The 72,089-nt window shown below is 45.9% G+C and overlaps 1 protein-coding gene across 1 annotated transcript; it reads right to left on the reverse strand.

The window, feature by feature from the left end:
• Positions 1–3,976: 3,976 nt before the first annotated feature.
• PCP4 (Purkinje cell protein 4) lies at positions 3,977–57,034 on the reverse strand. The gene is made up of 3 exons (XM_021679173.2): positions 56,924–57,034; positions 31,549–31,600; positions 3,977–4,290 (listed from the first exon to the last, which is right to left on the reverse strand). The coding sequence occupies exons 1-3, from the start codon at positions 56,930–56,932 to the stop codon at positions 4,163–4,165; spliced, it is 189 nt and encodes a 62-aa protein (XP_021534848.1). The 5' UTR covers positions 56,933–57,034; the 3' UTR covers positions 3,977–4,162.
• Positions 57,035–72,089: the final 15,055 nt, after the last annotated feature.

Raw genomic sequence — 72,089 nt, forward strand, 5'->3', positions numbered from 1 at the left:
GAACTAGAGGGTATTATGCTAAGCGAAATAAGTCCATCAGAGAAAGACAATTATCATATGATCTCACTGATATGAGGAACTTGAGAAACAAGACAGAGGATCATAAGGAAAGGGAGGGAAAAATGAAACAAGATGAAACCAGAGAGGGAGACAAACCATAAGAGATTCTTAATCTCAGGAAACTGAGGGTTGCTGGAGTGGAGGGGGGTGGGAGGGATGGGGCAGCTGGGTGATGGACATTGGGGAGGGTATGTGCTATGGTGAGCACTGTGAATTGTGTAAGACTGATGAATCACAGACCTGTACCCCTGAAACAAATAATACATTATGTGTTAATAAAAAAAATTTTTAAAAAGGACAACAAAAACCACGAAATATGTAAAAATAGAATAAAAAGACCTTTATGAAGAAAACTATGAAATTTCTCTGAAAGTCATAAAATGCTGTAAAGTTAATAATATAAACATGTCAATTCTTCCCCCATCACACCCCAGTTTATTTATAAATTTAATGTAATTCTGCCTGCCCATGGTGTTCTATTCTTTACTTGGATGTCTTGGATATTCTGTTCTTAGATGTCTCTGAGACCTGAATAATTCTCTCTGTTTTTAGTTCATGTGAATGGGTTTCTGCTCATTGCAACAAAATGACTAACTCAACCTAAGCTACCCTTTGTCTCTCCTGGGCCCATATATCGTGGCTCTCAAATCCTCTTGGCACTCTCTTACATCTCTCTCCAAATGGGCTTTTGCAGCTTCTTGGGAAAAAGGGGGGGGGGAATTGCTTTTTTGTGAAGAGATTTTTGGAGATTTACCTGTCACGATACCAGATTTGACCCCACTCAACATCTCTTTCCCATTAACTAGCTCAGTAACCATGACCATTAGTCCAGACTCACAAGGGAAGGATTCTGATTGGCTGAGTCCACCTCTTGGGTCAGGTGCCCACCATTGGCCCAAATCGCGATCACCAAGAGAAGCCAAGTCCCATGGAAATTCTGCATCGGGGTTGAGTCAGGAAAAAGATTGTTGCCACTGGACTCAATGATGGACTTTTTACCATGTGGGTCTGCCATCACTGTCTTTCATGTACTGGACATCCTACACTCAGCCAGACACTCAAGTACTTTATCTCAGTTTAAATTCCTAACATTTTCACATCCACCTAAGTACACTTGATCATCACCTCGATGGTAAGGAAAACTGCTGCTCCAGTAGGTAACTTCTCTGCAGTCACCTGGCCGACTCAAAGTCAAAGATCAATCCAGTTCCAAGTCTCAAGCATTGCGTCCTGCCTCCTGGCCTGCCCAAGTGTGGATGACAGAACCACGTGTCCCAGGCTGGGATGTGCTAATACTGGGCGCCTCTGCAAAGCTGAGCATCTCCTCTCCTGGGCCTTGCCTGGACGCTTGTCCACCAACCAACTCCAACAACCCACCTTATTTATCTAGTGACTCCCATCATCTTTCCAATCATTGCTGGGGTAGCAGTTTCTCAGGGAGACTTGAGTGATTCTCCAAGCCTGGATGAGCTGTCCCCAGCACAAATCTCTCCATTTTATCATGTTTATCTGGACCTCTTCCCCACCAGCCTGCCAGCACCTTGACAAGGCATGGCCACAGCATCGGTACATACACGTGGTAGGAGTTCAATAAACATGTGTGAAATGAAATTAAGTTAATGATGCTCCAGCTTGCTGACACTCTATGCATCCCTCCTCGGGCACACCCTGGGGAAGTTCCCTCCTCAGGGATGAACATTGCAGCCCACGGGAAGAGAAAGACCCTCCAAACCTGGAGCCATAAGCCCCTTCTCCTTCCTCTGGCTCCATGAGGCCAGAAACTCAACATACTTAATTCCCATGCAGAGGGGAGCACATTTGGATTCTTCTCCTTGCTGTTAGCTAGATTTTGACACTCTTATGAATCCACCTGGGAAGCAAAAAATTAAATTCATTCCCATGGCTCAAAGGAGGTCAGACATAACCTTGTCCTGTGATTGGGATGAGAGAGGTGTATTGGGGCTGTTGAGGGCCTCTCCAAACATGACAGCCCTGGTCCCCCTCTCCTCCTTCTGCATCAATGGGCCATTATTACTGAGGAGTGCTTCCCATCCCTTTGGAACATTGTGGGAGAACATTCCCTAGATTCTCCAGCTTTGCATGGAGAGTCCCCTCAAGGGGGAGCATTCTTCCTGTAAAACCAGATTTGCTTCCAGGTGAGTCAGAGTGGGAGGGGACCCACACCAGCCATCAGGGACAGACACACTCAGGAAGGGGGCCACTACCTTTATGTGACAATATTCAGAGAATGAAGGGACAATGAGGGCACCAGAAGGATGGGGCACAGAGGGAATTCATCTGAATTATGATCCCAACTTTCTTTACCTCCGTAAAGACTACGGAGCAGCCCATATAACTTCTGTGGCATTTGCCCTGCTGTCTCAGGAAGCGTTCTCTGGAGTGTCCCCTCGACCTGCTGTCCTGTTTGCAGTGAGTCCACAGCTGCCAGGAGCCCCAGAAAGCCCTGGTTGTTTGCTGGTACTGAAGCAGTCCTATTGAGTACTTCTCTAATTAGAAACCCATCAGAGGAATCCCAGAGCCCACCCCCTGTCTCTAAAAGCCCCAGAGAATTGTTCAGTAGGAGGGATCTCCCCACAAAACATACTAGACATATATTCAGATGGAGTTTTTGAAACAGTTAATCTTCCAACGGATGCATCTTTCTTGGTCCCGACCCTTGTGGCCACAAACGGGGCCCAGCCAGAGTTGCAGCATGGGCTCTACCCCAGCCGTCCCCTGGCCCCCTTCCACCACACTTTATACCTGCACTCCCAGGCACAAGTGTGAGCAGGTGCACACACACAGAGCCTGTCTTTCCTCTTTCCACCATTCTTCATGCTCCACCTCGATCCCTAGTTAAGGAGCTGGTAAAGGAAAGAAACTAGGTGACCCTGGGAGTTCTTGCAAACAATGAATCGTGGAACACTACATTAAAAACTAATTATGTACTGTATGGTGACTAACATAATGTAATAAAATAAAATAAAATAACACTGTGCTCTCACAGACCCCCTCAGGATGCTGAAGACAAGATGCAACTTCCCTATCAGCTTCTCGTGCCGCAAAGCTCAAACAACAGCAAGATTCAGTGGTTTGGGGCTCCTACCACCTGGGGCCACAAGGCAAGGACCCAACCCCCTGCCCTTTACCCTGTGAAACATCCTCTCCATATGATGGACGATCTCTCCTCCCAGCCTGTGGAGCCCCTTCAGGGTGTGTGAAACCATTTACCTGCAAGGATCTCAGGGGAGGATATTCTCTTGAAGGGAGAGAAGCCAGACAGCTTCTCCAAATTGCAGGTTGTGGTGAATGATCCTAGCAAGTAGCAAATCACAGTGTAAGGAGCTCAGGGAGGTTGGGGGGCGGGGGGACCAGAGAGCCACATTCCCTCTGGAGCCATGCAGGTGCAGAGAGAATGGACTCAGCAGTGGGGGCGTCCGCTTGGAGTTGTGAGATGCACCTGCTGAGCACATTTGCGTGACACATGCCAAACATCGATGCTCCGCCCTCCCCCTTCTTGTTCTCCTGGGTGAGTCATAATTCCCCTGGGAAATTGGCTCTTTGGCACCCCAGGATACAGGGCTCTACTCTCATCATAAGAGGAAAATGTATTGCCAGTTGGCAGTTGATACTCTTCAGATGAGACAGGCATGGCAAAGAGTAGATCTCTTGTTCCCAGCAGAAAGGCTTCTCACAGAAGCACCATGTTTCAGCTCTAACTCTTAAGGGAATGAGAAAACAGACACCTGCCCCACAGTCATCTATAGCAGTGGTCACTTCCCAGGTTAATCTAAAGGGAGAGACAAAGCAGACACTTGAATCACACATCGTAACTCCATTTTATTACAACATCAAGGAAAATAGTTAGTTGCAGGAGGAATGATACTAGAGATAAACAGAGATTAAGCCACTCACAGTTGCATTGTCTACACCTTCCTATGAGGGAATAAATATCACGGATCTCTGTACATGCATTGCAGGACAGGTGTGCATGTGTGTATCGTGTGCAGATGAATTCTCTCTAGGGTGTTGTTCTTTTAATTTCTTGACAGATGATGTTTGAATTCGGTGTCTTCTGGCAGACTAGGAAGGGGCTCTTCCACTAGGACTGGGACCCAGCCTTTTTCTTCTGGAATTTTCTGAACTGAGACTGAATGGCCACAGCTGCGCGTTCTGTCTCTGGCGCATCCATGTCAATGTCGAATTCTTCTTGAACTTTCTTCTGCCCATCTGTAACAGGAGAAAACACAAAGGTGAAGCCATCACTGAGCTGAGAGCAGGAAGGCAGACGCCACCAGTCACCATGTGGCGTGCACCCACCACCCCCAGCACAGGACCTGGTTTGCAGAGTAGAGCGTGTCCTGATCCCCATCAGAGCCCAGGATTGGCTATTCCCTGCCTGCCCCAACTCTACACTTGCAAGAGACTGTGAAACTCAAGAACACAGTCCCAACCCCTCAGATACTTTCTGTACGTGATTTTCTGTGTCTCATGGCCACGTATCACACGGTGTTAAAAATATTAGCTGTGTTTTGACTTTTTCCTGATAACTTCAAAGAGACGGAATTTAAATAGTGCTACAGATATTGACCCAGTGGGGGACTAATATTCACAAGAGCTCTGGGTCAAAGTCACTGAGTTTCTGTGTATGCTTCCATTGCCAATGAGATTGCTGATTGAATAAGGGCTTCTGTTTCTATCATTGTCACCAATGGATGATCCCATTTGACCTTCACAATTTGGTTGATCTTCCACAGGTTTTACATTCTGTTTCAATGAGGGAGACTTAGCAATATGCTTGCTAAACTGGAAGGATTTAACTGATTCACACTGTAACAATTATAGAAAATAAGATATAAGCCAAAGCAAAGTGAAAGCACATACTGATTGTCCCTTTTCACTGGGCACCAGCATCAATTTCTAGCCAAACATAAAAATGAATAAATAAATAAAATCCTCTAGTTATAAAAGGGAAGCATCGTTACAATTCCTTCAGTCTGGTGAAAGTTAATCATCACAATTGCCAAAGCATCTTTTTAAAGAACATACAGACCCTGGCTGCCTTTGGCTCAGGTCATGATCTCAGGGTCCTGGGATCCAGTCCTGGGTGGGGCTCCCTGCTCAGCAGCGAGTCTGCTTCTCCCTCTGCCTCTGCCCCTCCCCCTGCTTGTGCACACACACACACACTCTCTCTCTCTCTCCCTCAAATAAATAAATAAAATCTTAAAAAAAAATCATACAGGCCCGGAAACCCAATCCAGACTCAGGGCTTCTGGTAGCAAGACCGAGTCACATGCATCTGGGGCAGCACCAGACAGCCCTGCTTTTATAAAAGGCTCTAAGATGATTCCAAGATACAGCCAGAGTTGAGACTCAACTACTTTGTCTACAGATGAAGCACCCAATAAAGCCCTAGAGTCAGCTCAAGAAAGAGCTGGGGACAAGACCTACCCCCTTGCACTTGGGTCAAGACCTCACCGCCACCTGGACTTGTACCTGGAGCCCAGCAGTGTGCCGGGCACATGCAGCTCAGGATGGGAATGTCTGGGGCATTTGAGGCAGGGACAGAGCTCTACTCCTGACTTTGTCACCAGGCAGCCTGTGTCCATCATTCACTCACTCAGCAACTTTGGATAATAATGTTCAGGCAGCACCCCTCACAAAGAGGGTGGAGGACGTGGAATCGTTTCAAGCGAGGCAGGCTTGTTCTCTCCTGCCTGCTCTGTTCTTTCTCTCCTAGATAGAAGATAAATAGATGATGGTAGATAGATAGATAGATAGATAGATGGATAGATAGATAGATAGATAGATAGATAGATAGATAGATAGATGATAGATAGATAGATAGATAGATAGATAGATAGATGATAGATAGATAGATGATAGATAGATAGATGATGGAGAGATAGATGATAGATAGATAGATGATAGATGATAGATAGATAGATAATAGATAATAGATAATGGATGGATAGATAGATAGATGATGGATAGATAAATAGATAGATAGATGATGGATAGATAGATGGAAGATAGACAGATAGCAGATAGATGATGGATAGATAATAGATCGATGATAGATAGAAGATAGGTAGATAGAGATAGATGATAGATAAATAGATAGATGATAGATAATAGATAGGCAGATAGAGATGATAGATAGGTAGGTAGATAGAAGATAGACAATAGATAGATGATAGATAGATGATAGATAATAGGTAGATAAAAGATAGGCAGATAGAGATAGAAGATAGATGATAGATTGGCAGATAGATAGGCAGGTAGATATAGATAGATAGATGATAGATAGATACATAGATAGATACATAGATACATAGATACATAGATAGATACACAGATAGACACAGATAAATGATGATAAATACATAGATAAGGATATAAATCTTTATGAGTTGCACCTTATTTCAAGTGCATCTGGTTGTGTGACATTCCCTTTGCAGACCCTAAGCAGATCCTGTTAATTTTCCCAGAGACTAAGCTGGTCACCTAGATCCCTCCAATCACACCTACATCTGGGAGGAGAGGACAGGGGCTTTGCAAGCCTTGCCAGACTGATGCATCTGTGACCTAAATCAGTAGACCTGTTTTCCTCCATGCCAGACTGGTGCCGATGCCCATAAGAGCAGTGAATTTAGAATGCCCCAATGTCCAGGGAATATTTGGGGGGCCATCTTTTTCTAACCCATGAGAGCCCAGATGATACAGAGGACACGGTGGGTTTGCCTGGCACTGCATCAGTGCATTCACATTTTAACAGCATTGCCGGGAATCTATAAGGAATAGGGCCATTGGGCAGGGCGGGAGTTCCGTGAGGCTCAGACCAGTACCTTAAACATGTTTCTTTAGCATTATTGCATGACGGGACTGGGACGGCACAGTGTCTGGCAAGCCTGAACTGTGACCAGCTGCAGCTCCCGGGCTCCCAGCGATGGACCCTCCATACCAACCACATTGGCTTCAGCACTAGGACTTGTCATAAGATGGTTCAGAGCCCCAGATCCTCTTCCTCCCTGAGGAAACCCTTGCTGTCATTCAAGGGGACACAGAAAACCTCTGTTTTAGATTTAAAACATTGTGCAACCTGAAGGCTTTGAACAACCTGATTCATCTTTCTTCTTAATAATAATGAAGAAAACAGCAATATTATTTTTTGACAAATGATAAAAGAAGGTGTGGAAAATTATGTACATTTAAGAAACATATGAGATTGTGAGGATGGATCATAAAAATAAATTTCACAATCATCTCCGAAACTAATATCTTCAGCTGAAAGTGATTTATACTTTCCTCCCACGTTGGAAAAATATTACAATGTTTAAAAAGAAAGCACTAATAATTCAGGAATTGTTACCTTCTGTTTACTTGGCAGAGTTGGGCATTCCCTGGGGAAGGTCTGACACTGTGACTCCTTCCACCGAGATTCACAAAGCAGAGGAGGGGGCCCCAGAATGTGGTGGAGAAGGGGCAACTATTAGATTTGGTGGCACAGGGTTCACCGCCGATGACGCAAGGGTCCACAGATGACTTGGTGTGGTCCTGAGACCAGGAAAGCAGGGCTCGGAGCATCCCAGTCTCAGCAGGAGGAGGCTGGGAGGGCCCACGGCAGAGCCTCTGTGGCTCCAGCTGAGAGGCACCGTCCACAGATGGCTTAGTGAACAAGACACAAAACGTGGTCACATTGGAGGGACATTAGGAAGCATCATTTAATGGAGGGGGGGAGTGCCACAGGGAATGGTCAGGGCCTGGAGAGAGAGAAAGGCGTCCAGGGGTGGGCACCTTCAGATACACAGCTCCTGAGAAACCCCCACTGAGGGTGAGCTCTGGGTGGGCTGCTAAGCCCGTCTGCACCCAGAACAGTGCCTGCCTTTACCACCTGGCCAGTGAATAAAGGAAAGGCAGCCTCGCATCAAGTGGGCAGTGTCCTCCAGCCTTCTCTGGGGTAAGGCTGACTCCCCCCTAACCCTCCTGGTCCCAGTGAGGCACCTGGTAGAAGCAGGTAGAGTGATTTGCAGGGGGCAGTGTCCTACCGCTCTGTGACTCTCAGGAAGGTTCATAGCTTCTCTGGGTCTCAGTTTGCTCATCTTGAAAATGGAGAGGTAAAATCGTTTTTAAAAGTCAGTTCCATGTAGCCATCGGTGTTACGTGCAGATCAGGGCCATATTGTAAACTGAACCACTGGCCCAGTGGTATTGAGCAGGATGTGCCAGAGCCGCAAAGCAGGTGGCAGAGGGTGTGAGCAGTCACATGGCTCCCCAGCCGCCAGGCCCTGCACCTGCTCAGACTCTCGGATGTTTGGGGCCCACTGCGGAGGGGAAGGGAAGGAACGCTTTCCAGCAGGGCAGCCACACGGCCATCACATGCAATGAGGCAACGGCGCTGAGGGGTCAGGCCCTCCCCAGCTTCTTGGATGGCAGGTGGCGTTTGCTGGGCTTGTGACTTCACGTCCTTGTTCAGCAGCACAAGGCCCAGAGGCTACACAGAAAGACAGGTGCAGCCCACGACTCACAGGTCATGTGAATATCAACTCGGCAGTCCCCAGTCACCATCGCTGGAAGGCACTGAAGGGGCCTGAGCCCTCTTCGTGAGGGGCAGTGGATCTAAATGAGCAGAGGGAGTATGTGTGCTCTTGTCATCTCCAGACCACCCTGTGCGTTCCCAGATGCTTCTGCTCGCCGCTTCATAAAGATATGTGCAGGCTTACAGCTCGGTAGGGTGGGCTCTCTACCTGGCATTTGTATCCAGGATCCCAGTAGGCAAAAGGCATAGGGACCCTGTTCCTGGTGTTGGCTTTCCACCAGCCTGAGCGAGCAGTACTTCACCCGAGCACTTTGTAACCTGCCCATTTATTGCATGGTTGCTATATTTCATAGCTCTCTGCAGTACAGGAGTTTTATCATTTCTGTGCATCCCTCTGTGAAGACATTCTGAAGCTGACCGGGAGAATGGTCAAGACGTTATTCATACCAATTAGCTGGTTATAAAAAGCTAGTGATTGCCAACTCCCCTGGAGAATGGGAGGGAACCCGACTTCCTGACCACTTAGTTCTGGAGCTGTGAGGGGCACCCTCATAACTGCAATGTCCTGTAAGCCCAGGTAGGCGGGAAGCCCCCATGAGCTCCTCGGATTTCACCCAGCTCTAGCAGGCCTGGTCTCAAAGGTACGGGGCAGTCTGAGTCATTACTATCCACTGCATTATCTACCTGCCCTTCCATTTGCCTCCCCTCCAATCTGTGTTTCCACCTGTCTTCTCTCCCCACTTCTCTCGCAGAACCAGCTGCACAACAGTCCCAAGCAACGAGACTTTTCTCCCTGGGAAGAAACTTCATCAGACAACCGAGACTCAACACAGAGCCCAGCCACTGGCCAGCACCATGAGCGCTGATGCTCCCCCAGGCTCGGGAGTCTCATGATTCAGTGCTGCCCTGACCTGCTCCCCAGGAAGGAACCCAGTGCTATTCTGTAGATATTTCTTATGCCATTTTCCTGAAATACTGCCTTTTCCTTGCAAAAACTGAGAGGGGAAGTGGCTCTGCTGTTTTGGATTTTATGATGCCATAAGAGAGCTGTTCAGGTAGCCATTCTTGAAGATGTCATTGTCATAAGAGTGACTCTTCACTGAGCAGAAATAGGTCCTCCCTCACAGAGTTAAGTGGATTTTCTTTTACAGATCATTTGATGGCAAATGTAAAATAGAGAATCATAAATTGAAAAGGAAGGAGCTACTACCAGTTCAAGACAATCCCAGGTGAATACTGCAAGTCTTTGATACTGCCATGAAAATCTCTCATAGGGGAAAATGGTTTGACATGCTAAAATATTGTTTGTGGGCATCTATTCTGATCAACACAGGGCCAGTGCTAGAATAATGGTCATCAAATCAGGGCTACAGCCCATCAACAGGTTCTTACTGGGCACCTGTGTCCATCTGCAGAGCTGCCATTACAAAGTACCCCGGACCAGACAGCTTGGATGACAGACATTTGTTCTCTCTCAGTTCTGGAAGCTGCAAGTCCAAGACCACATGTGAGCAGGTTCGGTTTTTCCTGAGACCTCTCTCCCTGGCTTGCCGACAGCCACCTCCCTACTGTGTCCTCACATGGTCTGGTGTCTCTTCCCCTTCTTATAAAGACACCAGTCAGAAACCATAAAAACCTCTATTTAACTTAATCACCTCATTAAAGTCCTTATCTCCAAATATAGCCTCATTCTTAAGGGACTGGGAATCAGGGCTTCGCATATGAATTTGGGGTGACACAATTCAACCTATAATAACACCTCACCTAACTTTGGGCTCTATAGGTTTCAAAGTAGCTTTGTATTCTTCCCCTTGTCTGCCTCCTGAGCATTCTCAGAGCTGCAGGAAATGCCCACTGTCCCCATTTCACAAAGGCACAGAGACCATAATATGCCTCACCCAAGATCACCTGAGTGAGAGCTGGCCAAGGGCTGATTTGGAAACCCAGTCTTGCTCCAAATCTTGATTTTAATCAGCAGGGTTGCCTTACTTTCAGATCCTTAGAGGCCAAGATGACAGCTTTTCGTATGGACCAGTTGATGTTGCTTAGAGGGAAAGCAAATCTTAAATGGTCTAAGTTAAACACATGATACAGTCAACCAGTTTGCAAAATCTGCTCATTTACTAGGCAGTCCAGGAGAATTCACACCAAATTCCATCATTCAGCAAATGGTTGAGAATGCCTAGTATGGGTCCATCACTGTTCTAGGGGCTGAGAGAGAGCAAAGAACAAGCCCAAAGCCCCGCTCTGTCGGGAGGAATCAGAAAATAAAAAAGTAAATGCACAAATAAGTAATGGAATTTCATAAATTCCAAAAATAATGTGTGTGTGTGTGCGTGTGTGTGCATGTTATGAGGTCAGGTAAGGGCTCTGGGAAGGAGACAGCTCAGGGGAGGAGGCTTGTCCCCAAAGCAAGGCTAAGACCCATCCGCCCAGGAGCGAGGGGCAGCAGGGGCCCTCCACTGCCGAGAAACAACACGTTTTGAAAAATTATTCTCCATCCATGCATCCACAACCTGAGTAGCAGACTTCAAATAATTAGCATAAATTCTTTAGAAATTAACAGACATGCAGTCATCCAGAGCATAACAGAGCTATTCCTGGATCCTGTGACAGCCCAAGATCTGATAAAAAGTTTGAAACTCAGCATCATTCAAAAATACATCATATTAACCCGCATGCTTGATCTAAGGAACTCTTAAATATATTTGTTTCTGAGTTTGTGATGATGCAGAGCCATTGCAGTAAGTCATGAACACAGGGGCTTGCACACGCACACACACACGCACACACGCACACAGTCATTTACATACTTATAACTCTCCATATCTTAAGAGTTATTTTATAGAAACAAATTACCTCCCAAGTCCTAATCCTGTAGATCAGAAATTTGTGCATAAGCAGTAAATTGGGATATAATTGTCCTGAGTAGGAGTTCGCCTTGATTAGGAGGCACAGCACAGAGCCTACTATAAAAGGACCTAAATTTTAGCTCACCATGAAGAATAACAGTCATTTAACTTAAGTATGCCTTGCAAATGGGGTATTATGCTACTAAGGTTCTTAGAATGCCCTACCTTCTTTCAGAGTATAATTCTAACTTGGAAAGAATTCACATCTGTCCATTGTGTTGCCCTTGATATACTTAAGCTAATTGATACAGGGCAACGTGGGCTCCTGGGGCCTCTTCGCTGTCTCTCCTCCTTCTCCCGCACCTGGGCCCCCTATTGGTAAAGGACAGCCAGTGTGGCTTCCTGCATAAGGACCCAAACCCAGGCTCTGGAGGCAGGGAAAGCAAAGAGACCAGCAAGAAAAGCAAGCAAAGATTGGAATTTTTATCCCTTAAGCCTCAAATTGAATCAAAATATACCCAGAGAACAAGGCACCTAGTGTTAGGGAAGAGGTCACGTCCTCCCCCGCAAAAAAATAATGAAGATAAATTTGGATACCAAGTTCCAAAAAATGCTGGCATCAAGCATCCACCTTATGAAAGACCAATAAAAAAACAATAACTGCACCTTCTTTATAAAGCTGGGGAAAAACCCAGTCGGTCACGAGTTAGAACATTTCCCCGCAGTTGGGCAGGTGCGTGGAATTCCTGCAAGCCGGCACCACCCAAGCTCTGAGCTCCAAGCAGTTTCTCGTTCCTGCCCACTGGCTCGGGATTTATTGAATGGGGGCTGCTGGTGCGGAGAATTGCAATTTTCCAGATCTTGGCTAAGCAGCAGAGATTAATGAGCAAGGTCAGGAATTAGCGGCAGCAGGCGTGGGGGCTGTCTGCATCTACTGTGTTCTCACACCAGATAAACACACATTTCCCGCTTCTAACTTTCCACACACCAAGTTAGCACCTTTTTGATTCTTACAGCTTTTTCCAAGAGAGAGAAATTCTCTGTTGTCCTAAAAGAGAGTCATTCTGAAATCCACAGTCTCCATTGTTCAAAACGCGCTATTGTTAATGCAAAGCCTAATTTGGTCGGCTGAAAGCCTCGACTTACTTGCAGCTCCTAAGTCCTCGGCTTCCATTATGCCACTGTTCTGGCCCCTACCTACGTGCCCCTTGCTTATGTAGAAAGACTACCGGGCTGGGCCATTTAGGTAATCAAATGGGTGCACATAGGTGCTGCTGAGATCAAATTTTCCCCAAAATTCATTAAGCCCAGAAGGAGAACAAACAAGAAGATAGAAATATCATTGAAGTAACTATTTTTTCTATTGGAAAGGCAAAATGGTTCCTAGTTGTATTGGTCTGCGATGGCTGTGTAACAAAGTACCACCAGTAAGGCTCTTAAATCACAGAAATGTATTTGCTCACAGTCTGGAGGCTAGAAGTCGGAGATCAAGGGGAAGGCAGACTTCATTCCTCTGAGGCCCCTCTCCTCGGAGGGTAGACACTGTCTTCTCCCTGTGTCCTCCCACGGTCGTCCATCTGTGCGCATCTGGGTTCTGATCTCTTATTATAAGAACACCAGTTGTCTTGGATTAGGACCCATGTTAAAGACCTCATTTGACCTTAATCACTTCTTTAAAGACCGTGTCTCCCCATACAGTCCCATTCTGAAGTACTAGGGGTTGGGGCGTATGAATGTTGGGAGGGGCAGACACAATTCAGCCCATAGCACTAGCCAAAATGCCTACATTTTCTAGAAAAAATAAACAAAGACAGGCAGATGAGCTAAAAGAAAAAGCTTCACTAGGGAAGGCTCAAATTCAAGTTCCAACTGATTGAGGGTGGTCAGATTTGCCTTACTGGGGTTCAAATGCTCCCCTGTGTTTGAAATGGAGATGATCATGAATTGAGACTCATTTGCCTCTGAAGATGTTTAGAGGGACAAGGAGAGACTGTGCACCAGCCTGCTTTGTCATGCATAAAGAGCAATTACAAATGCACTGCTACCCAAGACGGTGGCCTGCTGACTGGCTCACCCAATACCCTCTCCTTCCACCAGCTCGCTCCACCACACAAGCTGACCTGCTGGAGGAAATCCATTCCCAGATGTCCCAGAAGGAGGATTCTGCCACCCAGGCTTAGGGCCAGCCAGGCAGGTGCAATGTGGTGGTATCTGAGAAGGCAGAAGTGAGCACTGGGGGTGGCCAGCAAACACAGAAAGACCCCACCTCTGGCAAGCACAGAGCAGAAGCATTGGATTTCTGTGAGGCAGCCGCAGGGACATTGGCTGGTCCGTGCCTGGTGCCACGAACCAAGCAGCAGCAGCAGCAGGGATTCTGCTGGAACAACCTGCGTGTGGTTGGGTGTTTCTGGATGCAGTGTTCCTGGTGGTGCACTGTCCAGGCTTCGGTCTCTGCCTCTCAGAAATTCTGTAAGGTGCTGATACCCTGTAATAACCCTCTTCTACTGAATCTAGCAAGAGTGGATTCTGTTGTCTGTGACACCATCTGCCACAGGCATGCCTAGTTTATATGGGGGCAGGGGAAGGACAGGGGTGTTACGTAAAGAAAGGGGGTCATCCCCCATGTGTTTAGGGATCAGAGAGCAGGCTTTCATTTTATTTGCATAGAAAATTCTTTAGTACTTACTGGAGAATAGCTTGAATCAAAGTAGATAAAGGAGAACCCTTTCAGAGGTAAGGATAACATACCAAATGTTTCTTTCCCTCTTCTAAGCACATGCAAAGAATGAAAATTCCTTCCCAGGAATCAGCAGCTAACTTCCCTAACAACACACCCCTCAGAAAAGCCACAGTTTGATATGAGGAATTCTTAATCTCAGGAAACAAACTGAGGGTTGCTGGAGTGGGGGGTAGGGTGGGAGGGATGGGGTGGCTGGGTGATAGACACTGGGGAGGGTATGTGCTATGGTGAGCACTGTGAATTGTGCAAGACTGTTGAATCACAGATCTGTACCTCTGAAACAAATAATGCAATATATGTTAAGAAAAAAAAAAAGAAGATAGTAGGAGGGGAAGAATGAAGGGGGGGAAATCGGAGGCGGAGACGAACCATGAGAGACGATGGACTCTGAAAAACAAACTGAGGGTTCTAGAGGGGAGGGGGTAGGGGGATGGGTTAGCCTGGAGATGGGTATTAAAGAGGGCACATTCTGCATGGAGCACTGGGTGTTATGCACAAACAATGAATCATGGAACACTACATCAAAAACTAATGATGTAATGTATGGTGATTAACATAACAATTAAAAAAAGTCAAAAAAGAAAAGCCACAGTTTGCCTTCCTTCACAGGCTGACAAAGAAAAATGACTTCAGGCTGATTGGGAGGACAGACAACAAAGAAGTCCTCCATCACCTTAGACCAGCCCTCCACGCAAGACAGCCAGATACATAAGTGCTCGAGAAACTCCATGAGCAGAAATGGATTGTGGCCGAATCTGCTCCTTGCATCCATTTATCCACCTTTCCTTAGCTATAAACCCAGAACTAGGTTTTCAGCCTCCTTGCTATTGTGTGTGGCCACACACCTAGGTTCTGGCCAGTATGGTGTGGGTGGGAAATAAGAAATCTCCTTAAAAGAAAGCTGACACTGTCCTTTTTTCTTATTCCTACCTGCTTTCTGCTGACCAGAATGCAGATGCAATGGCTAGTGCTCAAGCAGCCATTTTGGGCCATAAATTAAGAGTCTTATGCTATGGATGACAAAAAAGAATACAGATGCTTGACGTTCCTTATAACTATCCTAACTGCCCCTCAACTACCTACCTTTTCTATGAGAAAGAAATAACTTTGTTGTTTAAGCTGTTGTTATTTTAGGATTTCAGCTTCTTGTGATAAACCTTATCTACTTACACACACATTATAATAAGCATATAAGTCATTTGAATTCATTTCAGGCTAATAACATAAATTCAAATATATTATCACTGTACATTGTATGGTTATTTTTTCCTCCCTTTTAACTATATATTTTTTTCTTCTGCTATGTATATTTGTCCAATTTCTGATATGGCTGGCCATTTCTTTATAGCACTTAGTACTTCTAAAACCTCGGGGGTTTTTTTGCAGAAATATTTCCCGTATATTCAGTAACCTTTGCCAAGCATTACTCTCGGGCTTTCCTACTGTGGCTTCTGCCTCCATAGCCTTCCCCTTCTGGCTTTTGAAAGTATGTAGCTTGAAATGCTTGAAAATACAGGAAAGGAATGCAAGTTTTCCTTAATCAGGGTGTAGCATCCTCCCTTCATTCTGCTCCGGGACCATTTTTTTTCTTCTTTCAGAGCTTTGGAATATTAGCTGTTTCCCCTTTCTCTTATATTACCTGGTTTTACTGTTTCAGAAGGGTGAAATCTTCTCAGACTCATTTGTCCCTAGCTGCTAAACTTCAAAGTTTCAAAGGATTAAACTCTGAGTATTTCAGCACCATGGAAAATTTTATAAAGTTCTCCAGTTTTAAAATGAAAGAAAATGCAGTCATAATGACAGGCCATCTTCAAGAAGCCTCCGAGGAACACTAGCTCAGCTCATCAATATAGAAACTGGAGGGTCTTCGCTTCCCTCGCCCATCATTCCAGAGAAGTTGCCTTTAGAGGGAAAGGAGGAGCTAAGGCAATTGGACTGTTTTCCAGACTCAGTGAGGAAGGAAGAGAAAGGCTCATAAGTCTACAGACGAGAGGAGCCCCGGGCTGTGGTGAAGCAGCAGCGTGGATAGAAAAAGCATTACACATGCACCAGAAAGGGACCAACGCTGGGTTCACACGTTGGACTGCGGACCTCTTCTTTCCTCTCTCTGGACCCCCACAGCAGCTGAGCAGAGAGGCTGCGCTATCTCACCGGACACATTCCCACCCCAGCTCTCAGCCCTGCGTCTCTAATCCTGGAAGACAGGTGTTTTCCTGTGCGGATTTTCAGGAATTACAAGCTTCCTTAGATGCACAGGACTATTGTGCAGATGCGTCCATTGTGTATACGGAATTTGACTTTGGGGGCAACGCTCTGGGTGACACCTGGAAAGGGGGCCTGTGAAGCGAAGCCAGAGGCAGGTGCATGCCAAGTCCAGGGGCAGTAGGGCTGATGAACACTGCTACTGCTTAAAATCTCAAACTTGAGGCTGCCACCAACCTTGATTCCCCATCCGGTCACACGTCAGATGCTTCCATTCACTCTCCGCACCTCTCATTCACAGCAAGAAAGAGAGAAGCAGAGGTAGGCAAGACTGCTCACGTCCCCAAATTCCTGTATTTTAAATACCCTTCAAATGTCCCAAACATGACCACGAATTCCATGTCAGAATATCCTAAGGACAGGGATGGCTTTGCACAGAGGTGTGAGCCTCTGTTGTAAATGTGTGAACAAAGATGTGCATTGGGTTCCAGGAACTGTCAGTTGTGGGTTTAAATTCCACGCAGCCTGGTGTCCTGACCACACCAGCCACTGCTTCCACGTTCCTTTGCCTATGCTTGATGTATCACTTCTATGCGCTTTCTTAAAAAGACACTATCTTAAGAGCTCATGGCCAAGTACTTGCTGCTTTGTTGGAAAGAGCTTGTTAGAGGGGCATCATTTTAAGCTTTGGATTTGTTATTCTACTTACCAGAAAGATGGGTTCACATATTTGGGGGGTTGTTTTGTTTTGTTTTGTTTTTAAAGATTTGATTTATTTATTTGACAGAGAGAGAGAGAGAGAGACAGCCAGAGAGGGAACACAAGCAGGGGGAGTGGGAGAGGGAGAAGCAGGCTTCCTGGCTGAGCAGGGAGCCCGATGCGGGGCTCGATTCCAGGACCCTGGGATCATGACCTGAGCCGAAGGCAGATGCCCAACAACTGAGCCACCCAGGCGCCCCGGGTTCACATATTTGTAAAAAAGAGAATAAAATCAAATGCCCAGGACAGAATGAGGTTATGTGGTTTCTAGACTCGGCAGGTGAACCATATCTGGTACCCAGACCCAGAAGGATTAGCCAACAGTAGAGTAGGGGTTTTAGTTTAAAGCATTATTTAATAATAATAATAATAATCTCAAGAAGAAATAGAGTAAGAAGTGCTTTCCCAGGTAATGGTGAAGTTCTGAGTCTCCGGACATCTCTCCTACTGGTTTAGGTGGGCCAGCGCCTGGGAAAAATTCAGATGTGAACCGTGCTTGGTCTGACGAGCCATCACCACTGTTTAAGCAAGGATTTTTTTTTTTAAGATTTTATTTATTTATTTGAGAGAGAGAGAATGAGAGAGAGCACATGAGAGGGGGGAGGGTCAGAGGGAGAAGCAGACTCCCCGCCAAGCAGGGAGCCCGATGCGGGACTCGATCCCGGGACTCCAGGATCATGACCTGAGCCGAAGGCAGTCGCTTAACCAACTGAGCCACCCAGGCGCCCTAAGCAAGGATTTTATGTAGTGCTGTGATAGGGGAGCCATCAAACCCCCCACACACACACACACAGAAGTCCTTACAAACCAAAAATAAAACCGAGTATTTTTATTGCAAGAATTCCAAAAACGGAGAAATTTCCAGTGTCAGGCAACATGATCCAAACTTATTCAGTTTCTAAATAGCTTTTTTTTTTTCCAAAAAAAATCCTTTTTCAAAGGGCCAGCATTGAATTAGCATCCCTTGAAGCATTCTGATGATCAACAGAGGTAATAAAAGCATTTCCGTCTGGATCAAAAATGTAAGCAGTGATAAAATATCCATTTTGGGTTGCAGTAGCTCAAGGGAACATTAATAGAGGCTGATATCAAGAAACTGATATGGAAAACCAATTTAGGTAGGACGTTCGGGGAAAATGTCTAACATTGGTCTGTTAGAGAATGGAAGTGCTCCCCGGAGCTAAGGCATCCGACGTTTCACTAAAGCCATTTTAAGCTGAACTGAGGAAATACACACCAGGGATATATTTTGCCAGCTGTGGATGGCTAGGGTGACCTAAAAGTCTACTTCCATCCCAGATATCGTAATTGGCAAGATGTTACGGTTTTGTTCAACTTGGAGATGTGTGAACAGAATAAGACTGCTCATTTTATCTGCAGGTAGCTCACCGTGTCTTTTAAGACACGATTCTAACCTTCCGCCAACTAATCTGGCTCATTTCCAAATGATAGTTCAAATCCTCCACTCATTGCCATAATTTAGAGTGCCGATGGGCTGGGTTTATAGAAAATGCAGAGCGAGACATTTTTCAACAAGTGGCTGTAACTCAATATTCCATTGCCAGGATCTAGAGGGGCACTTGTCCGCAGCCCCACGCACGATTCCAGTAGCGCATGGCACCGGGGGCATTGCCCAAACCCACAAGAGAAATGGTTACAAAGTTTCAAAAGAAAATTGGAATACTTTCTGGCTGCAAAATTGCAGGAACAATTTAATTTCAGGGATAGCAGGAGGGCTGACAGCAGCCTCTTTATGTGCGCAGGTGTGCACATTTCAGTGGTAGGAGGCCGCCCACTTCTTTTGTGTTCCTGTGATGAGTGGACCACTGTTGTCTACACCTGTCCACACCAGGAGGCCAGCCACTGGTCAGGCAGCCTTATGCATACCCGAAAGCACACCAAGGAAAGTCCAAGGAAATAAGCCGTCTGTCCATGTTCTGCAGGCAGCAATGTGGAAATGCAGTCCATCCAAACAAAAGAACAAATTTTCCCATTTTGTTGAAATAGTTATATTTGTTATCACAGCCACTGACAATCCTATTCAGATTCTGCCCATTGTACTTTCTTTCCCCTCCACTGCCTCCACTGAGAAATAGCATTGTATTTCTTCTTCGGACTCACAGGCAATATTCCCTCAATGTGTGCAGAACATAAAATCCAAAGAAGTCAAACATCCTCTGGTGTCCCAGAAAGGGATAGCCACAGGATCCTAAAATGTCAAAATTCGGCAAGAGCCCAAACACAACATTGTCCCACAGTGAGGAATGGGGCCCAAAAGACGTGCAATTATTCACCACAAGTGAACCACCAGCCAATGGCCAAGCCACAAATGGCAGGGACAAGAAACAGAATCTCCTCTTCGCCCACACCTTGGTAAGCAAACGGAGACGCAGACGTGGTTTTCTTGCCAAACCATACAGCCAGCCGCGGAGGTCTGGTACCGCAGGAGGTCTTGGTACTGCAATCAGGGCAACAGCCGGAAAGCAAAGATAAACCTAAAAGCAACTGGCTAAAATGTCTAAATACCGCACACGTGGGTGGCAGCATGGCGTCAGCTAATTCATGGATGAACCAGCAAAAAGTCGATGATAAACATTTCTCTATTTTCCTCTGAAACTCCTATGAAATAATTATTGAGTGCCACTACCTGGGAGGAACATTTAGAAAACTTTTTGTAGCCAGAAAATGCATTATAATCTACAACACGCATTTTCGGGGGCTGTTTCTGATGACCTGGCCCATTTGCAAAGCACACTATAAAAACACTTGCTTTATGGACTGGTGGGAAATTGAATCTTGGTGAGTGCACATCAATTCAAACTGCCAAAGGGTTTATGTTTGCACTGAAACTCTGAAACTCTAAAATCTAAGAAAGGTCAGAGGCAAAAAGACGCATAGTCTCCATTGTGATTAGCACAATGAGTGATTCTGTGCTGTGGGTAATAAGTTCTACTGTGCTCAAAGGTCGATCCTGTTGCACTCAGGTCTGCGAGCTAATTATGATAGGAAGAGTCTAACGTGGAAATTACGTGGCTCACATTCGCACCTAGCCAGGAAAGCTGCTCTCTGACATCCAAGGACAGTTTGCTTTCTAAATGAATGCTGGAGCACAGTTCAATTTTTCAATTATCTTCAGGGTCTGGGATGGTGGAATGGTAGAAAAAGAAGAAGGCATTTTAGAAATATTGAAGAGGCCCCTTGCCAAGCACAAAAATGGCAGCAAGCTTCCATTTCACATAATCGTAAATTACTGGAAGGAGTATTCTCATAAATGTGAAGGAGGCTTTGTCTCTGTCTTCCCATTTCCTACTCCCACCCCCACCCCACCCCACCCCCATCTGGGTCTATGGAATCAATACATCTTTTAGCTGATCATTGGTCTACTCAATTCCAGATCCCAACAGGAAAACGGAAAGTGGCTCCTGGCACAGGAGTTCTCTGGCAAGAACTCCGAGGAATCCCAGATTAGGAGCATCCTCTAGTCAGTTAGTTTTCGGGGGGAGGGAGGTAACTTTCAAGGGAAATATAAACTTTTTTTAAATGTCTCATTAAATTAAATCTAGTGATATGTAAATAATTAGCCTTCTCCATCACAACAAGCAACAATTTTTGTTAAAAATAATAATAATATATACACCTTCAAATTAATATTGGAAAAAACAAAGTTTATAAATAATTACATTTCAAATCCAGTGATTCCATAATATTGGTTATCCTTCTTTCCTCTTGAACTTTCAAAGTATGGTTTCTATTAAAGGGGCTCAAGTCCTCCTTTCTGCGGGAAATTCTCTTCCCCGACATGCCCAAAAGAACAATTCCCCTGGCTATGTGGTGAAGGAGAGGGAGGGAGATTTGGGTTCTGGTTTGCACTTGATTAAAAGAAAGAGATGGTTGTTTCTCGTATTTCTGAAACAGCTGATCTTGCAGTCACAAGTCTGAAGTTTAATTCAAGGTTCTGAAACTAAGGACTTCAACCTACAACCTGATCCCTCTCCAGGACAGTGAAGGTGAATTTCAGCATCTCCTGTCTGAATCGCTGCCCGGGGAGAGCCCAGTGCTGCGTGCCTCCCAGCTAGACACCTAAGCCCCAGGCTGGCAGTTGCTATTCCAGCCCTCCTGGGCAGCACTGGGGTCATTGGCAGCCCCCCTTCTCCCCACTCTTCCTGTGGCTCAGGGCAGCTGGGTAGAGTCAACCACAGGTGCAATGGACCCCCGGGAGGCAGCTTTTCTGGAAGCCTTCAGTTTGTGGCTTCCAGACCCAGATCACTGGAGGGTGCCTGACCACGCCCCAGCCCTGTCTGGACTCTGGTAGCCCCAAATCCCAGGAGGCTGAAACTGCAGGCCCTCCCTCCTGCCCTGATAAACCCGACTTCGGGAGGGGGTGACGGTACGTGCTCTGCACACACACACACACACACACACACTTCCCGGTTGGCCTGGGCTTCCATGTGGGTTTTCCTTTAGACCAGGGTGAGAGGTGCACAGCTTTGCACACGTGTGTGCACACGCACACATTCCTGGCTGCGTTCCTATTAAGTACCCCTCCCCAGTCTTCGGCCACCTCCCTTTGCTCTTGAATGACACCGGAGAGGGCCTGGGGTCTTAAATTGACCACCTGGAAAACACACTAACCTTCATGGACAGCCTAACTGCTCTTTCAAAAATAGAGCTGACAGGTTTCCTCCCTTTAAAAACATTAAGCCAACCAATGACACTACATAGTTAAAAGGATAATATTAATAAATGGCATTTCTTTCTTTCTTTCTTTCTTTCTTTCTTTCTTCCTTTCTTTTTTTTCTTTCTTCCTTTCTTTGTTTCTTTTTTGTGCTTTTTCTGAAACCAATCTAGAATTTGTATACAAAAATCCTACCCGTTTTTTCTGTGTAGAGATGCCATCACTTAGAGTATAATAAGCTACATTTTTTAATTAGGGAAGACTGAGAGGGGTAGCTGATGACCCAAGTTTCAGTGAGGAAAGTGCATGGGCAAGGCACAATGCAGTTTTTCAACCTTTGCTCCTTGGATTTGCTCTCTGCTTCTCCTACCCATCGTTCTGTGGCTTTGGTTGGGTTCCTCCAATGGATGGTACTACAGGCAAACAGAAGACAGAAAGAGAGAGATCTGGGTATTGATTCCCTTGCCTCTTTCTCTGCTAGGGTTGCAGATAAAATACAGGCTGCCCATAAATTCAAACTTCAGAAAAACAACGAAAAAATGTTTAGCATAAATATGTCCCAAATATGGCATGGGACATACTTATACTTTAATAAAATATATATTTTTTGGCTTATCTGACACTGAAATTTAACTGAGATCCATACTTTTATTTTCTAAGTCTGGCAACCCTACAAGTTTGCACAGTGGCTGCAGCTCAGTTATGTCCATCAACAGAAGAACACTGCCCCCGTCAGGCTGCGTCTCCCGACACCATCCTCTTTGGATTCTGGCGCCTCCCATCAGGCTCTGCCATTGCTAGTCTGAGGAGCTATGCTATTCCATGTGGGTTTCCCTAAACCCTACCCACATCTCTGCAAACAGTCCCTTTGTAGTTAACTCTCCTCTAGTTACTCAGGGGTGGGGTGCGCCCTCCATCCCCTCCCAGGACCATGGCCCGTCTATTCGTCACTAAGGACTTCCAGCCCCACTGTCCCAGGGCTGCTCTTTTAAAATACTCCATTACTCGTTCTGATAATGACGTCTAGCACAGAGTAGGTGCTGAGCAAATACTCTTTGAATGAATGTGCAAAAAAAGGCTAGAGTTGATACAGTTTTGCAACATCCCTGTTCTGGTTTTTAAGAACCTAAAGGTCGGCTTCCCGAAGAGATTACATTCCTACCAACAAGAACGAAAAACAGTCCAGGATGGACTTGAAGGAAGGGTGGAAGGAGGGGAGACCCAAACTACAGGCTAGTAAAGAGGACAGGTGTAGGTATGTAACAGTTAACTACTGTCCCAAAATCTAACAGCATAAACACAGGAAGTGGTTATTCTGCCCACCGGTTCTGGAGGTGGATGGGCTCAGCCGGGCACTTTTGCACGGAGCTTTCCGTGTGTTGCAGCGAGAGGGTCCTGGGGCTGGAGTCACCTGGGGGAACTTCACTGCTCGTCTGGCTCTGGGGCTGGGAGAGACGGCACCGTCACTGGCTGGTCGGGCATCTCAACAAGCCACTGCTCCACACGGCTAACCCGGGCTTACTCAAGACGTGATGGGTTCAGGGTATCGGGCTTCTCACGTGGCCACAGGCTTCTCCCACAGCAAGCGTTCCCAGAGACAAAACGTTTGAAGCTGCCGGTTTCTTAAGGTCTGGGCCCAGAAACCCCGTGCACCCTCTCTTCTGTGTGCGGCTGGTCTGAGAAGTCACACCTGCCCTGATGTAAGAGAAGGAGACTTAGAACTCCCTCTCCATGGGCCAAAGACTTTGGGGCCATCTGTAGTTCTCTACAAAGTAGGATGAAAAACCAGAAATCATACACAATTACAATGGGCATACAAAGGGATCCAGGATTCGCCAAGTCCATTACAAAGTAAGGCAAGTATAAAGAGTGGGGAAGTTTTGTGCTCCTTATTTGGAAAATTACTTACATTCAAATTAATTGTTCACACCCTAAAAAGTTTCCAATTATCTATGTGCTGTGCTTAAACCAGGGCAGCAGATTAAAGTGTCAGAAAGAAAATGTGTTATAAAATGAATGGTACATACTGAACAGTTTTAAAGAAAAAAGATTGTATCTGGTGCCCTTAGAGGCTGGCTTCATAGCCAGACAACGTGTGTAGGACCCCACACTCAGCACGGCGAGTTACGTTTCACTTTAATCATTTTTTAACAAGGGGGTCATGTTTTCATTTTCCCCTAGACCCTGATATTGGTGGCCCTGTCCTTCACAAAAAGTGAAAAAGGCAAGGAGGTGTCAATCAGAGAACCACCGGGAATGAGTTTGCTAGGTCTTGTCTTCCAGAGAGCATGGCTGGTGAACAGCATTTGCTCTCACGACTCCTCCCAAAAAGCAAGGATACAGCCACCTGCCCTCTGCCTTAGTGACTCGGCCAGTCTGCTACACCCATTATCACATTTTGAAGTAACTCTTTAAAGGAGCATTCAGAGGCAAATCTGTTCTCAGCTTGCTTAAGTTAATGAAAAGCAGTCACTTCCTGAAAACAAGGAGAAGCCCGCTAAGGAGAGAATAAAAATCGTACATGGAACAAAATAGTGCTGTTTCTTGATTGAATGGTCCAAATTAAGCCAAATCGTCACAATAAATTAGTATTGATCAGAAACTCCCACTTGTTACTGATGAAGAATGCTGGAAAAAACCAGTCAGTAGTGTTGAGTGGAATTTACATAAGCTCACAACACGCCCCAGGGCCTTTCTCCAAAGCTATGTTCTAGAATCAGTGGCAAAGAGCTTTCTTGGAAGATGCAGGGCGACTTCTGTCCTCGGGTCTGCAGCAAGATCTGTGGTGGCTGGAAGGATGCCCAGGGAGACAGGTTACAAGGACCTCAAGGCTTCCTCTTCCTGCGACTGGGAGGGCCAGTCCAGCCTGAGAGGGGGTTCAGTTTCTGAAGACAGTTCAGCCCACTATCTACCAAGAACACCCTTTCTCAAGAAGGAACATTAGCATTCCCACATGCCTCTGTAATCACAGACGAACTCACTAATATGAAACCTACAAATTTAAACCATCTTATTGGAGAGCCCAGGCTGAGATTCAAGTCGGTTCTCTCTTCTGAAAAGCTGCTTGCTGTGCAAATGAATTCTATAAGTAAAATTGTGAGTGTTTCACATGCTTAAAAGAGCAAAATGTTTTCAAGCACTTGAGAAATATTATTTCCATACGAATAATTGATAAGCAGAATATGAGATGTTCCTGTGTCCCGATTAAGGCAGGATTCCAAAGAAAAGAAGGATCACCATTTTCCTGGTCCGAGCTGCTTCTTGGGCTTAAAACGATCTTAAAAGGCCATTCTTTCAACCCAATTTATACCTTCAGGTTTCCGCTAAGGCATATGGGCCTTCTCCATATGATATGAAACAGAATTCTATCTTCAGCTGGTCTAAAGTTATCCAATGTTCAGTTTCACAAAGAAGGAAGGAAGGGGTGGAGGGAGGGAGAGAGGAAGAAGAAGGAAAATATGGATAAGCTCATAAATTAGCATATTGCTTCATTTAAAAAATTAATGTGGCTGTCCCTGTAATGAGTCTGACATCACACATCTTTTCCAGAGGCCGGTTAACTAAGTGGATGAGGTGACAGTGCTGCTGAGACTCTGGTTTCTGGCTTGGCCAAGATGTAAGCCTGTCAAGCTCATTCTGTTCCATGGGCTCAGACCACAGCCCACCCTCATTGCCAGTTTGCAACAAGACCCCAGGTCCAGAGGCATCTGAGGAGGGGGTGTCCGTGGAGACAATCTGGCATGTCTGCCCTGCAGGCCAGGCGACCACAACTTTCCTCTTGTGAGTCGTGTGACCTTGGACAAATCACCGACGTCACGAGGAGCTTCGCCCGACATGGCCTCCCGACCCCCCTCCCGAGGCTGCCAGGGAATCAGACAGAAGGTCATGCATGAGAGCATTTTAAGCTATGCAAATGTACACAGATGTAGAGACCGACAGCTAGGAGCAGATACAGATCTCCTCCCCTATTGATGACCCTTCAAGTGTGTTTACTCCGAAGACAGTGGATTCGAAGCACCATTACCTATCCAAAGTATGACCTGCACACAGAAGTCATTGTAATGCTCAAACTGGAGGCCACCCTAAAAATAAAATCACCGGTATAACTAAGATTAACAGTAATAAATTTCCTATTGGCACTAATCCCTAAAATAACCTTCATGCCGGATCGACTCATTTGTTGAACAATATTACCCATTGACCAGGTTTGTGTGCAGAGCCTGGTGGTTGAAAGGCCTGGCTTAATCAGCAATTCTAATTTCATTCTTTCTCCCCCTGGATCAATATCAGAAGCAACCTTGTGTGCCCATCCCTTCCTTCTGGAATATAGATCTTCTGAGCGTTGCACGCTGACAGCAAAGAAGAGCATATCCTGCTGTAATATTTGAAAGCTGCGTTCATGTCTTATCACTCTGGTTTTGATTTTTTTTTCTGGTTGTTCTGAGTATGGAAAAAGAAAGAGAGAAAGGGCCAAGAGGCCCCAGATGGAGACCAGAGTCGTTTGATTTTTCGCCTTGAAACCTTCACGTGTCTGTGGTGTTCACTGCAGCGCTCGCAATATGTCAGCAGGCGAATTCTGGGCTCCCCGCAGCTCGAGGCTTGATTACACCAGCCAGAGACAGATTTAGAGCTTTCTGGCCCAGTAATCGTTGCACACCTGAGAGACTGATAACTCTGGGGAGGTGCTTTTCCCACCGCCAGGTGCGGGCTGTAAACATTCTAGAACGGCATATTTCCGATCCATGTTGCTGCTCAACATTCTGAATTCTTTTTTTCCCCTTTTCAAAGAGGTTTAGCAGAGGATGGCAAGTTCCCACCTAAACTCCCATTGAGATTTAAGCAGAGTTGGCATATTAGATCTCCGTGTGGAGCAGAGCTTCACAGATCCTGGATTCCAGATGCCTGCACACGCGGGCTGTGACCTTCGCTCTGTCGGCCCTGAACTCTGGTCTCTCCTACCCTGCATTTGAAGCGGAACCAGGTCACCTCCCTGCCTCAGTGGTTGCATGATGTGACACCTCCGTAGCCTTTCTAGAAATTGCATTTCTTCCTTTACCTTCCATCCAAACGTCCTGTGCACAAAAACAGGATCACCCAGGCAGCATCTCCTGCCAGGTTGATTGACCTTCTCTCTCAGTGGAGAAAGTAAGCGCTCAGTCCCCTTTGTTCCTGGACCCATCCTACTCCCGGTTCATCATCCACCCTCATACTCGAGGCCTCACTCCACACACCTCTGCAAACCAGGAGAACTGGCAGCTTCGATGTGTCCTAGGCAAACTCTGCCCACGTCCATTTGCAGGTATAAAAGGTCATCATACACCAAAAACACCAAAAGAAAAAGTGTTGCTCTCTACTAAGTGATCTGGAGCTGAGAGGGGGCTGCTTTGGGGGTAAACATCTGAATTTCATTTCTTATTTGCACAATCATGCCCAGATTAATGATAGTGTCTAAGTCTATCTATAAACACAAATCCTTCTCAATATCTCCACCTACTTGATAGCAGAAAAACCAAATTTCAGTGCGTGCATGTGTGTTTTCTCAAATCCAAAGGAGAGATAAACTTAAATTTCCATGTGTCTGGGTTTTATTCAAAACAAGGAGAGGAGAGCACCCCAGGACAACGTTTGATCTTATTCATTGTCAGCAATCATATAATCATATCAAAGCAAACTGAACGTTATGTGATCTTAGCATATCCCCACACCTACTAGAAGTTTCTCAAGCCACCACTTCTTTTCCAAAGAAGGGTCACGCCTACCCAAGCATGGCGCCTGCATTCTTGCTCAGGCACTCACACCTCAAAGAAATTACAACTGCAGTGAGCTCCACAGATGGTACAGAATAGCACCTTCTTTCTGGACGTTTACCCACAGCCTGGATGGGAAGGGATCCTTTTCTTAAATCAGGTGCATCTGTGCCTTCCACCCCCAAAGACAGAGCTTTCCAGAAACAAATATATCACAGCTCACTAAATCAAGAGAAATCCATTCCAGTTTTAGAAATTCAATTTAGCTTGGGTAAGCCTCCAGGCTCTGAAAGTAAGCTCTGCCAGGGGTTTATTATTTGTAAATCTTTCCTTCATGTTGGAGGCCTCCCAGCGGCCACTCTCTTTCCAGTATTTTCTGACTTTCTATGTCAATAAAACCTTTAACTCTTGGAGTCTCTCTGAAGAACAAGTATCAAGATACAGATCAAGACATTGAGGAAAATTACTGTCTTGCAAAAAAAAAAAAAAACACCTTTTGCTTGCGTCCAAACTGGTGATTGGAGGTGAATAATCGAGAGTCAGATGGTTGCGTCTGTATTTATAAACATGTTTAAGTTTAACACAGTAGATGAGTCGTAACTGGAGCTATGAACTATCATTTCACACAAGAAGGGTAACAAATGAAGTTCTTGGCCTAAACTAATCAAATAATGAAGGTACTTTGTTCATATAGGAATAAAAATCTCTGAACTAATAAGAGCCTAATGAATTCATTTTTTAATTAAAAAATAATAATAACCCTAAAATTTCTGAAAAACCTATCTCCATACTGCAGATGTGTTGAAGAACTGGGTTGTGTATCCAGAGGTTGGCATCCCAGAGATTGAGGAAGATTTCAGGGGCATTCTGGATGTGTAGTGGATAAACATCCTATCTCATATCCGTAAACACCACAGCAACAACTCCATCAGTAAAAATAATCTTGGAATACCAAGAATCCAGATTCTTTGTCAGTGGCCCTCTTGAGATAACTTTTAATGTAACAAAATTCCAGCAGAGCCAACAATGTAGATCCCTCTGGAGTTTTCATGTATCTGACATGTGTCTTCTGTGATCTGAATTAGAATTTCGAGGCACTCATAACTCACTGCCATGGTCTTCATTGCTTCAAGTGTTAAATGGAAGCCTAGAGTAAATTTATAATAATTGTAATAAGAACACTTTGACTTGTAGATAACTAATGAAATTTGGGAATGATCATTTCGTGATTAATTGACTACGATCCAACTCTCCTGACATTTTGATGTTCTGTGCTCCATGGTTCCACTCCCATGGGTCCCTGTTCCTTCCACACATGTGGGCAGCTTCATTTGTGCAAACAGGAAATATACATTCAGCTAAAAGATCTCTCGAGACACCTGTGATGACAGAGTAAAATAATTTGAATTTCAGTGGAATGTAATAATAGGTTAAAACAAATTCCCAGATGATAGTCTCGTATTACAAATTTAAGAACAAGGACTGAAGCGACTTAGATATTTAGGAAAATGTCTTTTAGACCAAGTCTTTACCCCAGTCATTGCTGGGTTGTTACTGACTTATGTCTTTGTTCATTTTTTTTTTTGTCTTTGTTCATTTTTAGAGGCAAAGCACAAACTCAATATTATAATAAAATGTCGTGTACGTATATCACGTGTGAGCAGTTTTGTCTGAAATCAAAGGGCAACATCTTAATAATTTAAATGTAGACAGCACCTTTGTTCTACAAGTATTGAATAATCTCTAATTCTAAACAACCCTTTTTCTACTCAGAAGTGAATATCCTCTAATATCTAGAATTATATAACGGAAAGCTTTCTCCACGGCATCTTGATATTTTCTTTCCATTGATTTCTGTACCTCCAGAAAAGACGTATTTGGTTTTCACTAGAAGAGATGGGGTTTGGGCTGAAAGAATGCCCTGCCTCAGAACGGCAGAAAGACGTGTCTTCTCCAACAGCTGATACTTGTCTTTGGTGCAAAGCACTGAGGGTGCAGACATGCTTCAGAGGACCAATGGGATGGAGGCCAGGGTAGAGCCGAGGGGCAGAGGCAGTGAATGCAAGGGGTCTGGTCATTTCTGAGCCATGACTCCGCCTGATCTCCAGAGTCCAGGCTCCTCACGCAGGACACGGGAGTCATTCCGGAGCGGCAATGCTCAGAGTGTGGACCAGGTGCTCTGGGGTGCAGCCCTCCTCTGAGGAAGCGCTCAGCTCAGAATTCTTTTTTAGAGTACTAGGGTATGACTTGCTTTTTCCAATCGCGTTCTCTCAGGTCACGGTGGAATTTTCCTGAGCCGACCCGACGTGAGATGCCACGGGATGGAATGCAGAGGCAGCTCGCTGTCTTCTATTAAAGCCAGACATTAAAGAGATTTGCAAAAACATGTAAAACATTGCTATCATTTTGCTAAATAGTTTTTTCCATTTTGGAAAATGTCATTACGTTTCCATTTAAAATGTTACTTACGTGAACTTGTCATGGGTTTATCACTTTATTTTTACTGAATTAATTCGTAAACCTTTTTAAAATTTTCTCCCTTTTAATTTCTAATATGGGAACCAACCCCAAGACCCCCTCCTAGGGGTCTTCGAGAATTTTTAAGAATGAAAATAAGCCGGGAGAATAAAGGCATGAGAACTGCCCCAGCAGCAGGTCTCTGAAAGACCTGACTATAAAACCCTGGGATCCTGAGGCTGTGGGGCCCACAGAAGGCCTCCAGGAAAGAGATGGCTACGAATCCATGAACCAGGGAGACCAGCAAGTTGCTGGGGGGCCCTCCGCCCTCCTCTGTGTGCAGCTCTCATGTTGCCCCTCTCTGCTCTTTGACCTCTGTGCCAACAGCCCACCCCCCACTCACAGAGAAGACAGGAAGGGCCCCCAGCTCCAAATGGACACACTCTACTCATTTGCATGATGACCTTTCACCCTGGGATCAGCACACTGACCCTGCCTACAAGGATGGCCCAGAACAGGTGGGTGAGTCAGCAGGCCACAGAGTATGGCACAGAGGAAGATTGTAGTGGCTGAGTCTTGCTCGGGCCCCAGCGCGCAGGCCCAGTGGAGGACCCTGAAGGCACCCAGGGAGTTTTTTGCAGCCGGTCTGGAGAGTGGCATGACGCACGACGGAAGGAGGCAGCGCGGGCACAAATCCTATCCACACGAAACAGGACCAGTTTTCCACAAAGGTGAGTCCATTTCATAATCAACAACAACAAGTAAGAACACCCAGAATCTAACTTCACCAGGAGCATACCACAGTCCTCATTAATATGCGTCTGCCCCTTCACGCCACTAAAGTTGGGGGCCCAGGCTCACACCCAGCTGGGTCTCCTCCCAAGTCCACCCTCTTCCCATTTGCGGTCACAGCCAGCGCCCCCTCTCCAAGCCTCAGGCCCCATCCACAAATATGATGACCGCTCCTACAATTCAAGGCCAGCGTGGAGACTGCTGCCCAGAATGCACACACTCTGGCCTCTACCACACATTCGCGTTCGCTGGCAACTCGCTGCATCCCCTCCCTGATCCAGACCCCCTGGAGCCCGCGCTGTGCTCTGGGGCCTAGGGAGGGCTGAAGCAGACTGTGGAGCCTCCCGTCAGGAGATGAGCACTTCACAGCTTTCAAAGCATTTATCTCATTTGATCTCATTTTATCCTCACAACAACTCCAACGAGTCTCACCAACCCTAATGAAGAAAGCACAGAACTATATTTGCATTGTAATTATCACGTTGCCCAAAATGGGAGTCCTCCTTTGGGAAGGAAACTGTTCCTATCACCGCATTTAACTAGCTTGGTTTTCTTTGTAAAACCAGACCATGGTGCTCACTGTGAATTGCTCAGATCCACTCTAACCCCAAAGCACAAACATGAACAGTAAGCTGGTTTGCATGGAAGACATTACCCACACTTGCCACGGGCAAGAGGTTGCAGAGGTGATACAAGGAAATATCTGGACAACTCATGTCATCTTACCATTTTCGCCAGATGTCTTGTCTTTTCCATTGGTTGCCCCAGCACCTTGTCGCTAAAGGCATAAAAAAAAAAACAAAAGGGAAAGAAATTGTTATCAGATATATTCAGGATTATTTTTATCACTTCTAGTGTTTCAAATATCTGTTGCATTATATCATGTTCTATGTTACTTGAACTCAGATGGTAAAAACATGGTGCTCATGAGAGACCAAGAAAGGGTCAAGCCCAGAAAGGATCCATTCAAATTGCACAGACTGCCCCCCTCGCCCACATCCAATGAACACCAGATGGGAAGCTATTGTTGATGGAGGAACACCTCATTTGAAATATGAGGAAAACAGCCAACTGTGAGAAAATGAGAATTATCACTTTGGTCAATGATGGCCCCTACACAGTTATGTTCTCATTCCAATCACAATGTCGAGATTAAAAAAAAAAAAATTGATCGACTAAAAAAAACATTAGGTTGTAGTCAGAGTTTCTCCTACTGTTGAGTCATCTGTCTGTCATTGTGCAAGCCTACGTTGTGCATTTTCATTTTACCAGGTTGACCAAAAGCATGAAAATTTTATGGTCAGTCTTGGATCATTGGGCAAGATTCTCTGTGAGGTCTGGGGAGCTATGTGAAATGCATTACACATGTCAACATACAAGCATGCTTTCTCAAAGCTTATCCAACTACTATCTTTAAATAACATGATGCTTGGAATGGTTCTAGTCCATGGAGAGAGAAGTATTGTGTCAATCTAATTTTCTGATCGTTATTGAAAATATGCTTCAAGTTGAAAAAGATTGAAGAGATTATGAAGTCTCTAACTTTCCAAATGAGGAAAATGCAACCAGGAAGGGAGCCTGATTTGTCTAAAGTCAGGAACTAGTTGGTGACACAGTCAAGACTAGAGAAGGGACTTCGGTGCCTAGAGGTTAGAGACTTGCAGGGATTGTCTTGGTTACATAACTATTCAAATAAGATCCTGGGAAGAGAGACAGAGCACTGGACAAGGAGGCAACCTCTATAGGTGACTCTCACTAAGGGGGAAAAGGTGTCCTCAAAATTTATATCTGTGTCCAGGACTCCAGTCTAAAAACAGTATCATAAAAATAATTATCAGCTCCCATTCGTATTCAATGTTGTAATGAGAAATTCCCAGATCCTTAGTCAACTCTTGATTAACAGTAGATGGATCATCTGGAAAAATCTTGCTTTCCTGTTCTGAGTCATATAAATAAATAGGGTGAATGATAAAGATTCATGTTAACCAATTGACCATCCCTGTGTACGCTTGTTGCTTTTTGCAGAGGATAACTCGAGAGAAGGTGACAAAGCCAAGTGTCCCGGCGTCACCAAGCCACCACACACCCCAACCCAGTCACCACAAAGTGCAAATGCCCACCCAATCCAGTCCCATTCTGGGAGGATGAACCAATTCTCTGTGGCAGGAGGTGGAACGAAAGGCCACAAGTTGGAAAGGTTATATAAATGTGGGCCCCGTCTTCATATCTAATTTGGAACGTCTTGAATTTTCGGAACACTAGATCTGCCCGTGTGTTCCCATGGAGAGTGGCTACAGTTCTTAGCCAAACATCAACTATTCTACAAACTTCATTTAGGTCCCATGTCATGGCATCGTTACCTCAACAATCAACCAGGAGTATACATCATCTTCATTTAAATAAATGACACATTTCTTAAATAGAGTAGATTTGCAAGTAAAATGCCCCTTTCTTCTCGCCCTATTTTGAAGTGCCCTCTTCAACTGCAAGGCTGGTTAAGTTGCACTGAAGGGAATCGGGCCACCACTACGGAGGATCCAGCCAGCTGCATGGCAGCTATCGGAAACTGAACACTTCAGTGTTTAAACCTTCCATCCTTCCCCACATAATCCATAGATGGGCCAGGGGGGTGGGGGGAAGCGAATTTCAGAGAATAAAAGGACAGGGTTGTAGAGTTGAATAAAGTCAAAATTCAATGGAATACAAATGCAAATAAGAGCGCACTCTACCCTCACTGTCTTTAAATACCTTAGACACTGACACCTTTCAAATGTCATGAATACCTCATTCCATAAAAGATCATATTTTAGAAACCTGAGGAAATCCAACATGAAATGTGCACAGGGGAAAAAAAGAGTTCATTTTTTCAGTATTTCTAAGACAGGGGTTTTGTGTCAGGTCTAATGTGATGGAGGCAAAATGAAACTGATAGATGTCACAAGGAGACGGTGTCTCGGATTAGAAAATGATCCTGATGAAAAAGAACTATTCACTAGGAGTATCTCATTTCAGAATTCTCTGAGACCTTGCAGCATTTTTAAGGGGAAGGCTGAGCGCTGTGGGGAACTATCTGAGAGCTTTTCTATTCTGGGGGGTCTACAGTGGTCATCACACATGATTGTTTTATCCCACGATTCTTGCCATCCGCCCTTTGTCATGGCCCTTGGCACAGATGTCCTCATTCAGGTCCTCCCCTGGTCAACTCCATCCCCACGCTAACAACTTCACATTCATCAAATACTCCTGGCTGGGACCCTCCACTACACCTTGTCCCACTTCTGACCCAGCACCTTCTTCCAAGCTTTCCTAAGTGCCTGGAAGAATAACAGTCCCTTCCTTCTTTGGCCTTCTGAAATCAGCATCCCTGCTGCTCAGGCCAGCTCTGTGCCCATCCTCCTCAGGCACAATGGCATTCTCTCTTCCAACATGTCAAGAAAGCGTCCCTGTCATCATTCCCAAGACCTCTTCAAGGGACAGAGGGTCTCGTGTGAGAAAGCTTATTCCACTCAATTTACCTTTAGAATCACAAATACAAAAACTACTCAGCTTATTAGAGCACAGACACATCTTCTTGGAAACTCCCTCTTTCTATATTGTCCTCATTTTGCGATTAGGAAATGCTAACTAGCCCTCTAAGGATGCGACACAAGACGTTCTGATTGCAACACTGAAGTAACCTCCTCCAGCATGAGCTGGTGGCGGGCATGCTTGCTGCAGAGTCTGCAGAGAACCAGGGAGGATACGGGAAGAAATGAGGCAGAACCACGGCCGGAGAGGACTGTCCCCATCTCTTAAACACTTGCCAAGCAACTCACATGGTTCTCAGAAGGGAGACATCCTTCCCTGGCGATGTTAACTAATAAGAAGATAGCATTCCAGAATTTAATAAACTGCCAATTAAAAGGAGCCCAAATAAAGAGTGGGTACATGACAGTTCTTTCTGACAATCTAATACATGCCATGTATCCATAAAAAGGCAGGATTGGTGTTTCAAGGTCTAAATTTTGAAGTGATTTTTCTGACAGTCCCACTGCACCAAGAGCTACAGGAAAATAACAAAGACTATGTCTTCATTTGGTTTCCCAGAATGCAGAGCCTGAGGCAAATGCCATTTGCACTACAGCTTTGTTAGAGAGGGCACCTGGAGGGAGGGAGGAAGGAGAGAAGGGGGACTCATCATCAAGTCGGCTTGACAGCTGCGCCTTACAAGAGAGCGGTGCGACCCAGGGGACCCCAGCAGGAAAAGGTCAGCGAGTAAGCCACCAGAGGCTGTCCCTCACCAGTCCAGTGCTTGATGCTTCTCGGCTGGGCGAGGTCTCACTTCTGGCATCTACCAGGGGACGAGGAGGAAGTGCCAGGGCAGGAGATGCAGAGGTGGAGACACGTGGTGTGGCCAGGAGGCGCATGCTGTCATTTCACACCTGCCTGAAGCCTATGGAGCCCACGGGGCCCTCACTGACAGAGTCTGAAGTGACATCTGAAAGGTATCTGACTCAGCATATAAATTTGTCTGGGTGACTCTTTCAACCAAGTTGCAAAATCACAGTTCATATTTGATATGATTCCACTGGTGAAATAGACCACACCTACTTTCTGGTAAATAAGTGGCTTTGGATCCATTTCTTCCTGCATTTTGAGCTTGGCATGGAGATTGAGGTATGGCTGATCACCTGTATGCTACATGTAGGGGTCTACACACATCACCAGCACCTATGTCCTCACAGTGCCAGTTTAAACAGGAAATGAGGTGCTGTCCCAACCCTCACAAACAGACTCAGCAAACACCTGCCTGCATGCTGGCTGCAAAATCCACACTTCCTTTGGTAAACAGGTACAACGTTCAGCTATAAGATGAATAAAGTCTAGGATCTCATGTACAACATGGTACCTACATTGATAATACTGTGTTGTATCATTGAAATCTGCTAAGAGAGTAGAACTTACGTGTTCCCACCAAAAAACAAAGGTAAGTATGTCAGGTGAGAGATGTGGAAATTAACCCAATGGTGGGAATCCTTCACAATGTGCACATATATCAAACCATCACACTGTTCGCTGTAAGTATGTTACAATTTTATTTGTCAATCATACCTCAATAAAGCTTTAAGAAGATAAAAAAATATATTTTAAGGCAATATTTTAGAAAATCAAAAGTACCGTAAAAAGTCATCGTAACGAGATATCAACATTATACACAAAGACAGGATCGACTGGTATTACTGACATTTCCTTTTGCCTCAGGCTCCACGCGGCTCCACCAGGCACTGGTCACACGTTCCCCCAAAGGAAGTAAAAGATTCAAGAAGTTATGTAATTTCAAGGATTTGGAAACTTATTTTAATAAAGTCTTTGAAAACTTCAATTTCCAGCTTTCTCATGGGCCACAACTATAAGTTATGAGTTTGTGCTGTCATTTTGCATGTTCTTATTATATGACTTCCAGAATACTGCAGTGGGGGGGTCTCAGCTTTCATACTTTCCCATCGACACCTGTAAAATCGGGTATGCTCATCATATGTCGTAGACGAAGCCAAATTACCAAAACCTCCTTCTGCATCAGTGCAAACTCAGAACACCGGACAAATTACGTCTCCTTGGAAAATCGTTCAGCCAGTACACACTGTTTCATCTTCAGGATGAGACACGGGTTCCCGTTATCAGATATTTACTTTCCATTCCAGAAGTTTGAAGAGAATGGAATGTGAAATGAATTTTAGCAAGTTAAATTTAAGGTCCAAATGACATTCTGAGAACATTTTATGCAGCTATACCCATAGCATTTAAATGGAATATTACTCAGCCATCAAAAAGAATGAAATCTTGCCATTGGCAACAATGTGGATGGAACTAGAGGGTATTACGCTGAGCGAAATAAGTCAGTCATAGAAAGACAAATACCATATGATTTCACTCATATGTGGAATATAAGAAACAAAACAGAGGATCATAGGGGAAGGGAAGGAAAAATAAAATAAGATGAAAATAGAGAGGGAGGCAAACCATAAGAGACGCTCAACTCTAGAAAACAAACTGAGGGTTGCTGGAAGAGAAGGGGTGGGGGGATGGGGGGTGGGGGGATGGGCATTAAGGAGGGCACGTGATATGATATGAGCACTTGGTGTTATATACAACTGATGAATCACTAAACTCTACCTCTGAAACAAACAAATAAATAAATAAATATGTATAAATCTGTACTGTATCTTTATTGGCTTGATATTTAATTTAGTGACATGATTTGACTAGAGGGTCACCACTTCCAAAGTCCCCATAAGCTTGGGAAACAAAGAGCCTTCTCAAGTCAATGTCCCAGGCCATCCCCAGGGTCCCCAGGGTCCCACCTACTCTCTACTCCTTCCCAGGCTCCCCAAGAGACCCCTGCAGTGACAGTTAAACAGGTTGCTCACTGCCCCGGCATCAGCCTCTCACTGCTGCTGCAGAAGGAAAATGCTCCAGGTAAAGGATTTTGGTCTCTCCCAGCCTAAGAAATAAAAGATTCTTTACAAAAACAGATTGTCAAAATTAGGTATATTCACCAATGTGCAAGACCATCTGCAGTGCAGTTTACGGGTTCAGTGTCAGACAGAGGCTTGGACACAGCCTAGGGGAGAGACTCGTTCCTGGACTGTTCACTTTCTCCAGGGAGCCAAGCACTGGGTTGGGCACTGAGGGTCCCCTGGAGAAGGGCACATTCTCTGACTTTGTTTGGCTCACAACCTGGAGGCACAGAGAGGGCATAAACCAATCATCTCTATGAGCTGGGTAAGAGCTTGACCCAAGATGGCTAAGACAGGGGCAGAGGTGAGGGACCAGGGCTCACCAGAGTGAGTGGGAGTCAAGGGGGCTTTTCCACATCTTGATCAGTGTGAGTCACAGTGCCCCCACCCCAGCTGTGCATCGCTGGGGACATCCCTTACTGGAGTCTCTGCTCCTGCCTCTGAGAAGGAATGACCTTAACCTCTGGCCCCTTCTGGCCACACGTCAGGACCTGGTAGCAAGTAGGCATGCTCTCCCCCGTCCCTCAGGGACAAAGTATTCCAGAGACGGTGTTACTCAGTGATCCCAACTGGATGGCATGTCCACAACAAAAGAAGGGGAAGTACTGTTTCAAGGCATTTTTGGTTTTTTTTAAAGCACCTTGCTCTCTGTTTCCAACATCTGGCCTCTCTTGGAGTCTGTCTACCAAGTAGTTGTGGAGATTTGGCAAAAGAAGGAAAGAAAAATCCATCTCATTCCCATGGTGGCTTGGAAGCTCTTGTTAGCAAGTGCTACTTAACGCCGTCTATCCCCTGGTGATGCATTTTCGGGTAAGTAATTTTTCTCCTCGATGCTGTCTTCCTTTTGTGCTGTTGTTGATATTCATACTTCCAATGGTTTCAGGGTTTCTGGCTAGCCTGAAATGGTAGCATCGTGACGAGCAGTTTCTCAGATGGGTCCTAAATAAGAGGAAAAGCACGAATCTTCCTGTCTGTGGTGCGGGCCGTGCTCAGGGACCACAACATTTGGAATATTGTAGATTCTTCCCAGAATCGATGCCTTGCACACAGGAGACGTCAAGACGGGGATTGTCCCCGAAGATCTCAGTTCACCCTTCCCAGCACTTTTTCTGTGTTTTCTTTTGCTCACCGTGTTTATAAAGAAACAAAAATGTGTGTTTCTATGGTATTACATTTAACACTTTATCGACAGAGTTTCACCAGTCTCTTGAATGAAATACCAGACTTTAAATGAACAGTGGAGCAAAACCATGGTCACGGCGGTGAAGTGGGGTGAGCGGCTGGGTTAGCCAGCAGGTAGTTGATGATTGCTTGGGGCCACCACGATCACTGAACAGGTGGCTTCTCAGGATCATCAAAGGCACATCATTAAAAGCCTCTTCCAAATCAAAGCCCCTGAATTTGTCTGAAGAGCAGAAGAGACTTTCATGCCAACATTATGTGATAAAGACAGAATAGATTTAATTTCTTGCCACTGATACTTTTAATCACCTATAATTTCCCATTCCGAAAATGGAGCATTAAAACTCCACTAATTTAATCCCTAAAGGTGTAGAAACTAATGTCAAAAGAGAACTACAGCTGGAAGGGTTTTAAAAAAAATAGTTGGTTAAAAGAAAAAGTGATGGGATCTTCACAGACAAGGGCACCGATCTCTGTACTTCCTCACTCTTCTCCCTGTGCTCGCTCTCACTGCAGAAAGACCCACAGGCCGAAATTCCACCCCAGATGCTATATTCTGCCCCTAGCATCTTTATCCTGACCTTTATGGTAATAGAAATAATTAGCATTGCTGTGGTTTAGGCAGACTGCTTACAAAAGGACCTTCATTTTTAGGGATCTGTGCATGGTTTGTCTTACTGAAATTCACTTTATACTTTTCCTACAGCCATATCTTAATTTTTTTAAAGATTATTGTTTATTCATTTGAAAGAGAGAGAGCATGAGCTAGGGGAGTAGTAGAGGGAGAGGGAGAAGCAGACTCCCCACCGAACAGGGAGCCCGATGCGGGGCTCGATCCCAGGACCCCAAGAACGTCCTGAGCTGAAGGCAGACGCTTAACCATCTGAGCCACCCAGGCATCCCTACACCCATATTTTTAAAACCTTTCCTGTGCCAATTTTCTTTTTTAAATAACACTGTTTTTTCATTTATAAAACTAGGATATGGTCATTATGAAAATTTCAGAAAATAAATGTACAAGGAGGAAAGCATAAAACTACATATAATTCAACTTAATCAGGGTTAAATTTTGTTAATAGTTCATGAAATATTCCAGAATGTTTCCTTCCCATCTTTTTTCTGTGTGAACGTGCATAAATAGAGTCTCCGTTTTATAAAAATGGCCACATGCCACACATACAATTTCATAACTGGAATATGCTGGAACTTTAAGAACACTTTAATGGCGTCTGTGTGGATCCTCTAATTTTGTGGATTTGCTTTGTACCTTGTGAGTTCAAAATAGGATGAGTTCATATCCTATTAAGTTCATTTACAGTACATACCTCTAAATTTTCAAATTCATGTATCTCAAATAGGCTGATACAATCACCTTGCTTTGTTTATTCAACTCAGCTCAAAAAGGAGTCACGATAAGACTTGGGTTGCTGTCAATTCTCCTTGAAAATGGGTGGCAGGGAAGGTTCTGAACGGCCCTTCAAATTCACCGCAACATTTGCAGTGTTATTTGTTGAACTGTGTGCTCCCCAAATTGAGTACTAACCCCCAGTACCTCAGAAAGTGACCTTATTAGGAGACCAGGTCCTGACAGAGGTAATCAAGTTCAAATGAGGTCCTTAGGATGAGCCCTAATTCAGTATGACTGAGGGCCTCATAAAAGGGGAAATGTGGACACAGACATGCATTGAGGGAAAGATACAAGAAGATGGTCACCTAGAAGCCAAGGTGAGAGCCTGGAGCACATTCTCACTCATGGCCTCAGAAGGAACCAGCCTTCTGAGGCCTTGACCTTGGACTTGGCAGCTTCCAGAACTGTGAGACAATACATCTCTGTTATTCAAGCCAACCAGCCTGTGGTACTTGGTTAGGGCAGCTCTGGCAGATTAGGGATGCCAACAGCAACATGTTTCTCCATTTGGGCGGAAAACTAGATGCACACAAAGAAAGCTATGCCGCTGGCCTCGTCCAGGATGCCCCGAACTCTGGTCTCAGAGGAGAACGAGGGCGCCCCTGGCCTCTGGTGCCCAGAGCACACAGGAGGGTATCCTCCTTCCACACCCCTCGGGGTCCCCGCTCTGCCTGGGGCATGTGATTCTACAGGCATGGGCTGAATTCTCTCCCGAACCCCAAAACACATGGAGGCGGGATGCTGTCTGTGGGCCAGAGGGAAGGTGAAGTGTCCAATTTAAACCCTGCGCCCAGCCCAGAGCCATGCACGGATGGGAAGGAGGAGGTGAGGAGCAGAGCCCAGGACTGCAGCAGGGACCTGTGTTGGCCCAGAGGCACTTTCTTCTTTGCTCAGTGGCCAGGGAGCCTCCCTAGCCCTCTCTCCCTGAAGAACCTCCCTGGGCAGGTGGCAGAGTGTCCACTTAGGGAGCAGGACAGAAACGCATTTAAAGACCAGGCTGAGGCTGCTCTCACTGAACGTCCTCCCTGCAGTTTGAGACTCGGGAGTGATTCACGAGGACCGGAACTGTCCTCAAGCTCCTGATCGTTTCCCTACATTCTGAGCGCTTCAGTTGTCAGTTACAAAATCCCGGTGCAGGCCTCGGTGATCATGGTATTCTCAAGGCGGTGCGAATAGCTTATATCATAAATTGGGATTATTTTTACTTAGGGTGTGGTGGTGAAGAATGTAGGCTCTGGAGCTCAGGGAGGCACACAAAGAACTTTATGGGGTGGTAGAACAGTCTCTGTTCTGTGTGAATCCTCTAATTTTGTGGATTTGCTTTGTACCTTGTGAGTTCAAAACAGGATGAGTTCATATCCTATTAAGTTCATTTACAGTACATACCTCTAAATTTTCAAATTCACGTATCTCAAATAGGCTGATACAATCACCTTGCTTTGTTTATTCAACTCAGCTCAAAAAGGAGCCACGATAAGACATGGGTTGCTGTCAGTTCTCCTCAGGGAGGCACACAAAGAAATTTATGGGGTGGTAGAACAGTCTTTGTCTCAATGATAAGACAGCAATTGTGTCAAAACTCATCAACTATAAACTGAACAAGGTAGCTTTTACTACATGCAAATTATACCTTTATAAATACAACCAAAAAGGAAAGAAAGAAAGAAAGACAAAAGAAGAGTCCTGGAATCAGGGGCGCCTGGGTGGCTCGGTCAGTTAAGCGTCTGCCTTCAGCTCAGGTCATGATCTCAGGCTCCTGAGATCGAGGCCCACGTCAGGCTCCCTGCTCAGCGGGGAGCCTGCTTCTCCCTCTGCCTCTGCCTCCCCCCACCCCCGCTCAAGCTCTCTATCTCTCAAATGAATAAATAAAATCTTAAAAAAAGAAAAAAGAAAAGTCCTAGAATCAGACTGTCCAGACTCTCCCAGTCCTGCCCTAAGCTTAGCTGCTGTGTGACCCTGTGCAGGTCACTTGGCTTCTCTGGGCCTGTTTCTGCTCCCATAAAGCCAGGACAACGATACCCCTCCTTCATCGGGCTGTGAGAATGACGCATGTTGAAAATGGTCTCAGTGCACAAGCCTGGTCCCTGAAAGGAATCGGATGGCAAAGTAATGGGAAACCAGGCTTCAAAAGAGGTCTGCCTCTCGCTTTTCCGTTGCATTCCATTTGCAGTAGGTTAAGGTACTGAAAGCACATTGGTCTCAGCAGTTTGGGGACCAGGAGGGACCCCGGCCGTCACATGTGGCCAAATGACCCTGAACCAGTGATTTCATTCCTAGGAGCTTGGCTTCTTCATCTGCTCAGTTTCTTCTCCACGAAGGATTAAAATAAATTAAATCAAATCAAATCAAATTACATTACATTACATTAAATTCAACCTGTAGCTCACATGGCTATTATGAGAATGTAAAGAGAGAATACTGGGATTTGTGATGGTTTTTTCACAAAGTAGGTAGTCTCTACCTGTTAGTTGTTACTAATTTCAGGTGGGCCTCTAATCCCAGTGTGGATGTGTTTTGTGTGTTGATACAAATGACAGCTTGTATTTTTCTCCAGAAAGAGAAGACATGGGAAGAGGGTAGAATGGTGACCAATGGAAGAGGCGAGAAGGAAGCGGGGAGACAGGAGTGGCCCTGGGGCCTCGCGTGTGCAGCGAATCCATCTGCGGAGACCCGCACGGCTGAGGTTGAGAAGGAAGCGTCAGCCAATACACAGCCCCTCCCCGACCCCAGCAAGAGCAGAACGAGCCTGCCCTGAGCAGTCCTGGGAAGCCCCATGGATCTGCAAGGAGCCAGAACGATCCATGAACGTGAATGTCATCATCCACCTTCCACATCTGAGCTGCACCCAAAGAAATGCTTTTCCGTCTGCCCCACTTCCTTCTTTGCCCTCCTAACGCTGTGGCGGTTCCTTAGAATATCCTCAGAACAGAGGTTGTCGGTGTAGAGAGCAGATGCTTTCTCCAACAGCTGCTGTGACCCAACAAAAGGCTCTCAAAGACACACGCACCCCAACGCGTACTATTTCTCATAGTCTACACCGAAGATACCAGAGCCACACAGAACAGAAAAGGACAGCAGACTCACCCTGTTTCCTATCCCGGGAGCTACAGCCAGTCGGTCCAAAGCCACAAGAAAGAAAAGAGGTCGAAAAGCATCAATAAAAGATAAATGTAAAGGCAGACACTGAGATGAGCCTTTAAACGAACTCATTAAAGGACAAATCGACCTTGTACAGATGATGAGGGGAGAAAACCAAGAGGCATGGCCTGTTTTCCGAGCGAAATGAGACCCGTATGTATCACTGTGAAAGCACCAAGCCTGCCCGTCCCTCTTCTAGTCATGTTATTTTTAGGGCACTTCTATATTTCAAAGGCCAGAGAAGCTGATGTGAGGCCAGAAAGTCCACGTTCCCCCAGATTACAGAGACCCCAGAGAAAGACCTCTTCGCTTGCTTTCAGCAGTAAACACCGGCATTTTATTGCTCCATCCCTTCCCCAGGATGGAGAGTAAAACGCAGTGCTGGGTGTAATCAAGTGAAGGCCAAAGACCACAGAATGAAAACGCCCTCATAGCCGGGAGAATCTTGCCCTGCCGGGCCCTAAACAGCCACCCATCCCAGGCCCTGAATGGTCACTTGCCACGGCCAACACGGCTCCACCATGGCTGAGCCCATCATGATCTACGGCGGCACTCAACTTCCTCATCACGTGAACAAAACAGTGTGCAGGAGAGGGAAGAACCTCAGCCAAATCCGCTGTTAACCAAGAGAAGCCACATTTAGGGCTGAGTGAAAGATCATGCTTCCAAGTTTGGCAAAGCCTTCCCTACTTTGCCCCAAAGCATCAGGCTCTGTCTCGGCAAAGCAGCAGTGGAAGGTTCTGTAGCGACAATCCTATGAAGTGGATAGGACAATGATGCCCATTTGATGGACACAAAATTTGAGACCCTGACGGAGAGATGTAGTGACTTGCCCAAGAATTACAGCTGCTAATCTGGAATGGATGGAGTTTGAACCTAGGCAGAGTGGTTTGGACGTCTGCACACCTGCTGCTTCATCTTGCCTGTCTAGACGGGGTGATATTGGCTTGGAAGATGGAAGATCTGATTTTGATGACCCCTCTGCGATCAACGGCACAGATATTTTATTCCTCGACCCATCTGGTGGCAGGGTGGCGATCATGCTTCCTGACCCTCCTTCTTTCTCCTCCTTAGTGTGGAAATCCACCACGTCACCCAAAATTCTGTGTGTGAAAATGCACCGACAGTTTCAGGGGAAAGATGGGGTGAACACACTTCACGAGATCGCCAGGGACCCCGGTAACCACTGTGCAGTGTTCAGCCCATTCGGACCCCACCTGCAGATGTGCTTACCCTGCCGGTGAGAACGGGGCTCGGGGACTGCAGACAGCTCTCACTCCGTAATTCCCTCTGTCCAGGCGTCCTGATTTATTTTTCACACAATTGAACTAGTTTCGTGGACTCTATGTGCACCCCTCCTAAGGAAGCTGAAGCTCCGGTCTTGTGTGAGGACTCCTTGTGATAAAGCTCAGATGGTAACCTGGCACAGTGTGCTCCTCGGTGTGCTTCTCCCCGAGGGGGTGTTCCGAGGCTGCAGAAGCTGGAAACTTTCTTTTTTGGTAATAAAGAAGCAGCCAGTTTTTCTCCCCCAGTCAACTAAAACAAAAATAGCTTCAGAACACGTAGAAGTCTGAGGTTGTGTACTTCTCAACAGCTGAATTAAGACAGATTAGAAGACCAGATGAAGCTGTATGGGCCATCTGATCAGCTACACCCCGGGGAGGTGAAAATTCTAGCTATCTCCCCACTGGAAACAAAATACATGCATACCCAGCACCAGCACCACCTGCCAGCTCAGTCTCATGCTCTGCCTCCTTCATGGTGGATAGTCGCTCCCTATCTTATTTTCAAGTCCCTCCAAAATCCAGAGCCGTGTAATCTGCTGGAAAACATACCCAGCTGCAACTTAGGTCAAGGTCGCCTTCCTGGGTCAGGGCTGATCCGAATGGCTGACACTCCAGCCACCGCATGGCTTTGTATCTGCACATCCTGACCGGGGCTCCTGGTCTGATGAGGACCCTTTACTTCCCAAGCACGAAATGTCTCTTTAATTGAACAAGCCTCATACACCTGCTCTCAGCGTCCCTTCCCCTCCAGGGAAGTAACACGTGAGTGTAGGAGGTACCTCGGAGCAAGCAGGCCGCCTGCCACGTTCATTTGATTAACAGTCAACACTCCGTAAAGTCGTTTTGAATCGGAGTGCAGGGAATTTTCCACCTTGGCGTCACAGTTTAGCATCTATATGGTCTTTAAAAAAATGTATGCTTTTCAGAGTCCATCGTCTCTCATGGTTCATCTACCCCTCCCGATTTCCCCCGCTTCATTCTTCCCCTCTGAAAAACAAACTGAGGGTTGCTGGAGTGGAGGGTGGGGTGGGAGGGAGGGGGTGACTGGGTGATAGACACTGGGGAGGGTATGTGCTCTGGTAAGCGCTGTGAATTGTGCAAGACTGTTGAATCTCAGATCTGTGCCTCTGAAACAAATAATGCAATATATGTTAAGAAAAAAAAAAAGAAGAAGAAGCTAGCAGGAGGGGAAAAATGAAAGGGGGGAAATCGGAGGGGTAGACGAACCATGAGAGACGATGGACTCTGAAAAACAAACTGAGGGTTCTAGAGGAGAGGGGGTGGGGGGATGGGTTAGCCTGGTGGTGGGTATTGAGGAGGGCACATTCTGCATGGAGCACTGGGTGTTATGCACAAACAATGAATCATGGAACACTTCATCTAAAACTAATGATGTAATGTAGGGGATTAACATAAGAATAAAAATAATAATAATAATAATAATAATAATAATAAAATACCTACGTAGACTAAAAAAAAAAAAAATGTATGCTTTCCAAGTGCTTTATAACCAATGTTACTCCTCTAACCTCAGAGCAGTCCTGCAGGGTCGGCCAGTATCACCTGTTTTTTTTGTTTGTTTGTTTTGTTTTTATTTATTTATTTGAGAGAGAGAAAATGAGAGACAGAGAGCATGAGAGGGAGGAGGGTCAGAGGGAGAAGCAGACTCCCTGCCGAGCAGGGAGCCCGATGCGGGACTCGATCCTGTGACTCCAGGATCATGACCTGAGCCGAAGGCAGTCGCTCAACCAACTGAGCCACCCAGGCGCCCCGAAGGCAGACACTTAACCAACTGAGCCACCCAGGCATCCTGGTCTTGAAGTTCTTAATAATGTTTTCCATGGAGCCCCCACATGTCTGTTTTCCCCTGGGGCCCCACACACATGCCACTGTCCTGCCCTGCTGTCCAAACACAGGCTTCCCCAGGACCGTCCAGCTCTGTCTGAGCCACCATCACCTCGAAAGATATTTCGTGCAGAGGTGGGCGGGAGCAAAGAATTACAGAGCTGGTGCTTGTCTTGAAATCACCTCATTTCTGGAGGAGATCTGCTTGACTCCTTAGTCCCTGTCTTGCTTCTTTGTCGAAATACGCAAGGGACACGGGAGCGAGAGCAGGGGGCGGGGGGCGGGGGAAGTCCCCTGACTGCAGCAGCCCTGAAGTTACAACAGGACACTGCCTTTATGTGTTTGTCGTGTGAGAATTCAAAATCCTTACCCCAAATTCAATGGTCAGGGTATGACATGAATTTCAGCCACATCTGGATCTCAGCAAGAACGTGGCAAAAAAAGGGTGGCATGGAAATTCACTAAATAGCGCCCCCAGAATGAATCCTCCTTGAAGACAGGACGGATTAAATCTAGATGAAAAGATAACAGTAAACTCGCATGAGGTATTTGGTGGAGGGACTTGACAAATTGCTACATCTATTTTAGGAATTTATCTTCCAGAATAGGTAAAATAGCCCACATTCTGAGGTACATTGCCAGAAATAATATTTGCGTTGTGGTGCTGGATTATCTCTATATTTTGACAGGACTTATGCCTATGTGAGAACAGAGTTATAAATATAGGGATGAGGCCATGCCTTGAACAAACTCCAAAGAAAAGAAACTAACATTGGTGAGGGAGCCACCAGGAGCTCTGAGATAAAATGCCCTGGACAAACATTAATACTCACACAGAAGGAAGGCTACGGGCCTATCTGAATTCACTCAGGCATTTCTCACAAGTGGAACATGGAACTTTTAAAGTGAAACAATATGCACAATTCCAAAAGTCTTATTGACCATACACGTGTAATCTGCTTAAAACATACTAAAGACACTTGACTCACTGAGCACTTTTAAAGGAAAACATGATAATTTAATAGGACCCAAATATCCATTGATAAGGATGGGAAAATGTCTGACGCATTTAAAGCAATTTATATGACTAGGCAAGAGGTAGAAATCAACAATAGTATCATAATAGATACATATCTGTTCCTGGGACTTGAAGATTACTAAATTGTCATGTGGTTCTAAAATTCATGACTTTTCAGACTAACCATTAGCCATGGTGTCAATACATACTTCTGGAAGCATTGACTCCATGGTTTATACAGTGACTAGACCTGAAGTCAGTTAATTTTATGGGATTCTGTCTCCCCGGCTAGCCTCTGAGCTCTTTGAAGGGTAGAGACCATGTCTTCTTTGTTCACCCAGCACAGCCTACAACACGTGAAGGATTCCCCATCCATGTGGGTTGAAGGGCATGTGCCGGGGAGAGGAAAACTGTAGAAGACAGTCCCTGTCTTTTAAATGTTCCTAATCTAGAAAGAAGATGGAAACATGGCCAACAAAATATGTGATTACCAATGATACATGCAAAGGGCTGCCATTCCCTGAGCAAAGGTTTTTTTAAGAGTTCTATTTGAGGGGTTCAGAATGCTCTTTCTTACTCAAACAGAGCTGGGGGGTGGAAGGCGGAAGGCAAGAAATGAAGGTGGAATGGTATAAAGTAAGAGTCAAGGAAACCTCTCGGCGAGACAGAAGACCGTCAACCACGATCTCAATGAGGGACTTCACGGCAGCCATGTGCCGATGCTCACCTACCTCTCCTTGTGTTACTGGGACAAGAGGTGAGTCTCCTTGTGTTATTGGGACAAGAGGTGAGTCTCCTTGTGTTATTGGGACAAGGGGTGAGGACAAGGGGTGAGGTTCAGAGTGCACACTTGAACCTCTAGAAATAAAGTGGAAGACCTAGGGGAGGAAAGAATGACTTTGGCAAGATTTCCATAGCTGCTCTTTTTTTATTCAAGGCTAATAAAAAAAAAAAAAATCCAGGACAATATTGTTTTTCATAGATTTCACGTCCAAGTCCTAACTGGAATTGGGACAGGTGTAAAAGAAATTGGGTTGTATCCAGGATATGAAAGAAAATGAGAAATTTAGTAGGAAAGGAAATGTGTAAGTGAAACCTGACATTGGCTTTTCCTCAAGAAGCTCTATGATTGTGAACAAAATTTGCCTTTGGGCACTCAGCTCCCTATTTTAAAAGGACTACTTTGAATGAAATGACAACTGTGGTCTCCTTCAATTCTCTGAATTCTAAGTAGGACCATAGAAATGACCGCCTTTCTCTAGGTTAGTGGTCTTTAGGCAGGGTGACTACACCCCAGGAAAGGGCAGGGCCGCCATGTTCAGCCGCACAGGTGGAGCACAGCACGACCCCAGGGGGCAGCACCGATACAGAATGGCATCTCTGGAGCTGTAAGGTCCTTAACTCTCACAATCACGCACGGGGAAGGAAACTAAAATTTCTATTTGTATCTTTCCAGGCCCAAATATCAATAAGAACAAAATAAGGTTTTATCAATAGCTACTATCAGGATTGATACTGACATTGTCACTTGGTGAGTAGGAAGGATGGGAGTCCCACAACTCTTGACTTGCTCTCAGAATATCACCATGTGCTGCATTGCAGTTCCTTGAGCTCCGGGAGGAGGATTTATAGATTATGTAATCTACCTTTAATGAAACTAATCTCCCCACTAAGTAGGAAAGTGACTTTTAAAAAGTCTTGCATAGTGACCTGCCAGAACCTGGAGGAAGCTTGAGGACATCATGCTGAGTATAATCAGCCAGGCACCAAAGGACAAATACTGCCTGAGTCCACGTATATGAGGTCCCTGGAGTAATCAGATCCATAGAGACAGAAAGTAGAAGAGTGATCACCAGGGGAAGAGGGGTTGGGGGAGGGGACTTGTTGTTTAACAGGTGTAGAATTTCAGTTTTACAAGATAAACCAGTTCTGGAGGCCTATTTCATAATAAAGTAAATACAATTAACACTACTGAATTATACACTTAAAAATGGGTAAGATGGTAAATTTTATGGTATGTTTTTTACCCCAATTTAAAAAAAAAACTGTGCATAAAACTTCACAGATTGAAAAGAATACGATCACCATCAACAAAAGCAACAGGGAAGCAGTGGGAGTATGATCTAACCCTGATGCTAACGGCTAGAATATCTTCATGAGCACCAACATGAGCTCCTAACCCACAGCCATCAGCCTGGAAGAAGTGCAGTTACCGAGACTACTTGACCAATTCATAGCATCGGGGGTTTCTCTGTGTATCAGACAAGCGTCGGGAAATGTGAAAAAGAAAAGCCCACATACAGGTACACTTTTGCCAAGCTCTGGAAAAGAAAAGTGACATTTTTCTCATAATCCTGGATGAAAGAGTGATGTTACTTAATAAGGAAATTATATATGTCAGAATCTTCCATTTAAAAATAGGTATGGTCGGGGGGCGCCTGGCTGGCTCCGTTGGTGGAGCGTGCAACTCTTGATCTCAGGGTTGTGCGTTCAAGCCCCATGTTGGGTGTACATATTACTTAAAAATTTTAAAAATTAAAATAAAATAAAATAAAATAAAAACAGGTATAATATCTTAATTAATTTTTAAATAGTGGCACTTAGCCCCTGATGGACATAAAAGTCCATATTGGCTAAAAAAAAAAAATCTTGGGGAGAAAGAGAGAACACATTTCCTTGTTCTATTTTTGCTGTCTTGTTTGGTTAAGACAAATGTTAATGAGTCTTGTCAACCTCTGGGGTCCTCTTTTCAGGTATTGTATAAAATTAAAATAACCGATAATTTTGTTAGAACCTTGGCCAAACCACAGGTGTGGTGTTATGAGGACAGATGACCATTTCCTTTGTCATGTCGCTACTCCACAGTTTTGGATTGTAATAGCAGGAAAAGCATAATCTCAAGCCAATCCAGATACAACCTCAGCTATCAAATAGCTTTCAAATAGTCATAACCAACTATTTAAAACCTAACATTCAAAAGGCATTCCAGACCATTGGGTGGAAGATCAAAGTACAGATGACTTGAGATATTTCAGTCTTGGCAAAGCCCATGACTGTCCTCAAACTGGGGGCAGAAACTTTCCAGGGAAAAGGATTCTCCTGTTCTCTCGTCTAATTCCATTGTGATAAGAAAATTGCCTCATTTCAATACTTCTATCAATTCACACTTTTTGGCTGCTTTTCCCTTCGGTGTTCTGCAGGGGAGTTTTCAATTTGTGGATGATTACCTTCCTGCTTTATGATTCTAATTTGTCTTCTTTTTATTTATAAGGTGGCAGCTTAAGAGTAAAATATAAAATAATGGCATTTAGTGGGTGATTGATTTTTCCACTGGCAATAAATATGGCCAAGCGTTTCCCTTTCAGAAATGGAATGAGAAGTCATTCAGTGAGATTCTGAAGCATAAATTTCAGGCTATTTGCAAGGCACAAACAATATTCAAGCAGATTGATGCCTGGAATACGTAACTTACGCTGAATTGTTCGTGTAAAACAGCCCAGAAATGGATGTTGGATTTATAGGTTTGGGCCACTGGCAAATGTGGCAAGCCTGCTTGGCTTATGGCACAAAACAATGAGCTGTAGAACATTCTCATATCCATGCTCGAAAGGTACCTGAACCAAATCGAATGGAAAATATTTCTCTCCTCATTACTTGTACCTCACTTCGTTCCAAAGATGGGATGAAGAATGGTAAACGGTCGGTACCCGGCGATGATAGGAACAGAGACAGAGGCTGTTGGACTGCACGGGGGCATAGTCACCCAATTCAGTGTCTAGTTTCCCGAGAGAACACAGGCAAATCCATCTCTTTTTTGCATATGAATTGTCATATATTTCTATGTCAAATATAAATTAACTTAAAATATTTAGGTATGCAACTATAAATTAAAACATTTGGTTAATTAATATAAACATCAAAGGTTAATTTTTAAATATGAATTAAAATATTTGAATATGCAATTTGCTTTCTGTATGTGAGATATACTTTGCCTTCAACAATATACCAGGATTTGCAGTCTGGTCGACCGTGATTCGTCACAAGGAGTTATCTCACTAAAGATCTGCTCAGGCTCTCTCTGATCCCCCTGAAGCACAGTCAAATTGGTTTTCTATTTCAATACAGCAAACCGTTTTGTAAGGCATTCACAGGCTCTGCCTCTCTGGCTACACAGCTCCTTTTGTTTGAATTTCATAGAGCTTATCTGAAGTGAAATAGTCCCAATGGAGACAACCCTGAACTAGAATATTAGAATTCTCTGTCCCTCCCTCAGCTCCCCTGTTTTCCTTGACATTTTTCCAAATGTCAAGAGTTCTTTCTGTCCAGATTCTCCCCAGTTTTTCTTATTTCTTTGCCTGCCATCAAAGCATTTATTTTGCATATATAACAATGTATCCATTTCCAACTTAAATGACAAACCCAGGTTTCAAACCAGGAGTAAAAAACAAAAGATAGAACTTTTCTTCTCCAAACTGTCTGGACCACAAATCTCAACATTTAGAAAAGAGGGTATTGGGTCTGTTGGTCACATTAACTAATAAATCCACACCCCAAAATCCACTTATTCATCCAGGAAAGGAATATTACCAAGTGCCAGACCAGGAGCCAGGTCTTGTGGACAATGTAAAGTCATTCCTGTCCTAAGGAAGGTCATAATCATAGGCCAATATGACCACTGCCATACGCCAATAAATAAAATGCAACCCATAGTACTTGTTATGGTTTGGATGTTTGTGTTTCTTCAAAATTCATGTGCTGAAATCCTAACCCTCAAGCTGAAGGCATTAGGTCATGAGAGGGGAGCTCCCACGAATGGGACTCGGGCTCTCACAGAAGAGACCCCAGGCTGCTCCCTGTCCCTTCTTCCACCATAGGAGGACACAGAAAGGAGATGACTGTCTATGAACCAAGAAGAGGGTTCTCACTCGAACAAGCCGCTCCCTGATCTCAGACTTCCAGCCTTCGGAACTGTGAGCAATAAATGTCTATGGTTTATAAGGCGCTCAACTGTGGCACTTTCTTATAGGAGCCCAAACAGACAAAGACAATAACAGCATGAGCTTGGATGCTGGGTTTTATAAAACCATCAGCCAAATATAACATAGATCTGTGCGTATACATCTTCTAAAGTCCTTCTCCCCCCCCCCCCCCCCCCCCCAGCGAGAAGCCCTTTCTAGAAAGCCATTCTAAATTAATGAAAAGCCCCTGGCTTGGGCTCATGATATTATTCAGGTGTTCAAATAGTACGGTGCACCAAGTACGCTGAGGACAGAAGGACCACAGACAAACTGTGAATGCCTTCCTCCTGTGAAAAAACCTCTAACGAAGCACTGAGGCAGAAATTATAATTTTAAAAAATAATGCAGAGAACATATTCATCATAAATTCAAGGCACTTTCCCTGACACACACAAAAAAAAAGTATTTCCTTTTCATCTTGATCACACTATTCAACTAAACCCTTAATAAAATCAAGTGTGAGTCATTTCTTCAATTTTTCTTTCTGAAAAAAAAAAAACATCTTGCATTCTGTCATCCTTAGAATTCAAAAGAGGAAAACAGTGAGGCTTCTTAGTCGCACACCATTCGTTAATGAAATGCAGGATCAGGAGAATAAATTTTATGGCAATCCATTACAACCATCAGCCCAGCAAATACATTTCCAGGCTGAATTGTGACCTCTTCCCACTCTGGAAAAGTTGAACTTAGAACCCAAGTTGGAACCAGTGTCTTTCTAGACCTAACATCCCCAGTTAGAGTAGTGCCTAATCTGGTGTGATCCAGTAAAACCATGTGGATCTTGCTGGATCTTCCTATGTCCCTGCTTGCTGGTCCACCCCCAAATGAGGTTAAAATTACAGAAGAAATTGAATTGTCATTTGGCCTTCTATTGCTAGGCCTTTGCGGCCAGTTGTAAAATCCACTTTATGCAGTTACCCTCAGGATCTGTGCTTAACTGGTCTGAACCACACAGTTCTCTGCAAACCTGATCACCTGTCCATTAGCATTTGCTACAGTTCACTATGATGTCATATTGAATCACATGACTATGATAATTCTCATTTTAGTTCTGTTTCCTGCAATTTTTCTTAGCAATCGGTTACCCTGATGACTGACTAGGTAAGTCCCAAGCAAGTGTCATACGATATTTTTTAACCAATGTCTACATTTGTTTGGTTTTTTTTGCAATGCTTTTATATTATTAATTAAAAATTAGGTAAGTAGCACGAGCTATGTAAACATTTGAATAGTACAGCTGATGTTTGAATAATCCAAAGGCTACTTTTGGAAAAAAAATCCTGTCCTTTCTAAGCCCCCACCCCAAGACTTAAGTGAGCTTACCCTCCCCCTGCAAATCTCTCTCCAGACAATGTTGTTCACTGTTCTCTTCCTTCTTTAGAGTTTTAATGTGTAGCCATGGGCACAGTCCTTTTGTGGGCAGTGTCTGGATGAAAGAAAGACTTATAACCCCGGGCCGAGTTGCAACATCCCATCCAAGCCGGTGCAAGAAAAGAGCAGTGACAGGAAGACACTTTCTCGAAGAGGTCTCAGGTCTAATTAATAACTGCCAACTGATGCATTATGCAATGGGACCTCCCCCCACCCCCTCTCAAATAGGGTGATGGTGGGTGTCATTTTTTAAATTGATTCTCCAAATGTGTGCCTTTATCGCATTAAAATTTTGCTCCTGGCTTTCCTAAATAAATTCTTTTGAAGAGCAACTTAAAAACTCACACCTGCATGAGAAAATGGGACTGACTGTCACTGTTCGTGGGACTCATATTTGGTGGCTCAGCAAGGGGAGTCTTTTTCTTCTCCTGTGCGGGGTTCTGGTTGAAGAGAGAAGGGAAGGACTTTGTAAACTTCAGCCTTGGTGGTTGGGATTTCTGACCCAACTAATACACCTTAACCTGCATTTTGATTCCTACTAAATTATCTCCAGGCCCATCTGACATAATTTAATCCTGAAATGTAAATTGGACACCCCCACAAACCACCTCCACTCTCTAGGTGCCCTAAATTTGGACTTGACTTTCTTCATTATACTTGAGCTGCTCTTTTCAATCACCATTCCCCCAAAAAGCCTTGTCACCAGGGATAGAGATGACACTGCATCGTCGAGTCACAAGTTGAAAGCCAGCTCAGTCCCCAAGTCTCCACCCCTCACCGCCTTCCCACTAAAAGCTAGAAGAGCTGGAGGAGCAGGGCCCACCCAGGGAGCACTTGACTCTCTGGGGGCCTCTCCTCCCAGCCCAGCTCCAGCGCGGCCCAAGGGAGCAGCTGTGAGCTCGGGGATTTCTGCAGCGGGCCCCAAAGCCTGCCGAAAGGAGCAGGCGCTGCTTGCCCACCAGGCTCAAAAATATCCTGAAGTCAGAGGAAAGCCTGACAAAATCCATTGCTTTGGCCCTCCGCAGTACTTAGTTACATGAGTAAGTAAACGATCATCTGAAATCCGTCCCTGCCTGAGAGCTATTAAAACAAGAAGCCACGTGTAATTCATCCAACTAAGGAAAAGCTTTGGGGTGGGGAGAGGTTCAGTGCTCTACCCAGAAAGGAGCTTCTGTTCGACATTATTAAATGTTTTAAGCAGATTTAAGTTTTAGTGAAAGGACAAATTCCCACTGTCTGAGGGACACATGCCCGGAAACTTGGGGACCAGCCAGAGAGCTGGTCACCCAGCTGGTGGCCAGAGGACTAGGGCTGCATGTGGCTGAAGGGGGACTGGGCACAGGAGGGACAGGAGGGGAGAAAGGTGGAGGAGGGGGCTGGAAGGGGTGTGGTTGGAGCAAAGACCGATGTGCCTCCTGAAGGATTTTATCAACATTAAAGGAAGCTTTTGCAGCGGCCTGCTACCCTGTCTGAGGGAACGGGGAGGCGGGGGGGGGGGGGGGGCGGGCCGGGCATAATCGCAGAGCTGCCCTAATTTCACATTCAGCAGAAACGAGGTTGTGGCCCTAATCATGGGCTGAGCTCTGGGACGTTTGCTCTCTCCCTGGGGACCCACAGTTAGGTGAACACTGCTGAGGCATTCTAGAAAGCTCACCTGTATGATGCTGGCCACCAGCCCCAGCTAAAGACGGGGTGAGAGCCAGCAGGAGCACCAACACTCCAGAAGAACTCAGAGCAGCGAACTAGGGAGGAAGGACCCCCAGTTGCTCTACTGTTTTCTGACTCCTCCTCTCTGAAACTGTTAACCTGTATATTTACAGACCCACTCTCCCCGGCCATCACTTCTCGTTGGGAGCAGGGTGAGCTGACACAGGGCAGAAGCCTCTGAAATCTCATGGAGTCCAGCAAAAAGCCTCGGGACCTGGAGGCCAGGTCCTCCTTGCCCTTTCTCTGCTTCAGGCCCCAGCTCCTCTTCCTCCCCCTCCTTCGGTGGCAGCCAGTGCTCTGAGAGCTCCATAGGCTCCCCGACCCTGAGATCCACCCGGAGGCCAGCCGCCAGCCACGCAGCCTGAGTCCCCCCCCTTCACTCGCCTCTGACGTGGAACCAGCTGACCTTGAACTTCTCTGTGCCTCAGTGTCCCCATCTGTCAATTGGGAATAATACTAGCACCTCCCTCACAGGACTTGGGGAGGCAAATGAGGTAACAGCAGTGGGAGCACTAGACGTGGAGCTGGGGCTGAGAACAGGCAAAAGTGAGCTGCCCTGGCGTTACTGGAGCTCCCAGCTGTATCCGTGGCGGGAGGCTCCCAGCCTCCCATCTTCCTCCCACACTCCCCTTTCCTCACTCCGCCCCAAACCCCATTCCTAAACCGTATATGCTTCACCCCCCCTTCTTCCTGCCGTGTTTACATCAAAAGTCGCCCATCAGAGAGAGAAACGTAGTGAAGGCGCCTCTTATTTCTGGAGTTAATTTTACTCTAGACTTCCAAAAAAGGATCACCCATCTGTCAAAAAAAAAGGATAGGGAATATAAAAGGTCTTTAAAAGTAATTATTTAAGTGCCGACCCAAAGGAAATGAAAATGGACTTGTCTCGGTTATTGAGCTGAATTAGGGGGCAGTTTGTACACCCCCAAACCTGCTTCATTTAAAAGAAAGAAAGAGAACACAATCTTTTTAAAATAAAATGAGCTATCAGTTTGCCCCAACAAAATCTCTTCTATAGAAACATATTCAGAGACGGGACTTGCAACGGAACATTGTAGCTGGTCTACCGTCCAGGTCTGCCCTATCTTCCAGCCCCATCCACACAGGCAGATTTGTCACCGGGTGATCTGCCTCTTTTACTGGTGCTCTGATTAACTGCAGATAGAGTTGGTGCCTCCACACGGCTATGCCGTGAAATCCTTCCCCTGCTTCTCTCTCAAGCCTGACTGTCACCAGATGGCCTGCCTGCCAAAATTCCGCAAGGTATCCCCCAAAGCAAACACGCGAGGACAAGCGGGAAGCCGCACAAACCTCCGAAGACGCCAAGACCATCGGCTTTCTATCGGGAGGTCTCACACCCAAAGCACTTTCCAAAGTCACAACGAAATCAGAAGCACACAATGAATCCCTTTCTCTTTCTAAGGCAAATTTGCAAAAGTTGCAAACTTGACCGGGGTCTGCACCTGCCGTACCAACCAAGATGTCAATAGTGTCAGCCCTCAAAGCAGATAGTCACAGGGCTGATCTGTGCTCCATCGCCCCTCGGAAACCCTTCACATTTTCCGAGACCAACTGTGGTCCCGTCCCTTCTCAACCCCAAGTCTCCCCCTGCAAGTTACAGCACCACTCACCTCACTCATGTTGTTCCAACACCGCAGCTCCGGGGTCCCTGTGGTCGGCACTGTGCTCAGCACTCAGGACGCTGCTCAGGGGTCGCTATTCCACCGGTCCTGGCTTTTCTCTTAAAAAGGGCTGCCCGGTGGCATCATGCCTCCTGTAAGCCAATGAGATCCATTCACCTGTCTGCACTCCTTGCAGACATCTGAGAGCACGAGGGGCCACCTAGTGGAACGAAGCGGGAAGCCAGCGAGGTCTCTGCTCCAAATTCCGCCAGGGAGAGAAGGAACAGCTAGATTTCTTTTTTTTTTTTTTAAAGGTCAAAGTCATCACATACAAAGATCATCACAGGCTTGCCATTGTTTATTAATTCAAGGGTACAGGACTTAGATTCATGAAAAATACGTTTTCAATGTCAGCGGAAAGAAGGTCTGTTTTTCGAAGGAAGGCCAGTTCTGGAAACAGCGGCCCATGCTCTCCTCCAGGAGCGGCAGCCTCCTCTGTTTTTTGGGGCACAAACCTCAGCCTTTCGGGGGAAGGTTTTCCCCTGTCCCCCACCCCGCCCCCAACTATGCCAGGATGCTTGTATCCCGGGCACATCCTCTCTTGGTGGGAGGTCATAGCAGCTCTGGGACATGGGTTGGAGAGTCACAATGTGACAAGGGAGAAGGTCCCCAGCCCTATCTGGGGGGTTGTCAGAACCTCGCCAGCATCGGGAAGAGGATGTGGGCGGGTCCGTGGACCCTGCTAATGGTTTCATTGTTGCAGCCCTCAGCCTCTCTGTAAAGAGGTTCCCTCCTTCTGCCTGGACTCAGGAGACCCTGAAGAGTCTTCCCAGCATCCAAGTGAAGCCTTGTCTTTCACAGCCGGGATCGTGGCCGAAGCAGAGCACGAGGTGCGTGTCGCTGCCCGTCTCCTCGGCCCGAGGCTGGTCAGGTCACCCTCCTGCAACTGGCAAGCTTCACCTTGGGCTCAGGCCAAGTGGGAGCCTCGGCTGGAGAACAGTGAGGCTCTGTCACGGCGGGTACTCCAAACGATGACTAGTAACTCCTCAAAGGACCTACCAGAGACATAAGCACATCCAAGTGACAGCTACCTAGTAGCTCATGTGGGTAAGTACATGAGAAAGTGGGTCGTTGTTACTCAGATGCCCCCGGAGGGCCTCACCCATCCCCCACTTGGGGAGACTCCGTGGACCAACAGCTGCGGGACGGACCAACACTAAGCTCGGGCCCACCTCTGATTCCGTCCATTAACTCCTACCCGCCATCACTACAGTGGCTTCTCCTGTCAACTCCCTTCTCGGGTCCACCTCGGTGAGTGGAAGGCCACACATCCCCAGATGGGTACCAGCCACTACAGTCTGCCCGTGGAGGCCCGGGCCCGGAGCCCTGGCCCAGAGCCCATCTCTGTGGCACACACGTGAGGAGCACAAACACGAAGCAGCAAGAAGCACAAGACTCCTACGGCTCATGGGAACCAATCTTCTTAATTTATAGCCGCTTTACATGGGAATGTGTCTAGAGAAAGTTCCCTTTCAATGGGAGGATATGTGTATTCGTTATAATAACTCTCTCTCTCTCTATATATATATATATATAATAACTCTCTATGTATATACACACATATTCATATACCCCAACCACACAAAGCTTTTGCAAACAAAGATCTGCCTGTTAGCACATCCTGACAGCAGCCTCTCACTCCCCCGTCCCCTCCCTGTCCCCAATTTCACACATGGGAGGGCCTAGCCAGGATGCCCTTGGGGTTCCCCAGGTGGTGAGGAGTGGAAGACAGAGGAGGACGGGTCTGCTAAGAGGCACAGCAGGTCAGAGAAAGGGGAGCAGCATTCGCTTCTCTCCGTGAAGAGCAGAACCACATCTTCCACCTTCCCCAGCGAAAGCCTGCCTGGGATTTTGAGCACCCAGTGCTTGGAGGTGGAGAGTGATACCTCCCAGAGACAACACGGACAGGGTCCCACATGTGGTTTTCTAGGCTATGCTCAGGCAAAGGGGACAAATAGAGGATATACAGAGAACTAGCCGTGCTCTGCTGGCCTGGTTGTGGTGCAGACATGCATTTTCTCATGACACAGCTGCGCATATCAATCTGCAACAGCAGGGGGTTTGAGGAGCAGTGAATGGTTGCTGGAGTTTCCAGGGAACAGGCCAGAATGGGTGGCCAGACTGGGCTGAGGCTTTGCTGCGTAGAGTGCGCAGTTGTTTGGAACAAATCAGGGGGTCATAAAGGCTATAGAAGAGAAGATAGATGATATTGGCAGGATTGTGTCCCCTCCAAAATTCATATATTGAGGTTCTAACTCCCAGTATCTCAGAATGTGACTGTATTTAGAGGTGAGGTCTTAAAAGAGGTCCATAAGCTAAAATGAGGTCATATGGGTGGACCCTAATCCAATAGGACTGGCGTCCATATAAGAAAAATAGATTAGGACACAGACCCATTACAGAAGGAGGACCCTGTGAAGACACAGGAAGAAGATGGTCATCTACAAGCCAAGGAGAAACCAACCCTTGATCTTCCAGCTTCCAGCCTCCAGAACTATGAGAAAATAAACTTCTATCGTTTAAACTACCTGGCCTGTGGCACTTAGGTGTGGCGACCCCAACAAACTATTATAGATGCCATAACAAGTGTCAAAGAAGACTTTTAGGGGAGGCATAGAAGGATCTTAAGGCGAATTTGATTGGTATTTGCCATGTGGCGTGCAACTTAACCCTGTTAATTTCCCCAGGATACCTACTGTAACACTGTTATCTCCTACTAATGAGTTGGGGAGCTGTCTGTCTCAAACACAAAGCGAAGGTGAGTGTGGCCACGGAGAGAACTGAGCCGCTATGGGAAATGAGCACCCATGGGTTACACAGGATGCACTCAGGGGTGCACGCCACACAGTGCTGGTTCCCGGTCTGCTCGGGGGTCAGCTACATGGGTACTCGGGCACTGAGTGCTCCTTCCATCATTCCCCAGCAGGTGGGCCTTTGGACCACAGCTCCCAGCCCCATCCATCATCTTGGGGCAGTAGAGCTGCCACAAGACCATCCATCAGACCAAGGGATGCAAAGACTCCCTGGACCTCGTCTTGGAATCCCAAGGGACAAGGACAGTAAGTGGATGGTCTTTAAACCTTTCCAGGTGGTTCTGATAACAGTCAAGTTTGAGAATCATTGCTTGAAACAGTGATAAAACACACATGCACGTGTATACACACACACCTCACTCACTCCTTCCAAACTTTCCAGGTTCCCTCCTGCCTCCTGCCTGTTCTCTCCTGCCTTTTAGAATCCATGTGGCCCTATTATATAACCCATATAGCCAAACACTATATTACATGGAAGATGGAGTCATGAACCAGAAGCTTAGAACTTGAGTCCTTGACATGAACAATGGTTTTCCACGAGACCTTGGCAAAACCTCTCCATTCCTCAGTGTCTCATCTCCACTGGTGATATAGAAATAGTAAAATCTTGCATCTGCCAACCTAAGCAAAAATATATACAACACATATATTGAGCCGAGAAATAAATTTTGAAAGAACTTCAGGAGAATTAGATCTACAGCTTCATATATTAGATCTTGGGGAATACTTCAACCTTGCTGAATTAAAATACAGACATGGGGTTCTATAATTTATGAAATATATATATATATATATAATATGGATAGATTATTTTCATCTTCTTGGGAGTGTGATCCTGCCTGAAGGTGCAAACTTGAACCAAGGAATCTTTCAAAATCCTCCTTTAGGGTTATTTATAGGGCCACTATGTACTGATGACCTGGGGCTTTTCATCAGACTTTTAGACCAAATGCATCATTTATGTATAATTTCTTGCTTCATTTTCCCACCTTTGCTTCTCTACCGCTCTGTGAGCGGCCATGAGCAGGCACAGCACAGGCCTGATCCCTGAACATGGAAGGCTTGGACCAAGGGAGGATGTGGTCATCCTCCTAGGATGGAGGCATCATGGCCCAATGTCAGTGGCTAGACCCCTCCCTCCCTTTGCCTTCACCACCCCCCAAAAGAAGCCCCCTGTAGTCCCTGGGTGTCTATGCAGCCCCCACCCCAAAGGCTTAGCATTCCCTACCCTAAAAGGTGGACCCAGTAAGCTCCTGCCTTTGTGCCCCCCCCCCCCCCCCCCCCGCTTCCTGCTACCTTTAATTTTAATCCCCTTGACAGATTCTAGCCCTCTGCCAACCTCTGGACGTCACATGGCCCAGAGCCAGGAAGCCACTCTGGTTATATCTACAGAGGTAGAAATGCAGCATAATTCTACCGACCTCTCCCAGAAGCATCTGTTTGTTCCAGCGACTGATTCAGGTGTGTGCTCACTTGCACAAATCTTGTCTCTCCCCTCCCGGACTTTAAGCCAGGGTGAGGGTGAGGCTATCCCATCCTGTTCTCTCTCCCAATGCCCATGTGGGCACCGAGTTAGCTCTCAAAACCACTTCCAAACAAGTAAGCTTTCTACTGGCAATTGAGTGTGGAGCCTGCCATATAAACTTTTTTTTCTATAAAATTAAAAGGTTCACTTTGCAGAGCCAACATATAAGAATTTTCTCTTTTAAAAATGAGAAAAGAGGGCGCCTGGGTGGCTCAGTTGGTTAAGCAACTGCCTTCGGCTCAGGTCATGATCCTGGAGCCCCGGGATCGAGTCCCACATCGGGCTCCCTGCTCAGCGGGGAGTCTGCTTCTCCCTCTGACCCTCCTCCCTCTCATGCTCTCTCTATCTCATTCTCTCTCTCAAATAAATAAATAAAATCTTTTAAAAAAATAAAAAATAAAAATAAAAATAAAAATAAAAATGAGAAAAGAGGGGCACCTGGGTGACTCAGTCGGTTAAGTGTCTGCCTTTGGCTCAGATCATGATCCCAGGGTCCTGGGATCGAGCCCCATGTTGGGCTCCTTGCTCAGCTGGGAGCCTGCTTCTCTCTCTCCCCCCTACTCATGTGCTCTCTCTCGCTATCTCTGTCGCTATCTCTGCCTCACTCTCAAATAAATAAAAATATTTTTTAAAAAAAGCAAACTTATAAAAAATAAATAATGGAAAAAGAAGATATTTCAACAATCTCTATGCTGTCAGATTTTAAGCCAGCTTTTTAAAACAGTAATATATATAAATGGACCTGTTTTAAACTTCAATGACTGTGTTTTGTTGACTTTTTAAAGGAAAAATAGATTAACAGAAATATTAGGCTGTGGCTTCCCAAGGTTTTAGCAAATAATATTTACAGCTGTTATTCTGCCCCCTGCCTTGTCATTCCTGTCCCACATGCATGTTTCCCCGTCTCTTCCACCACCATTAACTGGGCACTCTGCATAACAGATGTGTACAGTTTATTATTTCTCAGAAGTATTGGAAATTTGTTATCCCTGAGCGCTCTCTCTCCTTCTCCCTCCCTCCCTCCCCCTCCATGTCTCACACTCTCCTAAAACAACTTGTGTTTCCATATGCAATTTCCACCCCACCTTGGCACTCTGTGAGGTCATGTTTTCTGTAAAAAGTCACCAGGAGCTCAGAGAGAAGAGGGGATGGGGCAGGAGACAGACACAGACAGGTCCAATCTAGCTGCCACGGTTCTGGGCACCTGTGTCGTCTCACTCCCAACGTCAAGTGCTGCAGTCTCACCGGAAGCTGATGCTGTTTATGGATGAAAAGGTTACCTTATAACCTGCAGTCCCTTCTAGCTCAATTAAAGGTCGAAGGCTGTCCTGGGGATAAGGTCTGCCTGGAGAGCTCCCAGAGCCGTGTGTCACCCTCTGTAGCTCCCTCTTTGATGAAAAGGTCAGCAGTGTTTGCATTCAGAGAGCCCCATCTCCAATGCTTCGATTCCAGGCCCATTGCTGAAGGCCACGTCGGGGGCCCGCTGGTAGGGCTCTCTGCTCTCAGCAGCCACAACAGCTCTCAGAATGGTGCTTTGTTGAGTTTTTAATTATTTTCCCTGCAGTCATGTCCTACACAGGTGAACTCCTCCAACTCTTCAGCAACTCCTCCCCAAATTTCAAATCAATGATTCTGCAGAGCCAGCCCAAGGGTCTGGTATTATAGGCAGAGTAGTATCCCCCCAAACTCACACTTTGAAGCCCTAACCCCTGATGTAACCATATGTGGGATGGGGCCTTTAATGAGGTAATTAAAGTTCAATGAGGTCCTAAGGGTGGGGCCCTACGCTAATATGGCTGGTGTTTATATAAAAAAGAGGAAGAGACACTAAGGATATACATGGAGAGAGAAAAAGCCACGTCAGTGTAGGCAGCATCCACAAGCCAAAGAGAGAGGCCTCAGAAGAAACCAGCCCTGCTGGCTCCTTGATCTTGGGCTTCCAGCCTCCAGGACTGTGAGAAATAAAATGTCTGTGGTCTTCCACCATGGCAGCCTGAGCAGACTCAGACATCTGGCCTGTGGCTGAGTTTCTCTCTAGAGGACACTCTAACGGAGACCCCAGGCCCCCACAGTCCCAGGACTGAAGCGCTTGTTTCCAGGGTGCTGGGTGTTGGTGATAGACTCAGCCCTCAACTCAGTTCTCCTGGGGAGGCTGCTCTCGGCCAAAGGGCCCTGCTTGCTCAAAGTCATCATGCCATTTGGGTGACCATCCACATGCAGTTCTCAGTTCCATGTCTAAAAGTGCACAGCTCTGCAGGGTCATCCCTTGCAGCTCTAACGCTTCCTTTTGGATCAACTGAGGCATTTGTTCTGCCAGAATCACAGCCTGAATCCCCCTCTGCCCAGGGAGCCACTCGAGAAATAGGTGGGAAAGACATTTATAAGGACAATGGAATGAGAAGGCTGTTGCTGGGGAAGTCGAGGCCATGGAGCAAAATAAGGCAAGGCTGAGCGTGATTAGCCAGGAACTGAAGACTAAGCGTGAAATCCAGGGCCTCTTGAGCAGCATACAGAAATTCTCATGTCTTGTGGCTGCAGCAGAAAAAGCTGAGGAACAGGCTCAAGACTAACCATAGTGTAGCCAAACCCCAGAGAAGGCAAGTTCTCCTAATCGATGCCAAAGTCAGGGTCTGGCTGGGAGGGGAAAAGATCCTGAGTCGTGGGTAGATGCCTGTGAATATCTTGAACTCCTAGATCCCTCTGATCACTCCAAGCCTACAGCACTGGCCTCCTCCTCCCTGCTGAAGGCTAGTGCTTCTGGTACTTGAAGATGATACAGAGGCTTCCGTCTTGCAAGACAGTGCATGCCTATCCCAGATCTGTCCCACCTCCCCTCCTGACTGCCAGACTCATACCTAGAGTTAAATCACTCTATAAGCTGGCACAAGTGTTGAGCCTGGTAAGGGAAGAACCTAAAGGAAGCTGCAGGGTTTGGCCAACGCATATTGGCAGAAGCCAAGATGAAAATGCATATGTGGCTGGGTTCTGAGTGTTGGATCAAAGCAGAAAGCCACAGGTGGGGGCAGAAAATAAAGTTGTACAAGAGAAAGTTAGTTGATACGGGAAAACTATCCTATGATATAATACTTATTGTTCCAGGCACTACCCCAAGAGATGGTTCCAACAAGCTGCTGAGATAGCTTTGGAACCTTGCAGAAAGTTGTGGTTCACACTGAGAGAAATAGAAATGCCAGAACTGCTATGGCAAGAAGTGGAAGAGGGGATCAAAAGGTCCAGAGGTGAGGGCATGCTAGAATGGATATACCATATAATTCTGGAAAAATACGCCATGAGGGCATTGCCTTCACCAAGGTGACAAAGAATGTGTTGGTGAGAGGGATTGCAGCATTGCTGGGTGGCTCAGTGGTATCTATCCTCCTCAGACCAGGACTGGTGGTAGGGGAAGCCAGTAGAGACCCAGGCTTCTGGATAGCAACAGGGATGATAGGGTCCAGAAATAATAGTGACAGGGGCAAGCACTGCCAAGTGGCAGCAGTCAACCGTTGAAAACATGTGGGTGCAATAATTAAAATGAATAGGAAGGTCTGAGGCAGCCGGTGGCTTGACTCACAGAGCGCTGTGTTGATAGATAGTAATAGAACATACGTCCATAGATGCAGGATAGAGGGGCAACAAGGGCCTTGCTCAGTCCACACTAGTGGTTCTCAAAGGAGGAGCAAGGGGATTCCCCCCCACCCAGGGGACACTGGCAATGTCTGCAGACATTTTGGGGTGTCACAACTGGGAGGAAATATTTGTGAGCGTCTCAACATTGGGTCAGGGAGAGTCTTACGACACCTCGCATGTAGAGACCAGAGTCGTTGCTAAATTTCCTGCAGTATTATGAACAGTCTCCCACAACAAAGAATCATCTGGGGCAAAATGTGCTGAGGATGAGAAACCCAAATCTATACAAACACATCTATACAAAGATCTACACAAATCTGTACGAGAAACTGAAGGTGAAAATCAAGAGGCTAAGGGCAGGCATCCCAATAAAAAGTCAAGATTCCCTGCCCAGCTTTCAATCTGAGCCAGTTTTCAGACTCAGAAGCAATCCCCCGAAAAGGGGGCCAGGTCTCCAGGGCAAAGGACCCACCAACATCATAGCCATAGTAAGTACTATTAATTTTCCCAGTTATTCCTCAGAAGGGTCCATGACTATTTTCTTGAGCAACTGCACAATAAAAAAGAGAATCCCCCCAAAATTCAGAGGACTGTTGAATACAGGGTGCAAGTGGAAACTGGGAACTCAAAGCACCAGCCTCTCTGTCCAAGTGGGAGTATAAGTAAGCTGAGTACACATGGATTCCTATACAACACAATGTGGGTTCCCTGTAAATAGACATAATTGGCAGTTGGCAGAATCTCCACAATGGATCCGTGACCTGTGGTGTAAGAGCTTTCATTGTGGGGAAAGCCAAGTAAAAGCTCTGACACTGCCCCCACCTCAGCCAGAATGATCATAAAAACCAATACCACATCCCAATGCAATAGCTGAGGTCAAGGCCACTCTACCAGAGGAGATTAATGTAGCCTCAGGCACATGGTATGTGGTCATTGATCTGGCAAGTGTGTCCTCTTCCTTCTTTATGAAGAAGGAGGATCAGAAGGTGTGAGCCCCTGATATGACACTGTCCCTCAAAGAGATCAGCCAGCCCTTTGGTTGCAAGCTGAAATCTTTAGACTCCTTCTACCTTGGAAAGGACAGTAATCCGTCTTCACTGGAATAGGCATATATTCTGGTGTGAGTTTCCTTTGCTGCCCATAGGCCTCTATCTATCCAATTCCAGCACCACTATCTGGAGGCTTAAAGAGTATCTGATCTACTGACGCAGAATATTGCATAACATCATCTTGGACAGAGTCCTATCTCATGCCAGCCAAGGTTTGATAGAGGACTAGACTGAGTATACCATGAAGTCTGAAAAACACGATGAGGACATTGCTTTCACCAGGGGGCGCCAAGGAGACCAAGGTTTGCGAGACTGGCTAGCAGAGAGGAAGTTACTGCAGTTAAGAGAGCCCCAACGTGTTCCCCTGTGCCTTGGACGGAATACCGATCTGTGCAAAAAATACTCTCTGAAGCCAAAATGGAGGAAACTTCCCAATGCTGGGGAAAGAGCCCCTGGACAATTCCTGGAGATCCCACAGAACTGGAAATCATTACTGTTCCCACCAGCCGAAATGGTGTGACCTTGAAATACACAGGCATTGGATTGAAGCCCTGCCTTAGGAGTAGGGTTCAATTAGTCCCAGAATAAAGGCTGCTCTTGGCTTGCACAATGGAGCCTAACACCAAGCCTCAAAAGACTCAAAGTGACCCATAGTTTGCTTAATTATGTGCCAGGAAAACAATCCAACACTCTTTAAAGGAATACAGTAAAACCTAGCACCCCACAATTTGGCATTCATAATGTCGGGCATCCAAAAATTACCAGGCATGCAAAAAAAGCAGGAAAATATGATCCATTCATTTCATGGAAATTAATTGCAGAGATGGTAGAATTGGTAGCCTCTCTTTCATATATCCCCAGTCTACGATTCTATATCTGAGATTCTGCAAACCACATTTCAAGTTCGCCAGCCACTCCCTTCCAGAATCAGCCAAGAGAGAGCACAGTAGGTCAGGATTCTGCAAGGCTGAAGGAAGAAGGACAGGTGTGTTCCTTCCTGTTTCCTTCTTGCTCCTTCCTGTTTGATCCCTGTTCCCATTGGTGGCAGCATTTCTGACCTCCAGACTGGATCTAGTCTGTGGTTTTCCCAACATTTGCAGAATCAGCCTCACTGCACTCCCCCCAAGAGACACCAGAAGTCTAAACTTCAGCCCCCTGAGGTCCTTCCTTTAAGCTTCCAAATTTTAATAATCCTAAATTCTTTCCTTTGTTCCTCAGCCCCAGGGGTGGTAGCTGCCTTCAACTGCCACCTCTGTGACACTTTAGAGTTCTCTTTTTGCCCCTTCGGTCAGCCATTCAGCAACTTTACGCCTCATTATCAACTGCTCTATGAACTCGTATCTGTGGCTTCTGCCTCCTGGTAACCCTACCTGCATAGCCCCTGATGTAGGTGCCTTATTACATTTCATTCTCACAAAACTGAATGAGATGGGCAATTTTATTAACCTCATTTTTTCAAAGAACAAGCAGTTCAGAGAAGTTAGTAATTTGCCCTGAGTCCCACAGTTAGTAACCGTGAAGCAGTCTGGCTCTAAAATCCGTGTGCTTGACTGCATAGCAGCATGCGTGGTAATATGCTTGGACTCACTGATACCAAAGGAACTGTCCATCCAGGGGCTAGAAAGGGATCAGCAGGATTCATAAATGTCAGTGTCAGTCCGTGATCACGAAAGTGGCCCAGGGAAGGCAACGTGGGTCGTATTGGAGGAAATGAGTCTCGTATCTCACTGTCTACGTGAGAATCTCCAAGTGATCTGGAAATAAAAATACCAGAGAAATGGGTAATGTAGCTGTTGTTACCCACAATATTGACTTCCAATTCCCTGAATTCAGACAATCCAACTCTTTTCCCTCAAGAAAAAGTTTGTGTGGTGATCAAATTTTAAAGTTTGTTTCTTCTTGGGTGTATTAACATGGTTGATACCGCTGTTCTTGTTCTTCCTGCTCCTTGATAGAATCTTCCCCGTACTAGGGGTTATGCCGCACAAACAGGAGAAAGATTTGGGGTGTGTGTGGGTGTTTGTGTGTGTGTGTGTCTCGGGTGGAAGCTGAGGAGAGGGGTAGACAGAAAGTAAACAACCACAGTATATTCCCAGTGGTAACTTCTGCTGCGCTAAATTGTATAGCATTTAAGTGGGTCATGAAAGAAGAATTTATATATGGCCACCACTATCTGGACCTAACACATGTGTCAATAAAATGCTGGGAAATTGTGCTAATATCTTTCCAAATGAAAGCGAAAATGATGTCTAAAATCAATCTGCAAAACCTTCATGTCGTTTTGGTTCTTTCAAGGCTATAAAACATTAGCATAGAAAGTGATAAGTTCATTCCATTTAATATGAATGCTTGCTTTAAATAATTCCAAATGCTAAATCATGCTGAAAAACTTATTACCAATATTGTAAAATTAAGGAAAATCTCAGTCAACTAAACTCCGGGAACTAAAAGTCTTTAGAAAAATTTAATTCCCGGGTGCCTGGGTGGCTCAGTTGGTTAAGCAACTGCCTTCGGCTCAGGTCATGATCCTGGAGTCCTGGGATCGAGTCCCGCATCGGGCTCCCTGCTCGGTGAGGAGCCTGCTTCTCCCTCTGACCCTCCCCGCTCTCATGTACTCTCTCTCATTCTCGCTCTCTCAAATGAATAAATAAATCTTTAAAAAAAAAAAAGAAAAATTTAATTCCCTAATTAAGCAGCTGGAGGGTGGGGGGCAGCAAGCAAAATGTTCCACCAGACCAGCCTGAGTTACTAGCCTCATAAATGAGATATTTTGACAAAAGCATAATTGTGGTCAATGAAGCTTAAAAATGCATAAATGCCATCATATACTTGGATCCCAAAAAGCAAGGCCATTTTCATCACATAGAGAAATTGACCAGAAGAAAAAGCCTTTACTCCTTTCTGAGAAATATCTTCTACAGAGGCGCCTGGGTGGCTCAGCCTGTTAAGCATCTGACTCTTGATTTCAGCTCAGGTCATGATCTAAGGGTCGTGAGATCGAACCCTGTATCAGGCTCCACACTCAGCGGGGTATCTGCTTGAGATTCTCTCTCTCCCTCTGCCCCTCCTCCCACCTCTCTTTCCCTAAAAAAAGAGGGGGAAAAGTAGCTTCTGCAACCATATACCTACAAGTCAAAAACATTTTGGATGATAACATTCCATTCAGTGGCCCTATTTTGACCTGAACAATCTATGAGTCAGAATGTTATCTACAGCAACATCTTTACCCAAAACACTGTCGTGTGGACAAGCTCGCTGCCCAGTCCTGCATAAACACATATGCCTTAACTCTAGTAGTACTGCCTTTAGTAATGCTTCAGCGTCCTGGGCATCCTTTGATCTCTAGTGCCATGGAAAAATACCTAGAACTACATAAAGTATTTGAACTATTGGAAGGGTAGCCAGAAACATGTGAGAATACCAGCTGTGGGTGGTAGAGATATAAGGAATAGGTGAATACCTACAGGAAGGGGCTTTACCCCCCTGGGAGAAGGGAGGGGCCCAGCAGTCGGGGGGGGGGGGGGGGACGGTGGCTCCATGGTAGACCGGTGAGACTCACCATATGTAGTTTGGCATGGGAGAACCAAAGACCAGAAGACTTGGGAGAGGGTGGAGTCAAAACAGAGTAAGGGAGGAGCCAGTAGAAGTTTCCCTGAAGTTCTCCCAAAGAATTGCTGAGATTATTTGGGAGATGGAGAGGCCCAGAGCTAAGGAATAGAAATGGCCTGAGATTATGAGTAGGTGAATCATGTTTCAAATGAGAGGAGGTAGGCAGGGCCAACTAGGTCAGCACGGTGGAGTCAGGAGGCCAGGTTGCGTTTTGAGGTAGGGAAGGGAAGTACTTCTGGACATTGTGTGAAGAGGAAGAGCTGCAACTTGTGAGACCCTGGCTGACTTAGTGCACATGGAGGATTCTTGCAGATGGAAACTGGGCTGAACTAACAGGTTAACTGGGAGGGAATCCATGGGTATGAGGACCGGCTGACTGAGAGCTGACCCAAGGCACAGCTGCCAGGAATGCACCTTCTGTTGGCGGGCATTGTGCCTTTCCAGTTCAATGCCTGGTGTGGTTATTGCACTGGACCAGGATATCACTGGGGTCACTCACCTCAGGAAGTCAGGAAAACAGGAGTACAGTTCCCAGAGCAGACAAGAAGGAGTAATTTCTCTCAGTCTGGACCCAGAGGCAAGACCAAGAAGGAGGTTTTGCCTGGCTGCATTAGCCCCTGCCTCCCTTCAACAGTGGCTAAGTTTTGTTCACCTTATCCATCTGTGAAGGGGCTTTGGCTTGAGACTTCAGAAGGAGTGAGACTTTTTGCCATGAGGAGGGACTGAGGAAAGATGGCTGCTGGATGAAAGAGTGGTGTGAGTCTGTCCCTCTCGGGTGTAGTGGAGCTCTGATGGTCTAAAGGCCTGAGGGCTGTCAACAGAGGGAAGGGCACTGTCTTCTCCGTGTGCTTGTCAGAGATAAACAAGCTAGACGCTAGAAGTGCTAAGGATAGATTTCATTCAGTAATAATTATTGCAATAGAGAAGAGGGTCCAGCAAGAACTGAACTCAACTTTACCAAAACAGAAATCAGGAGACTTCTTAAAGGCCTGGAGGTGCTAAAAAGAGACACTAAGGGGTATTAAGTGGGGATGGTCCATGTGACTAGGCCACTTGGATTTTTTCATCGGTGCTTATTCGCAGAGAAACAAACTTCATGTGTCTGTAGGATGGAGGGCCTTGGTACAGGTTAGGGCATGGCATCCACTAAAGTTAGGCCCTTTCCCTCATGCAGGGACTGGGAATAAGAGCAAGCAAAGAGTTATCTCCTTGAATGTTTCTCCAGGACAGCTTTGGGGCCCTTAAGAAGACAGCTCTGTGTGAGAGAAGATTTATATCTCAAAGGGGCAGAGAAAGAATTTGTAATGGCAAGAATTCTAAGTAACTGCTCTAGCAGGAGGTACAGAGGCCTATCTGCCCATTACCAGGTTTTGGCAGCCTTTCTGAGAAAGCTCTTCTCAGACAGGACTTAAGGGGGTGCAATCATCATCCTAGGCACACAGCCTTGAGCTGTTAGAACTATGTTAGTGTTTGTTCAAGTCTCTTAGTGTGGGCTGGGAGGTGAAATCATCTGTGCTGAAAGTCTGTAGTTTCTATAAGCCAAGATTGAGGCTTAGTCAAAAAGAGGGCTCAGAGGGCCTGACTAGAGTTTGATCAAGGAAAGCATCTTTGTCAAGCTGCACCATCCTCTCCCTGAGCCTCCCCATCCTCTCCATGAGCCTCACCATTTCCCTGAGCCTCACCATCTTCTCCCTGAGCCTCACCATCCTCTCACTGACCCTCATCATCCTCTCCCTGAGCCTCACCATCCTCTCACTGAGCCTCACCAACCTCTCCCTGAGTCTCCCCATCTCTATGAGCTTCACCATCTCCATGAGCCTCCCCATCCTCTCCATGAGCCTCCCCATCCTCTCCGTGAGCCTCCCCATCTCCCTGAGCCTCCCCATCCTCTCCCTAAGCCTCACCACCTTCTCCATGAGCCTCACCATCTTCTCCATGAGCCTCATTATCCTCTCCCTGAGCCTCACCATCCTCTCCATGAGCCTCACCATCTTCTCCATGAGCCTCACCATCTTCTCCATGAGCCACACCATCTTCTCCATGAACTGTCTTAGTGAGATCCTGGAGGACCCTGGTGATCACATTGGGCCCATGTGGATAATCCAGGAAAATCTTCCCACTTCAAAATCTTTACTTAATCCCATCTGCAAAGTCCCTCTGCCATGTAAGGTAATATATTCACATGTCCTGGGAATTAAGACACAGGCATATTTGTGGAAGTCATTATTCTGTTGCACTTTCTCTCTCCGTCTCTCTCTGTCTCTCTGTCTCTGTCTCTGTCTTTCTCTGTCTCTCTCTGTCTCTCTGTCTCTGTCTCTCTCTGTCTCTTACATACACACACACATACTCTGCCATCATTAGGCTTTGGACCATGAGAAATTCTGACTCTACTTAATAGGTCGGCCTCTTGCCCCTGAGGTGTGAACAAAGATAAATGAATGAACTGGGTTCAAACACAAATAATCCAGACTGAAGCCTGGGGTGCATCCAGG

Source organism: Neomonachus schauinslandi, chromosome 1, assembly GCF_002201575.2.
Source record: "Neomonachus schauinslandi chromosome 1, ASM220157v2, whole genome shotgun sequence".
NCBI lineage: Eukaryota > Metazoa > Chordata > Mammalia > Carnivora > Phocidae > Neomonachus > Neomonachus schauinslandi.

Excerpts from the sequence above, each read along its gene's own strand:
- PCP4 (XM_021679173.2), bottom strand. Across the intron at positions 4,291-31,548 it reads CAAGACATCTGGCGAAAATG|ATGGGCAGAAGAAAGTTCAA; the intron begins GTAAGATGACAT and ends CTCCTGTTACAG.